Source organism: Rhipicephalus sanguineus, chromosome 1, assembly GCF_013339695.2.
Source record: "Rhipicephalus sanguineus isolate Rsan-2018 chromosome 1, BIME_Rsan_1.4, whole genome shotgun sequence".
Lineage (NCBI taxonomy): Eukaryota > Metazoa > Arthropoda > Arachnida > Ixodida > Ixodidae > Rhipicephalus > Rhipicephalus sanguineus.
In genome coordinates, this window is record NC_051176.1 from 36,321,151 (window position 1) to 36,393,239 (window position 72,089).

At 46.5% G+C, this 72,089-nt stretch overlaps 1 protein-coding gene across 1 annotated transcript; it reads right to left on the reverse strand.

The window, feature by feature from the left end:
* Positions 1–7,287: 7,287 nt before the first annotated feature.
* Positions 7,288–31,983, reverse strand: LOC119381141 (homeobox protein Hox-D4). The gene is made up of 4 exons (XM_037649136.2): positions 31,781–31,983; positions 28,923–29,113; positions 12,699–12,927; positions 7,288–7,585 (listed from the first exon to the last, which is right to left on the reverse strand). The coding sequence occupies exons 1-4, from the start codon at positions 31,981–31,983 to the stop codon at positions 7,411–7,413; spliced, it is 798 nt and encodes a 265-aa protein (XP_037505064.1). The 3' UTR covers positions 7,288–7,410.
* Positions 31,984–72,089: the final 40,106 nt, after the last annotated feature.

Sequence of the window (72,089 nt, forward strand, 5' to 3'; positions counted from 1 at the left end):
TTTATTAGGCTTATTTTAAATGTACATTGTAATAAATTCCTGAATTACAGGTATGATGAGTCATTCATCATGTTTGGGATCTTATATATTAAATTTTTTTCCACAGCAAAGTTAAATAAAATACTCATGGTTGCATATATATTGTGACCAAGAAGTGTACCATTTGGTTAACAAGTGCGCTCAAAGTTCAGAAATTGTGAAAATGGCAGGAAAGTGTTATCAGCAGACGAAATGTGTTATTTTCAGGCAAACAAATCTTTTCATGAAACTAGCTTCAGAATCATTTTGCTAGGTTCAAAACCTGTGGCTAAAGTAAATTTCGTCACCTTCAAAAATGGCGTCCAGGACTACCTCTTCTTATCTGAATTGATGCTGCTGAGAACTGAAGAATTGACATTTCGGCTGATGCTCACTGTGCCATGAGATTCTGAATCGAATTTTTGTGTGAATTCGACTATGATAAAAAAGAAGGCATAGAAATATCATTGCATGCATTTGAAAAGAAAATAATGAACAGCTTAAGGCCTGTCTATGTGGTTCTTCTATGTTTGTACAAAGCTCTTTTGTATATAGGCTTTTTTCTTAGTGGTAAGGAAACTGCGTCATTTAAGTTAGTTTACCTTGCGTGCCATATTGCACTGAGTAGCACTCAATATGTCACAGCTTGTTCGATTCGTCAGAGATGGATGACTTCTCAGTAACATTGTAGCATATCTTGTATCTAAGTATATAGCAAGTCTTTTAAGCCACTTTCATCATAATGCACCCATGGTGCTTTACACTGTTCATTCTCAATATTTGAATTTTTTAGCGCGTATGTGATCAAAGCTGCATGTCAAAAGAGGCATTTGGTTTAATTTTCTATTGTGAAGCCAGGTTTGCCTGCTTGTGCTTATGGATCACCTGTGATTTTTATATTCCGAAGTAAGTTTTCTCATGTTTCTTTTGTTGTTGATTGACTACTTGAATTACTTAAATGAAAAAACTTTGTATTGGTCAGGCGTTCTAACATGACACCACTGACTTGCCATGGCAGTTGCTTTACCCAATGTGATTGAGCAGCAGGTTAGGTGTTCATAGCTGTATAGAAAAATAACTCACAGGATGCCTGTACTGGCCATTATATAGTTTCCTCATGATTGCAGTGTAAATTATTTCAGTGTCTGTTCTTGCCTGGAGCTTTACACTAAAGATTTTGGGGTGTTCAAGCCTAATTTCTGAAATCTTTTTGTTTCAGACTTGGAGCTCACAGCTTCTATTTGTGTTCTACCCAGCCTTGTGAAAGAGAGGCTGGAGGCCTTCATTTCCCCCTATGTAAGATTACCTGCAACTTTCATGTTAGAGACCTTTGGCATCTTCCCATAAGCTTCGGGAATTACTGGCAAAATCCACATGTATTCCAGAATAGGCCACGTAATGCATGCATAAGCTATGTGCAGTGCTGTAAGTGGGCCAATTTTCACGAAAGAATGTAGGTTTGGAAGAACAGTGCATGGAAGTTTTGATGGCCTTGGTGCTCTCATATAAGAGACAACTACTTAGTAGTTTGTCAACAAGAGCTCCATCAGTATGTGCTAAGCAGCGATGCCACTTCAGCAGCCCATTATGAAGACAATTATTTGAGTTGTGGAGCACGCTTATTGTTCTAAGTATTTGGAGATACTTTGAGTGTGTCAGTGGACCTTTTATTAACACTGTTAAGTTAAAGAGCTCGTTCTGCAAATCTTCTGGTGTCGGCGGTGGTGGCATCATTGGCTGAGAGTGAAAAGTCGGCGTTGTGCGCGAGTGAAAATTTAAGATAGATGCAAGGAAATAAGTATTGCAAAAATATCTTCGACCCGAGTGAGAATCGAACCGAGAACTTCTTAGCAAGCAGGCGTTCTGCCACGAAGCCACAACAGTTCTTGAAAGTACTTTGTAAAAAAAACTGCACATAAAAAATATTCCGCAGATCCCGCCCCTTGTGGGAATTGGTTTCATGCGAAGCAATCAGCTAGTTGTCTACACTGCATTTTTTTGGCTTTGAGCGAAGCGTTACGAGGTAGATCGACACATTTTTGTAAGCGTAGTGTGTAAGCATGCACATCGTAGCCTTAGCAGGCGCGTCAACTACACTGGCGTTTGAAGGGTATCTTATGGTCTGACATAATGTCAGGACTCACTCTAAAGCACGGACGTCAGTATTATCGGAACTTAAGTGCACATTACGGTGCGATGATGTGAATGTCATACGTAACTTTCGTTAGCGTATTTCTCCGAGGTCGAGCAACGCTTCAATATAGCTTGCTTAATCATAGGAATACAAATGTAATTTTTATGAGACATCTATAAAAGCAGAGCCAGCACTAGAACCACAAGTGACGTTAACCTGGCACGACGCCTGTATCATAGAAATACATATGTAATGTTTATTGCTTTGTTATAAAATTAGATAGCCCTTACTGCAACCACAATGGACGTTGTACCGACATTACGCATGCGTAAGGTCTTTTTCCAAAGCAGTTTCGAGACCTGGCGTGGCTTTGCGGTAGAATACCTGACTGCCACGCAGAATGCTTGCGTTCGACTCCTGCTCGGATCCTGATTTTTATTCTTTGCATTTGTCGGGTCAGCACTGCAGGCATCGGTTTTGGTTTACGCTCTCGCATTTAAATTACCAATGTCTCTTCTCACTGTTCCTGGGAAGATATGAACTGTCAATCACCTGTGGCGCATACCAGCTTACCGTGGCCAGTCGTGTACGGGTATTCTCCATTCTTAGATAAGTGAACTACTTGTGAATAAAATAGGTATGAAAGTCTAGACTCATTATCCTGTCTAAAACTACGCGTCATCTATGTCGGATATTTAAAGACGTGCAAATTACTCTTTGGCAGTTCAACTAGCTATGAAAAGCTGGATGTGGTATGGAAACATTGTATTAATAGCACTCTAGGTGACAAAGACAAATTCCTGTGTTGAAAAGGCTTGACGTAACATTAGTAAGGATCGACTTAATTCCTTGCAGCAATGCTTTAAAGAACATTACGTCGTCTAAACAAATGCAAAGACCTTCAATACGGCATGCCTCATGATTCTATTGTGATTTTGACATGTAGCATCCCATAATTTAGCTTTGTTTTTGCAGTGCCGAGATGCTTCGTACCCTGTGCCGATGATTACGTTTGAGGGCACTAGCCTAATCCACTCAACAGGCTTCAGTGTACGAGTCGAACAAGTAATCATCGCTGAAGAGAACCTCCTGTCGGCTCTGGAAACTTTGATCTCATTGTACTGGACCTTCGACACAGTATTTCCCTCAAGGGCGCATTTAACATTTGACTTGTTGTGCCTATTGGTGGGAGTTGCCAGTGGTGTGCGGCCGACACCAGTAGTGCGTGTCACACAGACACTACTGCAGTGAAAAAGAAATAAAATGTTTGAATTTTTTGCCATATTTCTGTGTTACGAGCACCTAAGAAGCACTTTGTGACGCACCTCTGCTTGTTTTTGAAGTGTCAGGAAAGTGATTTCGAATTCAAAAGTTTAATCCCAATCCAAACAGCTCTGGCGATGTGTTGAGACTGAAAAGCATGTTCAAGAAAACGTTTAAACGACGAAGATTAAGTGTAGATATGCATGGAGGCCTCAACAGTTCACCCTCTGGAGAGTAACCAGAGGATGAGCAGTTCATCTCGGGGAGTAACAACACGGACAAACATTTAGTCTTCGGGGAGCAACTGGCGAGACTAACTGTTAGTCCTTGGTGAGAGTAACAGTTGGTACTCGGGGAGCAACTGGCAGGAGTAACCGTTGGTCCTCGGAGAGCAACTGATGAGAGTAACAGTTGGTCCTCTGGGAGGAACTGGCAGGAGTAACCGTTAGTCCTCGGAGAGCAACTGATGAGAGTAACAGTTGGTCCTCGGGGAGGAACTGGCAGGAGTAACCTTTGGTCCTCGGAGAGCAATTGATGAGAGTAACAGTTGGTCCTCAGGGAGGAACTGGCAGGAGTAACCGTTCGTCTGCAAGGAGCAACTGGCGGGAGTAACCGTTGGTCCTCGAGGGGCAACTGTGGGGAGTAACAGTTAATCCCTCGAAGGAGCAACTGAAAGGAGAGTAACGGTTCGTCCCCTTGCAGTTGCTCCTTTTAGGAGACTAATGGGAGTGGCAATGCACTTACTCCCTCAAAGGAGGAACCCCTATACCCCTGTTCCTCTCTTTTGGCTTAGAGTGTAGTACGTCTAACCAGCTTCTACGCAGTGGTAGCAGATTGTGCGGTGGTTAGGGCACGCCAAACGTCCGTCTTTCTCGGTGGGTAATGCTGGCCGACTGGTTGTCGAGGTGGCGTCGGGGGCTATCGACCCAACTGCGGCGGCGTGGGGTCCTGAGGGTGCCGCTTGCGGCAGTGGCGTAGCTCATCGCTTCGGGCTGAGGTTGCGGTGGTTCGGGTATTCCAAGCGATTGCCGAACTTCCTCGCGCATGATCTCGGTGATCGAAACCACTTGAAACGGCCGCGAAGGTAACAGCTTGTGCAGCTCCTCCCGCACGATCGCTCTGATGGTTTCCATAGGTCTTGAGTGCCTAGCGAGTGCTCTTCAGCGTATCATATGCACAGGGTTGAGCGGTTGTATTGCTTCGGCCGCATCTCAAATGAGTTTTCAATAATTGCAACCTCGGTGGAGAAATCGGCGATCATCTTGGGTGGGTTGCGGACAGGTCCTGCGAGTAGTTTTTGCTTCACTCCCCGGAAAAGGAGGTGAACATTTTTCCTCAGGCATTGCAGCATTGGCCAGGCGGAAAAGTCGTGTCATCTCTTCCGTGAAGATCGTGACGTTTTCATTCGGTAGCTGCACCCGTGTCTCCAGCAAAGCAGCGGCCCTTTCCTTGGTGACGACACTCGTCAAAGTGTTAAGGAACGTCGTCCAAAAGAGATCCCACGTTTGAAGTGTCGATTCTCGCTTCTGAAAACACGTCCTTTGGCATCTTCTAAGAAGTAGATGTGGCACAGTTTATCTTCAGAGTCCCAATGGTTGAAGGTGGAAACCCGGCCGTACGCCTCCAACCAGCTCTCCAGGTTTTCAAACGATGATTCAAGGAAAGTCAGTGGCTCCCTGGGCATCACGACCGTTGTAAGCGACACAGGGACTGTCATCGTCTCTGTGCTCGGTGTGACGGTCTTGGGCTGCCTGGTGTTTTCGGGAAGGCGCCCGTACTCTGGCTGTAGTCCCTTCTGCCCGCGGTTGTTTCGACGATCCGGGTTATCTTCAGCGTCGGCTTCTTCGCTGCTTGGGCTTCGGTAGGCGCTTCGCGGGGGCGTCCGGATTATGATCAAAGCAGCACCTCCACCAGATGTCACGTGGTTGTGACGGTGAAGAAGGGTCCAGGGGGCACGTCATCACATCAAACACGGCCATGGCAACACCGCTTTCTCTAGGCTGTTCTGTTCTCTACAGGCTGTTCTCGACGCTACCTTTCGGCTTCGAGGACAACCAGCTATCCGAGGCACACCACCCCTTCAAGTCGCTTCGGCGACTGCCCTTGATTTTTGCCGCCGAAGAAGCCACCGCATCCCCTTTGTTTCCCGTGTGGAACGAGTCATTCATCTGGCAGCTTGATGCTACAGTCCACGCGGAATCTTCGTCATTCATACTTAAACCACGACTGTACCTGGGGCACGTCACCTGCACACTTGGGGCACGACTGAACGCTTGGGGCACGTCACCGCATCACACACGGTCATGCCAACACCGCTGTCTCTTCAGGTCAGTTATTTACCGCACGCTTGATGCGCCCATAAAAGCGACCCATTCATTCTTGGGGTGCCATGCCCACTTGAGTTTATTGATCCTTGCCGCGAACCATTTTGCGAGACTTGCTTATATTGTATCAGTGCCTCTGTTGTTCGCCTTTTGCTTGTCCTCTCTGGCGACATTGAACTGAACCCAGGTTCCGGTAATAAAGATACACCAGCAGCCCTACAATCAATTTCTGCAGCGATAACCAGTCTTGAACCATCACCAAGTACTGTACTTGCCGAGTTTTCAAACATTCGTAGAGCACAGACTAGCATTGAACACCACGTTAGCAGTCTTTCCCTGTGGGTTTATGCCTGATAAAAAGTAGTACAAGCCCATCAAGTCAAGGAGCAAACTGCAATGCAGTGGTAATATGTGTAACAGACCTGTTACATAAAAATATAAAAAAGTGCCCGTGACGGTGTCATGTCAAATAGAAATTCTTGTACAAAATGCGCTGTGTACGATTGTTTTTCTAGCTGTTTGCAACTCAGGACGCCTATGAGTTTTCGTGTCGTGGTAGCTCTCTCGGACATGCTGAAACACAATACATTATCTGAGACCTATCTCTTATGACATGCATGGTTATTTGCATTAAAAAAGTTTTTCGCTCTCCCTTTATCTGAGAACGGTTACATTGTGCGGAGTCAATTTACCCCTTACCGACAATAGCATACTTAATCATTTTCAGCCGTATGGCTAACGATGCGACGTACAGTATTTGGTCGTCCTTTTAGATATTAGATGCGAAGTATCTTATGGCGGAGTTCAATCCGGTGGTGGTGGTGTGCGGCGTGACCGCCCTTACTGCGCATGCGCATACCCTCTCCACTCCCCCTCTTTCCTCCCCCTCTCCACAGCCCCTCTCCACTTTCCCTCTCCCATTTCTCCTCTCCCCTTTCCACTTCCCCTCTCCCCTCCCCCTTTCCACTCTTCTTCTGAAACGCGGGCTAGACATGCCGAAATTCTCTCCTGCGCAACGCCGCAATGAGCACCAGCGCATGCGCGTCCCCTCCCCCTCTCTCTCCTCTCCTACGCTGCCCCCCTCTCGCACTCCTGCCGATTGCGTTCCTCGCTCGCCCTGTGAGAAATGACGGCCAGGCTAAGGGAAGACAAGACGCGCGTAGCGTTCCTCTTCGCGTTCCACGACGCGAGGTCGGTAGCATGCCCAAAGAACGCCAACGGAACGCGATCGTGCAAGTGCTCCGGCTTCGCATCGCCTCATGGTCCCCTTTAGCGGGAAATGGTGTAATTTTTTTATTCGATTCGTAACGACTACTCCTACGGGTCGTCAGAAGCTGCGTAATCAGAGTGATATCAGGCCCATTGTTTACCCGAAGTCCAGCAAATCAACTGAGAGAAGAGTTGGAATTTGACAATTATCGAAATTGAACATCCACGCATTTTACTAGTATCCCGTATATCGTAAATGTTCATGTGAGCTGTACTCTTGTACAAGATCCACCTGAAGGCAACGACTTTCTCTGATAAGTACACCACACCACTTTATTTGAATGCAGTATTGCAGTGCCTGCAGTTAGGATACAGACAATGATAATTGTAGTTTCGTCCATCTAAACAAGGTGTTCTTTGTAGGCATGGTACAACATCGTGATCGGTTGTACAATCTATGCTCTAAAATCCAGCCACGAACATGCCTCCGACGTATCCGTCCTTGGTGAGGCAATGTTCTCCGGGGGACAGCAGGTTGAGGTAGACGCCGGCCGCCACCGTTGTTGTCAGATGAGCGTCCGGGTGCGGCCGACGAAGCTGCTCTGCTTTCAGCTGGCTCTGCCGCTTCCACTTGGTCCTGGGCAGAGACAACGTGTGGCCCCCAAAGTTGTGTTGAGTACACATTTTTTTGTCAAACAGGACAAAAAAATTTAGAATGATGCCGTTTGGTCACAAGAAGTTCGGTAGGTAACACAAGAAGGCGAAAGTAACACACTCTAGTAACACAAGAAGGCGAAAGCCTGGCTACACCGTGCATGTCGAATGAGCCACAACGAGCAAGTACAGCTGCCCAAACCTTTAACTAGCGTGTACAGTGGCGACTTTTCTGCGTGTTAGCGCCTTATGGCGGAACTAAGTTGCAAAAAATTGCTTTCGGGGCATGCGCTATGTGGGAATGCACTTGCCCTCACACATTTTGGAACTTAATTCAGTCATATGGCGAAGGCACAGAAAAAAGTGGCACTCGCGCACGCTAGTTAAAGCTTCGTGATGCATTGTTCTCCGGGGGACAGCAGGTTGATATAGACGCCGGTCGCCTTCGAGAAGCCCGCATATATTTTTTAAACAGCACACAGACAAGTATATGGTCTACTTATAGCAGAGAAAGAAGTCGTTGCGGCTGCACTCATTTCGCAGTCTCGAGCATATACTCGACACTGCGAAAGAGCACTTTTATTCGCAGATATTACCTAATTCTATGAGAGATTCCCCACAACATTTCTGGCGTCACCTTGCCGCTTCGCGCGAACAGATACAGTATGTCTGTGTCGACGGCAATATTATTAACGATTGTGCAGAAATTGCTGAAAAATACAATGAATGCTTTCATTCTGTCTTCGTTCCACCGAAGCCAACGTCCACTGATATTGCTGAGGCTCGCACCGATGGTATGTTGAATATGCCTGACATTGTTTTCACAGAGGAGGGAATACTTGCATTATTGCTTAACCTTGACACTAACAAATCGGCTGGCCCTGATGGTATCCGAAATGAATTTTAAAACGATATGCGGGATGGGTAACTAAGTATCCCTGTATCATTTTTAAGGCGTCATTAGACCGGCACAAACTACCATCTGATTCTATAGTGCTTTTTTTAGCGAAAAGACGACACCACAAGAAAGAAGACAGAACACAGCGCTACTGTCAACTGACATGGTCAGCTGACATCATCATTAATGAAATCGTGCCATCACACCGCTAACGAGAGTTTTAACGCGCAGTTAAAAAGGTTGCAGGGAGCGCGTTACCCAAGTGTGGTAGTGAGGTCGGTCTCTGAAGTTTTGCTTCAGAAGCTGAAAGGCAAGCGCCAGAGGTGTAGAAAAGACCCAGAGAAGAAGCCGGTAGTAGTGCCGTATTGCCACAAAGTGGCTCACAATCTTAAGAATGTGGCCACTAGGTACCAAATCCCAGTTGTATTTTCTGGCCCCCGGAAACTGTTTATGCTGTGCAGGCGTGTTTGCAAAGAAAATAAAAAGCCGCAAAGTGACAAGAGACACCTGAAGTTCAGTGCAGCGTAGGGGTGGTATTCCACTCTCTTGTGGCAAAGTGTATGTAGGTCAGTCAGGCCGCTGTGCGAATGAGCGCCTTAAAGAAGATGAGCGATCCCTGCAGACTGGTACAGGCTCCCATTTAGCTCAACACTGCAAAAAATGCAATTGTCCAGCTCTGTTTAGACTGACTACCATCTTAAAGAAGAGTGGTAACACCACCACCCGAGAATTATCACAAGCGTTTTACATTCAATCATTTGTGTCGCAGTGCATTAGTGTGCCTTCCATAACCTTGTTTTCCACTGAATTATGTTTTTTGGATTCGCTATCATGATTGTGCTCAGGCGACTAAGTTGTGGTCGTTGTGCGCATAGTGTGCACGACGGACGTCCTATCGGTATCTGGTTGGTATAAAGAGTGCAGCGACGCAATAAACCATGTGAATTGAGAGTAGCGCTCTGTTCTGTCTTCTTTCTTGTGGTGTGGTTTTTGCGCTAAAAAAGCACTATAGGTTCTCACCAACTAGCCCGCCAACGCATTCTGTTGTACCGTCTCATTGGCTGACTGCCAGAATTATTCCTATTCATAAATCCGCTGACAGACACACCATTGTAAATTATAGACCTATTTCAATTACATCCACGTGCTGCAGGATTATGGAACTTGTGATATCAAAAAGCGTGTTTAATTACTTTGAAAATGCTAATAATTTTCTTCCGAACCAACATGGTTTCAGGCAAAAACTGTCTAGTTACTCAGCTCATCGAAACTATACATGATTTTTCTAGTGTATTAAACGAGAAAGGTCAATTAGATGCTGTCTGCCTAAACTTCTCGAAAGCATTTGACCGCGTTCCGCAACCTCAACTTCTTCATAAATTGTTCAGTCTTGGCGTTAACATTAATATTATCAAACGGATTAAATCATATTTAGGAAGAACACAGTTTGTGCAGGTAAATGGCGCGAAATCCCGACTGTTGCCTGTAACGTCAGGAGTCCCTCAGGGATCGGTGCTAGGCACTGTCATTTTTCTCAGTTGTATAAGTGACACTGCTGACCAGATTAACCCCAATATTAAGGCTCGACTTTTTGCAGACGACTGCCTGATTTACACCACTGTAACCAGCCGCAGTGATCAAATCGCTTTAAATTCTTCATTAAAAATTATTAGTGACTGGTGCGATACGTGGAAAATTAAAATAAACTACAGTAACACTATGTATATAACGATAACCAATAAAATAAAAATATACACTCTTTCAATTACGAGATGGATGGCAAGACTTTGAGCCGTGTAAACCATTTTAAGTACCTCGGACTTACCATATCGAATGATCTAAAGTGGAAAACACATACAGACAATATATGCTCCTCGGCTGAAAAAAGCTCTCATACTTGAGATGAAAGTTAAAACTTGCTCCAGGACAAGCTTTATTGACTGCGTACTTAACGCTTGTTCGCCCTACACTAGAGTACACGAGTGTCGTCTGGGACCCCTTTAAAAACAACCTGATAGGAAGAATTGAAAAAATATAAAGAAGAGCCACAAGGTTCATCTTATCAAAATACCGATCAACTGATTCCGTAACTGAGATGATTAACAAATTAAACTTGCCTTTACTTACTCAACGCAGGCGGATAGCTACATTAAAAATTCTGTATCTGATTCATCGTAACTGGTTCAATTTCAATGCCCAAAAATATATAAAACAGCGAGTGTCCCGAACAGTCAGAAGCAGCCACCAAGAACATATTCTACAAATTCCAGCACGGATAGATGTACATAAATATTCGTTTTTCCCCAAAACAATAGTGGAGTGGAACTCACTGCCACATGAACTACTGACAGCAGGCAATGTAAGCAAGCTTGAAACCGGGATAACTAAACTTTTCACTTCGACTGTAGACACAGCTTTTACCTTGCGGACTCAATTGACCTGAAGAAAACTCGTTGCTTGTTGTATGAAAACTGTTTCATCCAGGGACCGCGGCAAAATTGATGGTACTATGATTTACTAGTGTCTAGAGCTCTTCTTGATTGCTTTGTACATATTCTATCATTGTGTTACGTGTACTACTGCATTGTGCATTTTGCGTGTACTGTACCTTGAGTCTGTCCTCGATTGCGACTGCACTTCTTTCTTTTTTTTTCATATCTTGTAATGCAGCCACCCTGTAGCGGCCTTCGGCCAACAGTATTGATAAATAAATAAAATAAATAAACAAGTAAATAAAAATTCGAACCATCCAGCATTGCACATGTCACATTTCTCCCGATGCGCAAGTTTCTAATGCACATTGTTCTCCAATAAGCGTCGTCTGTTTCTTTCGGCAAAGGATAAAACTATGCTTTCCAGCCTTTCCGCTGCTCTAACGTGTAGTTCGACACACAACAATAACGCAACAAAAGTTTTTGGACATCGTTTTTTTTTTGCCGTCATCATGGCAACAATTTCTTGCTTCGCTTGATGCTTGAACCACGTTATGGCGCTGCCAGGCACGGCCGCTCGCCGTGCCAAGCCCATGGCGGATTCAGAAATAGACAAAAAGAAAATAGAGAGAACGACACAAAACGAAAGCTATAGGAGAAAGGCTTAAAGAAACCGAGCAAGAGCTATTGCATGTCGCCAAGGCAAACAAAGAAGCAGGTGATGGTGGAAAGGAGAATACGGCGGCCACCTCAAGCACGAACAGCTGAGAAAGAAATCGAACGTGGCAAAGGCAGGTGCACTGCCCACAAGGTTCAGCTTTCATGATTTTGTTTCGAGAAAAGGATCGGGCAAAATATCAGCCGTGACTCACGCTAGTAATAAGGTTAATAGCCAGGGGCAGGTGATTTCAGCAGGACAGCTTGAGTACGCTATTATTTCTTCTTTAGAAGCGACACACACAAGCGCTTGTGTGTGTCGCTTGTGTGTGTCGCATTCTTTTCACCCTTGTGGAAATTTTTCGCGCTGAAGGGAAAACATGGATTACGAACTAGCCCGAACATGGACATTGCCACGTTATTAGTGCCGGTGACTCGAATTCGATTAAATGCGCAGAGACAAATGCGCAGAGACAGAGAAGGGAGTTAGTTTCCTCAGGGACGTTCCCACCACGCAGGCTGGAGTCATTCATAGGGCAAGCGACAGAAAAAAATTCGCTGATAGAGCTCACGTACGCAACCTCGTGGTAGGTGCGGGAGGGCTAAACGACGTCCTGAATGAAGAATCGTGAGGGCTGCCCAGGAGCTTAGCAAAAGGGGTTAAAGATATGCGCGCCGTGGCCCTCAGGTCTTCCCTTCGCAGTTAACCCCAAAAGGGAGGCACGAGAGTGGCAGGCACGTTACTCCTCTAAAGGAGCAAACTTCATCCTTCTTAGGGCGTAAGATAGCAGCAGAGCCTGCGGGGGGGGGGGGGGGGGGATTTTCGTAGAAGCTGCCGGCCGTTGCCGAAAAAATAAACGAAAGCAAAATTGTTCTTGTTATTTCTACGAAATTGTTAGCGCCCATACGTGATCAAACATTTTTTTTAATGTCGCTTTTGTGCTGTAACAAAGGTTTTGATTACGTTTTGCATCTTCGGGTATTCGAGTACTTCGAAAAGTAAAAGCGTCTTTCGAATCGAAGCGCATGCAAACCTGTTCGAATCGAATATTCGAAAACCTCTACTTTAGGTTATGAAGATTATCAGAAGATAACTGTTGCCCGGATACCTCCTGTTCTGGTACCAAGTCTTGACCTGTGTCTCGGTGAGCCTCAGCGCCTCTGCCACTGATCCGCGGTCGGAGACGCTCAAGTACTTCTGGTAGCGGAACTTGGCCTCGAGGAAGGCCAGCTGCGCCTGAGTGAACGCCGTGCGGCGCCGACGAGGCTTCTTGCCGTCCTTTTCGGCGCTCTTGCTGGTGCAGGACACGGCTCTCCGGGCCTTGCTCTCTGGAGGGTCTGCAAAAGTGAGCCGTACTGTTACTGTGGTTTTTCTCTTTACATGTGTCCTGCTCGGGTCGATCTGCTTGACTGTACAGCGACTCAAACTGGACGTTAATTGAGAGAACAAAAAAGGAGGCAGGGTGTCAAACCAATTCTCCTAAAGCAAACAACGCCTGCATTTTAGCTGTAATGAGGCTCTACCGGCATTCTATAAACTGTCGAAGCGACACGTCAACGTAGTTTTAACTACGCAGCGATAGAAAAAGAGACTTTTACTAAAACACCGAAAGGCACAGCCCCCAAAACACAACGTTTGTGCAAGCTTCATTAGTTCTGTACAGCGAGCTTCGCCTGAACAGAAATCAGGCGCCTTCTACTGTCAGTTCTGAATCTTGGCCTGGATAGCCGGGCGCGGGTTACATGCACCTGGGCGATGGAAAAATGTAGTCGTACGCTTGCGGCTGCTCTTCATGGGCATGCGCGCATCTCAATGTTCTAATTGAATGTTTTGTCCTACATCATTTATAAATTTGCTGGTGTGCGCCTTCAACAGTTAAGTGAATCTAGTGACGGCAACCAGCCGAAGATGAATGCGTTTGGCGGCAGTTTTAGTTGCGCAGAACGGCAGTGTGAAGGCGAGCCATAGCATTTTAACATATAGCTCTTCTGCTGCTGGCAACCATGTTGGTCCTCGTTAAAGACAATTATTAATGCATGAGCAGTGCTGACCGCAAATGAGTGAAGCAGATTACTGCCCTATAGTTGCGAATTGGGTCTGTTCGCACATCTGAGTGAGCGATGAACGCCAGAGCGTGAAATTAAAGAGAAATAGCACTCTTGCTTTCTTTTATTACGTTATCCATCAGCCGTCGCTCACCAGTACTGCATTCCTTCGTAGTTGAGACCTAGCATTACGAATCATCATCCCCATCAGCCTCACTACGCCCACTGCAGAACAAAGGCCTCGCCCACGTGCCGCCAACCAACCCGGTCCTGTGCTTGCTGCTGCTACGTCACACACGCAAACTTCTTACTCTCATTTGCTCATCAGTATTAATCATCTGTCCCATATTCCCGCCGCCTGCCGACGCGTCTTTGTTCTTACTCATTTGGATGTGCTCGACGGGTCAGCCTCTATCGTGGCGCAAATCGTGTTATTCACGTGCCTTCCAGTAGTGTCCACGTGTGCATTCAAAGACCGCCGGCAACCGCGCCGACATCTTTTTCGTCCAAACACTTTGCATGGCTATTCGCGGCGCCTTCGAGGACGCATGCGCACAAACCTAGCCAGAATCTTAAACGTGTAAACATAGGAGTGAAGGAAAGAAGAGGGCTTTAAGGGCTCGTTTTTGTTTGTTAGACACAATTTTGTGTTAGACACAATGAGAACTAACAGACAATAATGCGAAAGAAAGTATAGGAGATGTTACTTGTAATAATTGGGATATAAATGTGAAAAAAGTAAAGTGGACGAAAAGATAACTTGCCGCCGGCAGCGACCGAACCTGCGGCCTTCGAATAACGCGTCCGATGCTCTACCACTGCGCTACGGCGGCGATCATCCCCCCGTCCACTTTATAGGGTATATATGTGCATTTTAGACCTAGGAGTGTTAGCGCCGATCGCAGCCATGGCGGCTAGTGTGGAACACTCTTTTTTTGCCTTTTTGGCGTCACGTAGCACGTGACGCGTAGCACGTCTCCCTTTTGGCGTCACGTAGAACTAACACTCCTAGGTTTAAAATGCACATATGTACCCTATAAAGAGGACGGGGGGATGACCGCCGCCGTAGCTCAGTCGTAGAGCATCGGACGCGTTATTCGAAGGTCGCAGGTTCCGTTCCTGCCGGCGGCAAATTATGTTTTCGTCCACTTTACTTCCTTCACATTTATATTCCAAATATTACAAGTAACATCTCCTATACTTTCTTTGTCATTATTGTCTGTTAGTTCTCATAAACATGGCAGTGTGCTTCACGGGACTGGTTGGTGTATTATGAAAGAGAATGAAACAGTGCTTTTGACAGGAAAGGTACCGTGTCTATTGTTCAAAAAGCTGTTCCCTTTCATATGTAAACATTGGTGTCCTACCAATCACAGTTGTCCATACAATATATCTATTGTTAGAATTACCAGCAGTCCGCGAACGTAGCCCTTTCACGCTACAATAGAACGATGGCTGTTCTGCCTGCGTATGTTTACAGCAGTTGCGGTGACGTGAAACTAGGAATAATCCTGCACATCGCGCGAGGCGTGTACCTCGAGAATATGATATATATATATATATATATACGCGGCAGAACCCCGCTGATACGTTTTTCACGGGACCGTAAAAATTAAACGTAAAGGCCAGGAAACGGAAGAAAAGAGCGTGGTTGATCGCTCCGTCACAGGACTTGGTATAACACGAAAGCGAAATGCCTATTTACAAAAGTAGTTCAATGATCATTGTACATTGATAAATGAGAGCTTGCACAATACAGTTGGTCTTTGGCGGCTATAGTACAGTTTCATGTGGACGCACCTACGTTGACGCCTGGTGGCACATCTTCATCCCAACCACTGATGTCAACCATCAATGTTTAACTTTTCACGTGCAAAGATGGCATCGAGAAGCACATAGTCACTGGTACTCGATATGCGCTCATGAGAAGCGCCATCATTGGAGCCGGGAAACGGCAAGGTGTGCGCTCTCCAGTAATTGCGTAATCTGCACTTCTGCTCATGCATACACTACCACACAGTGCTTCAGGAATGCGAGAAGCAGAGCTCGTAGCTTGAGCCTTGAAGGCGCGAAGGCGTCCCACTGCCCGCTGGCGGGTCTCACTGCAACAAAGCACTCACTCAAACTGTATTGAAATAAATGGAGTGGAAATAGGGGAGCCAGCCTCCCCGGCGTTCCTTCGTTCAACGCTGGCATCGAGGCGCCCTTGCGCTGAGATTACAGAAGCGCGTCCTGACGGTGCTCCTTAGTGTCATGGTGCAAAAGCTAACTTCACCTCTCCGAGACAGTGACACCGCCCCACGCCAAAAAGGTCACTGTGAAAGGGAGAAGGTGTGAAAGATATAAGATGCGTTTGTAAAGGATCATGCATGAGCGTCGGCGGCGCAGTGACTAAGCGCCTGACTCCCACCGTCACGGACCGAGAGGTCGTGAGTTCGGCTCATAGATCATTCATATTAACCAAAATGTTTTTTTTCTATTTTTCTTTGTCACCTGTTCGTGTGCTTTTTGCCAACGTCACATCCGTGACGAAAATTATGTCAGCGAAGGCTTGGAGGACCCCGACATAAAACACTTTCATGTTAAAAACGAGAAATTGGAGAAGGGATGAGCAGCACACAATTTTATTTCAAATTTTTCGCCTGAAGAAATTGTGCCGCGTCGTTTGAAGCATTTTCTCACGCCCGATGAGTACAAGGCGTCTCTCAAGCACCTGCAGTTCCTTGTGGCTTTTGGCGTCGGCACGGCGCACAAATCTGAAATCTCCCCAAGAAATCTAGAGCAGTTACGGCCGATGAAGCCGTTGGCTCCGCAAACATGATGACTCAAAGTCATCATGTTTGAGCAGCAAATTTTGACAAATGCATGAAACCAATTTTAGCACCGGAACACGTCAAAGACAATATGTTTAGTTGAAAAATACAGGTCTCTGAGGTTCGTGTTTCTGGTGGCGGGACATAAAATTTCATCATATATGTCTCCCACTCACTGTTCTACAGTCATAGCGCTTCGAACATGCGTAGAAGAGAACTGTGTTTCGGAGGCTCTCACGGAAATTTGGGATCCGGAAAGTCTACGCGTCAGAGCTCATCAAGAAAGTATGTTGGTCTGCAAACTTGCGTCAGAACAGTTCGAGAGAAATGAGACGAACGAGCATGGACCAAAGTGGATGAGCGATCCTTGAAGGTGGCCAGAAGGCTTGGGTCAATGCATGCGAGGACTTCCAGAATGTGCCTGTATCTAGGCAGAGCTTTTGCTTTAACTTGGCTGTAGGGATATTGAACTTTTGCTTGAACTTTGGCTTGAACTTGGCTTGAGAAGGATTCAGATCGCGGCTTCTTCCTCGGGAGTGCGATTTATGCTCAGGCGACCCGTGGCTGCGTATAGTTGGGTACTAGCTGTACACTAGCTTTTATAACCACGAAGTATCACGTGACAGTGGTGTGACTATGGTAAAGCGCACGCCTTTTGTTTGGCTGACTGTTGCCTGCTTGCTTTTTAGTGAAAGTTGTGTAGTGGGATTTACCCGATTTCTGTAGCACGTACACGTTTCTGATGATTATAGTTTTCTGTGGCACATACCAGTTTGTTGCGCTAACTGTTGCCTTCTTAATTTTCACTGGACCAGCGGTGAGTTGTGGCATTTGCCCAATTTCTGTGGCGCATACCCGTTAATGAAGATGATAGATTTTTGGTACGGGATGAACAAGGAACGACTTGCTATACACCTCCGCTCATAAAAATTAAATAAATAAAAATATTCACGATTGGATGGAATTTCAACCCGGGACCTCTGCGTGGCAGTCGAGTATCCTACCACAGAGCCACGCTGGCGCTCCAAACTCTTCCGCAAAAACACATTATACACGCGCCATGTCGGGCAAGGAATCTCGTTAAAGAGAAACTAAAGAGAAACAATGAACCGGTTTAGATTGATAAATTGTATTCTGAGAACTCTAATGTCGGTAATTTCACCATCATAGGTTCATTAATAAAGGAGAAAATGAAGTTCGAAGTTTCATTTTTGAATTTCGCGCCGAAATCTCTGCGCGTGACGTCATGGATTTCAAAGTGCATTTATCGTATTTTGGCGCCATTGGCTCAACAAAATTTCCTCAGACTTGGTATGTTAAGTCTATGGCCCCCTCAGAGGACAATGTACTTATTTTTTACCGGTTATGAAGTACGTAGGCCGTAGTAGGCGCCGTCGAAATAGGTGACGTCAGCGCGAATGGTGCGGAAACTTCAAGGTGGCGTCGGTACCCACATTTTCTTTTTGTGCGTTTTCTCGTTTACTAAGCGTTTTCTCACGGCAAGCGTGTTGTATTTAGTATCGTGAAACAGTGGTTTACTTGTACGTGAAAATCGCTTCGCTCTTTAATGTCCCTTTAACATGTGTAATATAACGTGGCAGAAGAGTGAAATAACAACCAGGCGTCGCACAATGCTACTTGCGCAACGAGTGCGTGGTTTAAAGCTTCCCACTCACTACAAAGTGCTCAGCCATAATTCTACATCGTCATCAGCCGCATGCAGCATCATCAAATTGCACGTAATGCCTCACAGATGTGTAGCTGGTACCTCGCTTATCCACAGAAAGACGAAGAGTGGCATAATGGGTGCTTCCCTACATCACAAAAATTATGATTTATGGCGTACTGGATACCTTGCACGTGTACTTCTATTAGATGCCCCAAGGGAGTTTGGAACAGGCTCTAGAAAGGCCGCTCTTTGAGCTTTCGATGTGACTGTGCTGCGCGTGGCGCGCTGGCCTGCGTGTGTATTTTCGTTGGCATCGTTGGATCATGTCATTTCTGTCGCGTCAGGAAACCACTTAGAAAACATAAATTATTATATATGCAGATATATGTTAGTTTAAAATAACGCAGGAGATTTCAATGTGGTAGCATTTAAGGGCACACGTGCGTATCGTTTTTCCCTTGTGTGTATGGCACTCCACCTACTTAATCGATCGAGTAGAAGGCATCCCTAACGTTGTAGAGAGAGAGAGAGAGAGAGAGAGAGAAAGAGCAGAGGAAGGCAGGGAGGTTAACGAGAAGTATGTATCCGGTATGCTGCCCTGCACTGGGGTTGGGGAATAGGGGGTTTAAAGCGAGAGAGAGAAAATAAATAATAAGGAAAAAAAGAAATCACAACCACACACACGCGAGAGCGTTCCGCTCAGAGGCGCTCTGACAGGCCAGTGGATCGCAGGAAGGCTAGTAGTGCTTGTAAAGCCTTCTTCTGCGACGTTATGTCCGGACGATGGCGTAGTAGTCTTTCTTCTGATAGAGGCTGGTCGTCTAACTTGTTGAAAGCATGGCAAAGAGATTGTCTCTGTGTGCTATACTTCGGACAGTCACACAGAACATGCCGAACTGTTTCTTCGTTGCAAATCGTTCTTTATTGCAAATGGTAATATAATAGGGAGTTTTAGCTTGTAACGTATACTTCTTTACGTTTCCGTTACCGGATTACGTCTACCGTTTTACGGGAACTCGAATTTTAGTACAGTTTTTTAGCTGCCCAAACGTAAACCTTTACGTACGTACGTAAACCTTTACGTTTGCGCAAACCACTAAGTGGTGATTATAACAGCATTTAAACTACATTTAATTTATATAATATTGAATTAAGCTGCGGCAAAATCATAAGAGAGGTTTTTAGTGTGTGCAGTATCCCGGTATAAGCGAAGTGTTGTAGCAATACCAGGTTACCGGGCGATGGTGTCGACATCTTGTGACGCTTCGCGCGACCACAATCATGGACACGTTTGTTTTCGCTTAGTGTTCTCGAGGGGAAAAATGATTAAAAAGGAAACTCATTCTGAATACTGCCGCTGCAAGGCATTTATATCGGGAGTAGAATGCCCGATCTTTCTGCAATAACAATTTTGTGCTCGCCTGGTACACCTTGTCCCCGCTAGATGGCGCCACCTATCCAGCCTGTCAGCGTCTTTGGGCTTCTCACGTTTGCGGATTCGGTATTCTAGGTTAGAGCACTGCACGGGCCGATTTTTCCGGCCCGGGCCCGGCCCGGCCCGAAAACGCCATGCTCCGGCCCGCCCGAGCCCGGCCCGGTGTTCCTAAATGTGGCCCGTACCCGGCCCGGGTCCGAAAGGTTTGGGCCCGGCCTGGCCCGTTTCAGCTAGTTATGCCTTGAGCATAAAGAAGGCACTGTCCAGCCTTCGGTTATTGTGAAGATACCTGCCGCACACAAGATATTTTCTAGATTGTTTTAGGAACTTCTTTCAGTGTCACAACTTTCACCGGTACTGTGTATACTTTCGGTGAATTACGCGCCTAACACTCTTGCGAAATGATTGCAGGGCAATATAAAATACAATTTCACAGCTGGCTCTTTCATGTACGCACGCAGTGCTAACCACGCAATCTGATTTTTGCATTTCAAAGAAGAACTACAAAATATAATACCTGCATAAAGTGGAGAAAAAAAGCATCGCAGACATTTTTAAATTGAGTCTACATCAACTGCATACGAGCTAGGGCTTTTGAGTAAAAGTAGCAAGTCTCCTGCAAACCTCATCTATTGCACAATGCAATGGGGAAAAAACGTGCTCTATCTGCTTCTGGGAGGAATACGCCAGGCTGGGCAGCGTTACATAAATTAAAGCTGTCGTGTTGACTCCTCGGCAGGCAACTGCACCCAACCTACACTACGTTTTCGTGTTCAAAACAACAAGGTTCTTTGTCCCACCCTTCTTCCCCATGTAACTGTATAGGCGACTTTAGGTCACTCCACTATTGCCAAGCACTGGCGTTGCCGGGGGGGGGGGGGGGGGGGTAGGTTGCGGGTTTCAACCCTTCTCCCCCCCCCCCTGCCCCGAAATCTTTCAATTTTCCATGTGTATATGTACAGGTACACATACAAACGCACGCACAACCATACATAAAGTATGTCTGAACGCTCCCCGCCCCAGCCCTGAAAAAAATTGCTGGCTACGCTACTGTTGCCATGGTACGACACATTTGTGCAACGTATTCTCGTTAAATCGGTACATCGCGCAAAAATTGTTGTTAGTGATTGAAATTTGGTGTGAATTATAAATATCAGCTTTCTAAAACTGTTATTTGGGGTTCCTACAGTGTAAATGCGGTGAATAAAATTTCTGACTATAGAGTAACGGCAGAAGTAACGTCCGTTACTTTTTTAGGGTAACTGTAACGGTAACGCATTACCTTTTTAAGAGGTAACGTAGGGCGGTAACGAATTACTTTTTCGTTAGCGTAGCAAGTAACGTATTTAGTTACTTTTTTTCGGTAACGCCTACAACATTGCTTAAAATGCACGAAAAATAGCTCCTGAGATATTAATGACTCATAAGTCGTGTTGGCCAGTCTACGGGCATGCGAGCGTAGCTGCATACTCGAAATGTTTCCCTAGATACAAACGCGCACATCTTATACACACTAATCTAGGCAGTTTACCGTTGTTTTCCTTACACGGTACCCAAGAAGGTCTTTCACTCACTATAATGGCTGAAACGCGTTTCTTGAAATCCCATGTAGCATACCGATGGAGCAAAATTGTAGACGTCTTGTACTGTGCAATTTCTATGCATGCCAATGCATTCCAGATGGTTTAAATTACCCGGAGCCCTCAACGACGGCGTCTCATATAGCCTGGGTCGCTTCGGGAAGTTAAACCCCACAAAACAACAAAAACAAAGCCACACAACGTACACACGCAATTATACCTAACGTATGAGACCCGGGCCTAATACGGGCCTGGCTCAGGCCCGAGCCCGACCCGAGCCCGAAGACCAAGGGCCCGAGCCCGGCCCGGGCCCGATCCAAGAACCCCTTACCCGGCCCGGCCCGGCCCGGCCTGCGGGCCGGGCCGGGCCCGTGCAGTGCTCTATTCTAGGTCACTCTAGCCTCGGTAATCCGGCTGAAATAAGGTGATCGTAAGTGGCGCTCCCACTTCGGCTTATTTTGACTCGGCGGCTAGAGTGTCCGCAAAGCGGATATCGCGAGTAGCCACGAATGAAGGTGGATTTGCGAGATAGGGCCGTAAACGTAAAGCCTATCCTGCGAGTAGTTTTACGTTCCGTAAACCGTTACGTTCCGTGAAGGTTCGCGCATGCGCAGATTCTATCCGGTATCCGGTAACGTAAAGAAGTACACGTTACAAGCTAAAACTCCCTAATCTAAAGCGCGCCGATTTTACGTGCTATACTTTTCATCGCTGTAAGAGCTGTGCCCGATTAGCATTGCACAAACAAATAAGGAAGTGTGGGGTTCCGCCTAGCAGACTTAGATGCAAGGATCAGCTGTGTCTCACACACTAAACAAAAATGACCAGAAAAGGGAGTAAACTGCTTGTCCTCTAGCGCATTCTTTTTTCTGTTTTTTTTTTACTACGTACTAGTCAAGGTAAAAATTTACTCTCATGCTAACTGAGTTTTTGGAGGCAGGAACAGTAGTGATTATTTCCCCCGCTGAGGTTTTCAGCGAGTATAGTCAGAGCAATTTTTTACTGCCTTTACAAAGTTTTTCCGGTGATTTCTGAGAGTTATTTCTCGGTCTTCAATTTCTTGTGGCTGATAGAGTAGTGTTAATTTACTCCCGTAACTCAGCTATAGCGGCTATTTTGGGGGTTAAAAAAGTTAAAGTGTGCGATTGCACCACGATCCATTGAAATTCGGATTTCTTCAACGGATTTGTTCACTTTTTTCAAGTTATGGCTCACCTTATGCACATAATGCACAACTACCGGCCGTTGGCCGCTCCGCTCACCAGCTGTAGCCTCGTTTTTCAGCGCCCCTGCTTTTAGCTGTGTTCCTCTTCTTAGTGATTGTGTTTTAGCGCTGCATTATGTCTCTTAGCAAGCACCAACTCGCCCAACAACATGTTCTTCTGCTGTTTTTACTGGGAATGTGATCTCCAATTATCCTCTATTGCTGGGTTTATAGCGAAGTGCCAACAAGTATCAGCCGTTCTCATCCACTGCTAAGAGCTGCTGCGCTACCACAGGCTGTGTCGATCACCAAGGCAGAGAAATTTTTTGGCAGTGTTTTGTAGGTAGTCGGGCTAACGTGATCGGCAACTGCCAGTGGACATCGCTTCTGAAATACTGATTGCCTAGGGCAGGGGTGTCCAATACGCGGTCCGTGCGCACATGACTGTCTTTGTCTCATTGTTTTTTTTTATTTTCCTAATGTGTACGTTTATAAGCACTCAGCTTTGTTAAATAGTACTCGCATTATTTCTCGCGTATTGCGACCATAGGTCGTTAAACTCACTCACGAGTCGACTCACTCAGACTCGGATCGGATCGTGAGTCTGAGTGAGGCGAATGAGTAATATTTTGGTGAGTTTGAGTCCCAGTGAGTCCGTGTGAGCCCTAAGCGCAAAATTTATTTCTTGAGTGAGTCTGAGTGAACACCTTTTCTTGCCGACCTATGGTCCTATCTACTCAGCTTCGGCATTACTATTAGCCTTATATAGGTGTACATTTATACTCAAGTATATTCACGCAAATCTCAATGCACTAGCTTTCATGTGCCATCACAATATTTATTCATCAGAAGCGTGAGTTAGGGGGCGGTGCCATGACCTCCACCGCGAACAATTTCAAGGGAAGTTCTTAATAAAAATACCTCGCGGTGAGTCGCGTGTTTCATAAAAGTACCCTTAGGATTGAAACCACTGATTACTCGTATTTTAAGGTACAAGATCCAAAGGCGTATCAAGGAGCACCGATTATGAGAGATAGTGGCGTTAAAGAGCATTGACACCATAATCGAAGAACCCAATTTTAAGCTAATGGACTCATCAGTCGACTCACTCAGGCTCACTCAGACTCTCGTCAAGCCGTGAATCTGTGTCTGAGTGACTCCTACTGAGCAATATGTTGGTGAGGTTGAGTCCGAGGGAGTCCTGTTGAGAAAAAGTTTAGTAAGTCTGAGTCCGAGTGAGTTCGATTGGTGAAAATTTTGGTCAGTCTGAGTCCGAGTGAGCCGGCAGAGCACTATATACACCTTCAGTGAGTCTGAGTGAGCTCCAATTTTTTTGCCGACCTATGATTGCGACTAATAGCGCTTTGTTCAGGTGAGCTAGACAGATGTGAACTGGCACCAAGCATTTTTGTTGCGAGACACTCCATACGGTCACCATGTGTTGAAGCATAAGCGTGAAAGGAAAATTCTATATTTTAGAATCGGTGCCCGCGTTCAAGTAACTCTGGAGATCTGTATCGATAAGGTTCTCGAATCATGACCTCAAATTACCTTCAGGAAATCTCTTAAATGGCACCGTGTTAGCTGGTAAGTTGTCCAATACCACCGCTCTCTCTCTCTACGTGTCTTCAAATATCTAAAAAATTATTCAAAGGCCTTTTATACGCAAGGTACACGCGGCAAAAAAATTTGTTTTCTTGAAATTGTCCAGAGGATGGGCTTCACTGCCCTCCAGCATGGAAAGTGCCCTAATCTCTCCAGTTTTCGGTGTAGAAAATGTCGCTTTGAAATTTAAAAAATAAAGCGCAGGAACGTGAGGGCGGGAAAACAAAACTTGGAACTTGGGTTTTACTGAATTCTAAGGGCGTCCACTGCCGGCACGTGGAGACGTGGTCGTTGTCCGAATCTGATGATGTAGAGAAACTATGCTGCTACGTGTAGTCGCTGCAACAACACACAGGAGAACTGAAATTCTTCATTTCACAAAACTTTCGCAAACGAGGGCATCTTTTCTTTCTGATCGAAGCTGTTCCGGCATGCGCGTGCCGCTCACGCAAAGAGGAGGGCGCCAGTCCTTTCCCGACCAATATGCATGCTTTGAGCGCGTTTTGAAATGTTTTACTATGCTATCAGTTGAAGCCAAAGAGAACATAGTAAAAATGAATAAGGGTAGCTTAACTGTGGAGCCCTTAATTGCTTGTTTCATGGTGGACGAGCCCAGCTCATCTTCGGTAGGGGTGGTACTAACTCTGTGGACGAGCTCAGCTCGTCTTCGGTAGGCAAAGGGTTAAAACAGAATATGGAAGGGGGCAAAATACACACACAAAAAAAGAAACAATCATAAAGAAAGAAGAAAGTGGAGTCCTAGCGTTGGCTAACGCGTGTGAAACGGCTTAAGGCGCCTGACATCGATGACTTCAGGTCGTGTGTGGCGCCGATGAGAGTTCGCAGTGCCGTGCAGGATGACCTCGTCAACCAGGGTGCCGAGACCTCCAAGCACCTTGTATGACCTGAAGTATCGCCGAAGAAGTTCTTCGCAGAGCCCACGTCGGCGTATCGCTGTCCAAACCAAAACAATGCATCCGGGTTGATATTCCATGTTGCGTCGTCGAAGATTGTAGTGACGGCTGTCAACGCTCTGCTGGTTCTGGATACGCCGTCGGTCGAGCTGTCGAGCCTCTCCGGCGCGCTATAAGTAGGGAGCGACGCCGAGATTTTCTTCATCGGTGAGGTTCGGCCGCATAGTGTCGAGCGTCGTTGCCGGGTTCCTTCTGCAGACCAAGTGGTATGGCGTCATCTGCGTCGTTTCTTGTACAGCCGAGTTGTATGCGAAGGCCATGTACGGAAGGATGGCATCTCACGTCTTGTGTTCGGCGTCGACGTACATGGCCAGTACGTGGGCGATGGTATCTCAGGATCGCCTGAGTTAGGCCCGCAGTAAAGGCCGTACCTCTGTTGGTGATGAGGACCTCTGGAGCGCCATGACGCAGAACGATGTTCCCAACGAAGAACTTGCCTACCTCGGCGGCACTGCCTTTGAGCAGGGCGCTTGTTTCGGCGTAGCGGGTGAGGCAGTGGGTAGCTACGACCATCCATTTACTTCCGCAAGTCGACGTTGGGAACGGCCCCAGTAAGTCCATCCCGATTTGCTGGAATGGTCGGCGAGGTGACTCGATGGGTTGCAGAAGACCGGCTGGTCTATTCGGCGGTGTCTCCTATCGAAGACAGTCTCGGCAACTCCTTGCGTATTGGGCGACATCTATAGTAAAGCGAGGCCAGTAGTACTTTTCTTGCATCCTCGTGAGTGTGCGGAAAAATTGAAGCAGTGCAACCTTCGGGGCATCATGCAAAGCTTCCAGAACCTCTGCACGTAATGCTCAAGGTATAACGATCAGGTAGTTGGCTCGATGTGTCAAGAAGTTTCTCTCTAGGAGAACGCCGTTTCGCAAGAAAAATGACGCCAGTCCTCGCTTGAATACCTTTGCAATAACGTTGGTCTTGCCTTCGAGCTATCCCACAAGGCCCCCCAGGTCCTGGTCCTATCGCTGTCGTTCAGCGAAGTTTTCGGCACTTATGGTAACTAAAAAGCAGTCATTGTCCTGGTCGTCCTGCGGCGGGGGGTCAACGGGGGCACGAGACAGGCCGTCGGCGTCAAAGCGTTTTCGTCCACATTTGAACACGACGGTAACGTCGAATTCTTGAAGTCGCAGACTCCACCGTGCGGCCACCTGAAGGGTCCTTCAAGTTAGCCCAACTGAAAAAACGACCTCAGCTCTATGCTGGCCCAAGGTGCATGGCCGACCTGGCAGGCTATGGTCCGAGCTTGGCCGACAGAGTTGGGCCGAGATTGGGATTGGTCAATGGCCTTACACCGGCCGAACTTTGGCTGCTAACATAGGCCCAACCTTGTAGACATCAGGCGGAATCAAATAATCTTGTGCGAATAACGTAGTGCAAAAAATGACAGCCGACACTTAACGCTCAAACAAGGAATTTTCGGTGACCGAGAAATAACGCTCGCAGTGTAGGAAAAACATTTGCGCCCATACGTATAAAGCAATGATGGATTCTCGCTGGCTCATAGTACCTGGCCAACGTGGTAGGTACCAAAGCATGGTTCTATGGAGGACCAAATTTGGTCGCCCGAGCATTGGGTGCCGACCCTTTCCCTATCATTTGCCGACCGTTGGCTGAACGTCTTCGGCCAACTAATAACCAGCCTAATTGGTTGCCAATCAGGGCCCCACTTTGGGCCGCCATTGGTCGGCCAACAATACCGGTTGCCGAGCACTGCCCATTTGTTTGAGAACCATCGGCCGTCGGCCAATTTCAGTTGGGAGCTAGCCAACACAACGCAGGTGTTCGTTCACAACTTTGAAGGGCTTGTCGTAAAGGTAGGGGCGAGACTTTGCTGCAGCCCAGGTGACGGCAAGGCGCTCTTTTTCTGTTGTGGAATAGTAGGCTTCAGCCTTACTAGCGACCGGCTGGAATAACCGATAACCCTTTCTAGTCCGTCAGTCCTCTGCACAAGGATGGCTCCGAGCCCTACGCTGCTTGCGTCGGCGTGGATTTCCGTATCGGCGTATTCTCCAAAATGCGCAAGTATCGGAGGCGTCTGCAGGCGTCGTTTCAGTTCTTGAAATGCTTCTACTTGCGCCGTTCGCCACCCCCACGTCGGTCTTCACGAGGTGCGTTAGTGGCTTGGCGATCCGTGAAAATTCCTTGACGAAGCGTCTGTAATAGGCGAACAGGCCAAAAAATCGGTGTACGGCCTTCCTGTCGGTGGGCGGCGGGAAGTTAGCGATGGCAACTGTTTTCCGCCGGTCGGGAGAATTCTAGACTTGCTTATGACGTGGCCTAAGAACAAGAGCTCCTTTTACTTGAAGCGCATTTTTCTGGCTTTAGGGTGAGTCTGATTGCTTGAAGTATTGAAGTATTGAAGTATTGATTGCTTGAAGTACAGCTTCAAGGCGCCGGAGGTGTTCGTCGAAGTTCGAGGCAAACACAACGACGTTGTCCAAGTACACGAGGCACGTCTGCCATTTCAATCCGACCAGTACTGCTCCATAACGCGTTGGAAAGTCGCAAGTGCCAAGCAAAGAATAGTTGACACGACCTTGAACTCGAAGACGCCATCCGGTACTATAACGGCAGTCTTTCCTCGGTCTCCCTCGTCGACTTCGATTTGCCAGAAGCCGGTCTCTAGGTCTATCGACGAGAAGTTCTTCGCGTGGTGGAGTCGATCCAGGGTGTAGTCTATCCGTGGGTGAGGGTACACGTCCTTCTTCGTGATTTGTTCAGGCGACGATGGTCCAAGGAGAAACGTAGGGTTCCATCCGTCTTCTTCTGCAACACCACGGGAGACGCGCACGGACTCTTGGACGGCTGGCTGATGTCGTCGCGTAGGATTCCGTCGACTTGTCTATTAACGGCCTCGTGTTCTCGCGTTGAAACTCGGTACCGGCTCTGACGAAACGGACGGGCATAGTCTTCGGTTATTAAACGGTGTTTGCAACTGGGCTTTGTCGAATTCGCGATGATGACGAGAGGCAGTCTTTGAATTGTCGGAGCAGGACTTTTATCTGTTCTTGCCTGTGAGGGGGGGGGGTGCTCTGGTTCACGTCAAAAGCGGGTTTATGCACTGGCGTAGTCGTAGTAGCTTCGGTAAAATCTGTGAAAGCGAAAGTATTGTTGGCTTGCACAATTCCTTCAATAAAACTGACTGTCGTCCCTTTGTTTACATGCTTGAACTCGTTGCTGAAATTTGTGACCACCGCCACTGTCTTCCGCCACGAAGTTCGGCTATTCCTTTAGCGACGCAAACGTCGCGGCTGACCAAGAGGTGCTGGTCGCCTGCGATGACGCCATCGAAGTCTGTGGCTTCTTCGGTGACGACGGAAATGATGACGGTGGAGAGGACCGGAATAGTGACCTGCCCGTCAAACGCTTTTGATGCGTGCTTCCCAGGCATCGTGTGGGGTGGCAGCGCTTTTTCTGAGGGTAGTGTTATATACTGAGATCTCAGGTCGATCAGGAGACCGTCGTCACTTAGGAAGACCATCCCAAGTGTCATATCCCTGTAGCAATGTTGTAGGATTACAAATCTCGCAGGTTAAGTCCGGTTATTGATTGTGACTATTGCTGTGGACACCACATCCAGCGCCAGTAGATGGCCTCCAGCGGTCCAGATTTTGGTTCCTTCCGAAGGTGTGTTAACTTTCATCAACTTCGCGGCGGACGGTCCACTGACGACGGAATAGTTTGCTCCTGTGTCGACGAGAGCAGCGACATTGTGGCCGTCTAATGGCACGTCAAGGTCGCTAGTCCGTCGTTTTGCGTTGCGGTTGAGTCACCACGTCGGGTCATAGCTAGGTCAGCTTGTTCGCTGCTTCTGCGTCGCTTAATAAGGTCTTCTTCAGGCCGCGAAGTTTCGTCAGCAGGGCTTTGTTTGGTTTGTGGCATGGTCTTAAGGTTTTGTCATGGCGTCGTCATCGGTGGCAGAGGATCTTCGGTATTGCGACGAGCAACAACCGCACCTCCATCAGGTGCTGCTTTTAGTTTCCCGGATGTAGGCTGGAGGAATGACCTCGGCTATGGCCGCTGTAGTGCGGGCGTTGCGGTGAGATGTAGCGGCCTGGTGACGGTGAAGGCGAAGGTCGTAGGGGCGTCCACTGTGCTCCTGCGACGTAGTCGGCGATGTCGCGCACTCGTTCACGCTGCTGTGGACGCGGTGCGTTGATGGCGACACCACACAGTCCCATCTGTCGGTACTGGCAGCTGCGGTAGGTATGACCGGCTTCCCCAGATTGGTAGCAGAGCGGCCGGTTGTCAGGGGCGCGCCAAACGTCGGCCTTATTGGGTGTGTAGCGCTGACCGACAGGCGGGCGAGATGGCTTTGGAGGAAGCTGGCGACGGAACTGCTGTGGTGCAGAGTCTTTGGCGTTGTCGTGATGGTGGGTAGCAACGTCGGACAGCAGAATCGGTCATGGCTTCAGGCTAAGGCTGCGTAGTATCAGGAAGCCCAAGTGACTGCTGCATTTCTTCCTGTTTGATTTCCGCAATCGAGTCCACTTTAAGCTGTAGTGAGGGTAACAACTTGCGCAGCTCCTCCCGCACGACAGAGGCGCCGTCGTGAATCGTAAGGCTATTGTACTGGCGGTTGCGTATCTCCAGCATCTTCTCAATCGTCGTCGCTTCTGAGACAAATTCTTGTACTGTCGGGGTGAGCTTCGCAGCAGCCCAGCGAATAGCTCTCGCTTTACTCCTCGCATTAAGAAACGAACTTTCTTCTCCTCCGGCATGGCAGGGTCAGCGTGGCGGAGCAGTCGAGTAATTTCCTCCGTGATGATGCTTATGCTCTCGTGCGGGAATTGCAACCATGCGGCCCTTTCCTTTCGGACGACGCGCGTGAATGTGAAGAAAGCGCTGCAAAAGATGTCCCAGATTCGAAATGTGAGAACGTCACACTTGCAAGACTTCACAGCTTTGGAGAGGCTTTCCAGTTTCATTTCTGATAGGAGCGCTATTGCTCTTGATTTAGCTGTCGCGAGAGAACCACGAAACGGACTAAAAGTCTTCTCGGTAGCTGATTTCGCTTTTTCTTTGAAGATCTCTTCAGGCAGGACGGCAAACCCACCTTCCTTGTCGCACTGGAAGAGTTCCAAGCCTAAGTTGCTGACGCACTCCGCTATCTTGCGAAGAACTATACGGCTGCAAACCGCGCTGCGTGGCGCACGGCCTAGTGCCTCGACAGCTTCCGAGAGACAACTGTCCGTTTCTTCACTAGGCGCCAAGTCAGCCAACTTGTGAGCCGTGGCAGGGAGCTCATGCTTCTGGACTGAGGCTTATAAACTAAATTGGAATGACAGACTCAGAGAGCACGCATCGTCATTTTGAAGGTTGTCGCAGGTGGCACGCACCTGTCTGCACTGCAAAGACTGCAAGTGCAATCCGCAGTTTGCGAGCACTAATGTTCTTTATAAATCAAAACACAGACTGGCCAGGGAGATCACGGGAGCTGGATAGAGTAAAGCAAACTGAACCACGTGCAGCAGTGTTCCCTCGGTAGCGTTGAATAATAGGGAAATATTCTTTCTAAATAGTTAAAGCGTGGAACATATCAGTTCGGATAAGTAACCTTCCTGTTGGCCTTGTCTGTCTTGTGATAAGGTGGTTGCACATGCGCCATTCCGTGCTCTTGTAGGAGAAAAATTTCCAATAAACTGCAGTTGTAAGTTGAGCGTCTGTCTTGTGAAGTTATTTTCTTCTGTTCCTGCTGGTTTTGCGCTCTTATAATGTACAACAGCTCACCAACACGCTCGAGAATTCGTCGACCGAGCGGTGAACCCCTCAAAACCGGGCGCCCCAATACTGGAGCCCTTGACAACCCAACACGACATCACCCAGCACTATCGCCTCGAGGGATACGCATATCCACCCCTTCACTGCAGTATTCTCACGTGGTCCGAGATTGCCTGGCGTCGCCTGCAGACCCGCACGTTTCCCTGCCCCCTCGTGTTTTCCTACATCCATCCAGGTGTCATCGATCCACGATGCTGCCGGTGCGGCGACGTTGCCTCGCTGAACCACACCTCTCAGGCTGCCCACAGGATCTCCCGCCGGCCGACCTCATTACCCTCGCCCCACCGATGAACAATCCGAGGCCCTTCTCTCCAACACCGACAGAGACATACAGACACGGGCCCTGAAACGATATGAAGACGTCATCGAGAAGCAAACACTGGCAGCCTACGTGGCTTAGCCTCAGTTACCCCTCACCCCTTCGACTAATTAAATTGTCAGTCACTCACTCGTTGCCGACGAAATGTGACCGTCAAACTTCTAAGATGAGCTTACATTGTAATACATCTCTATTCTATTTCCCACGGCTATTACAAGCACACGTGCGTCATAAGCACGCGTCACATATCGACTATTGCGAGTAAAATATTGCGTGCTATTGCGAGTACTACTGTACTGTTCCCAGTAAACTTGTTTTCCTGAAAGTGCATTTTAGAAAGTTTTGCGAGCTCCCGTATCATGGCTTTGAATGCGAGCCACCCTTGACGCCGTATCCGACATGGCTACCTCCCTGAGCAGGCGGTCAAGAACCACCGGTGATTCTCCCGTGCTCAAATCGTCGCTGAAACCGCAGTTGTTTTGACGCTGCCACAGCTCCCTAGAATTGTTTCCAGAAGTCTTGCCACTCGCGACGTTCTCCAGAGAAACACCGGATGTGTAGCTTGGATAGCGCAATAGTACGGAACGGTGGTGTGGTCAAAAAGCCTGGCGATGCTGATATGGCGGCGTGTTGCGGTGTCCATTTAATGGCACGCCGTTGGCATTGCGGTGGATGAGGAGAGCGCAGGAAGGGTCGAAGAACGCGGCTTGGTGGCGAAACGTACGCTCGTCTTGATAAACCTTATCTTTTGCTCGTACTCTTACTCATCCAATGCTGCATCATGGAGGGCGTCTTGGATGCCGCGGTCGAAGCCGATGAGCTCTGCCTCCTTCGACCGGACGATGTTGAGATCCTGTTGCATAGAGCTCACCGGGGTGTCCCCATCTGCCAGCAGGGTGTCCAGCGTAAAACGATACTTGGGGATGGCTGTTCGGACCAAGCGGCGCTTGGTGTGCAATTGCTTCATTCTGGAAGGACGAGGGCCAGATTACCGAGTGGGTTTCGGCACTAAAACGATGTAACTAAAGCACGGGGATATGACCCGGACGTCTCGTAAAATCGAAGGTAACAACGCATTTGCCCGAGCCAGCGATCGTGGCTGATGCTCATGCTCCGCGCCCTTTCGTTCTTATTTATTTGCAGCATCATCGTTGGATGAGGTCGTCAGTATTACTGTCCTCGCGCAACCACTATATTTACCGGGGTCTAAATTATGGCAAGGTTGGTGTCGCGTCGTCGTAGACGCTGCAAAAAGCAGTCCATCGTTTCAGTTTCGACAAATAGGTTTTTATTTATCTGAAATTTCGATGTGTTTCCAAGTAAATTAATTCACCCTGCCTGCTACGGGACACTCAATACCATTTAAAACAGTGATATCGTAATAAGGTTAAATGACGCAGGAGTTCCCCTATAAGGCAATTTTGGGAGTTTCAGTAAAATCGATGGTAAACTCAAGAAGCAATATTCCTGCCCCAATGGCTCTCGTGAAACTGGAAGACAGTAGTAGAAGGTACATTGTTGCCGTGTTTAACCCTTTGTATCCCACAGCCAGTGTAGTTGCGCAAGTAAATATGTTTTTTTGCGTACATGCAATAACAATTGTGGGAATAAACCGAAAACCTGGAAAATTTAGCTTTAGTTCTAAAAGAAAACAAGCAGCAACACCTCAACGTACAATACTTTGGTAGCTCACAGTGCAGCAAAACTCACGCAAATACAAGATAAACCATTCCTTTTCTCGAATAAAGCCGAATCATTTAAAAACTTTTAAGAATTTAGAGTGAGCTTATAAAAAAAATACAGGAATACACCTCCATAGGCGACTTCAGAAGGACGTCGTTGTTCTCTGCGCACTTACCGTTCTTTGGTCACAGAAGTGGACATATATAGATATTTTCATGAAATGTTGTATCAATGCCAACATTTCAAATCGATTTTTAAGCCAAGGCGTTGGCTCGCCTTATCCCACTTCACTGATATGTTTAGTCCACATATGTGGACACTGGGATACAAAGGGTTAAGATTGCTGAAAGCAATAATGATATGCAGGAGATGCTGCGGCAGAAGATTTTTAAAGAAATACAAGCCGAGAGGCTCGGTGTTCGCTGTTCTGTTGCACGAGTCCAAAGCCAGGGAAAAGCGTCCTGAAAAAAAACTGTCATCTTAATGAAGCCAACAGGTAAAGAAATAATATGGGGTGCTATCTGTAGCAGTGCTGTAAATATGTAATTAAACATGAACTAATATTAATTGATTAATATTTTGTATCAATGTGGACGGAACTACAATGACAGTACTTTTGCATCACGCCTGCAATGCTGGACGAGCTAAGCCCCATTCAGCTTATCAAGTGATTCTTTACGTGCAATCCAGGAAGTCTTAGCGCCACTCGTAGCCATTCCAGTGAATGTGCAACATTTTTGTCTCAGCTGGCGCCACGCAGCACGAAAAAGCCACACGGTCCCTGTCACAAATATATGGAATTCTCGTGACCTTCGTTAAGGGAAGGGCGGCGCCTTGGTGCTTTCCCAGATCTGAAGCAAGATGCACTTGCTGGGGAAGAATCTTGGCTGCTGCGGCAGTCGACGTTGAACCAGTGAAGAGAGCGGTAGTCGGTGCCGCGAGTCTCGCGTATAGGTGGTGACGACGGAGTGTCCCGCGCACTGAATCTAGTCGGCTGCAACACCGGGCACCCTCGTCGTCTACCGAAGCTGGCGAGACCATCAGGGGCACCACGTCAACTCCCCTACGAGAACGGCGAGCTGGGATGGTCCGTTGTTACAAAGCAGATGCGAGGATCCTGGGCCAGCTGTCCCCAAGGGAGCCTTCCCGCTTCTTGGACCCCCCCCCCTCATTTCGGAGAACGGATTTGTCACCTACACCTGCCGTCTTTTCCCCGAACTGGGCGCTTCGGCTGGAAGGTGGCAGCTACGCGCGGGTCTCCTCCGTGGAACGCGTGTTTGCAACGAGTGTGTTTTTGGTGAAAGCTGGTGCCTTTGTTCGTGAAAGGGTTTTCAGTTTCCCGAAGTGACATTGCCCCCCTTTCTTCCGAACTGGTCGGACGTGGAGAGTGAGAGTGCAGTGGTCCCTGGCATTGCTATCCTGGGGGCGGTGACCTATGTGTCGAAGAGACGGACCCTCCAAAGACATGCACGTTTGTGATTGGACGTTTGCTGGTTATGGAGCTTCAAAGGCATGCACGTTTGTGATTGGACATTTGCAGTTAAGGAGTTTCCCTATCTTGGAAATGAAGCGTATTTAAGGAGCAGCAGAGCGTCTGCTCGAGACGGATCAGTCGGACTAGATGTCGTTCTGACGATACTGTCCTCTATGATGTTGTAAATAATCGTCTGTTAAGTTTTCCTTAACGCCGGTCTCTCTGCCTCGGCTTCCTGCTGTTCTGGACATCCCTGAGCCTGCGGTACGACTCCCGCCGCTCAGCTCCACGCTACCCCCTGGGTCCTCGTCGGCCAACGACGCCACTCGTAACACCGTACGGAACTTTTCATTCTGATTTTCTTTAGTTATTATAGCCTAGCTTTACATATTACTGACTAGTGGGCGCAGCGTCGCATAGACGCTCCGAAACGGGTGCACAATATTTTTCTCATCTTTTTTTGTATTTCTTTTAGTCTCCATCATGTTGAGGTATTCTATTAACATCATCATCATCATCAGCCTGTCTACGCCCACTGCAGGGCAAAGGCCTCTCCCATGTTCCGCCAATCAACCCGGTCCTGTGCTTTCTGCTCCCACGTTATACCTGCAAACTTCTTAATCTCATCTACCCACCTAATTTTCTGTCTCCCCCTCACGCGTTTGCCATCTCTTGGAATCCAGTCAGTTACCCTTAATGACCACCGGTTATCCTGCCGACGTGCTACGTGCCCGGCCCATATCCATTTCTTCTTAATTTCAACTATGATATCCTTAACCCCCGTTTGTTCCCTGACCCACTCTGCTCTCTTCCTGTCTCTTAATGTTACACCTATCATTTTCCTTTCCATCGCTCGCTGCGTCGTCCTCAATTTAAGTTGAACCCTCTTTGTAAGTCTCCAGGTTTCTGCTCCGTAGGTAAGTACCGGTAAGATGCAGCTGTTATATACCTTCCTCTTGAGAGATAGTGGTAGATTACCATTCATGATTTGGTACTGCTTGCCGAATGAGCCCCATGCCATCCTTATTCTTCTAGTTATTTCACTCTCATGGTTCGGCTCCGCGGTTACTACCTGTCCTAAGTAGACGTACTCCTTTACAACTTCCAGTATCTCGCCACCTATCGCAAAGCGCTGTTCTCTGCCAAGATTGTTCCACATTACTTTAGTTGTATGCATATTAATTTTTATTAACGTACCCGGTTGTACATATTTGACTAAGGTAGAGGGGCGGGCTAGTCGGATAGGATGCAATTGGAAGAAATCAGCGCGAACGCGACGAAGACAGAACACGAGAAGGACACAGTGCGGCGCTCTTACTGTGTACTTCTCATCTTGTGTCTCCGTCGTGATCGCGCTGATTTCTTCCAATTATCCAATTATGCCTATTTTGCACTGGTAGTGTTTGTTGAGTGCATAGCTTGTTATTTGCTCTTTTTATCGTGCATATGTTTCCTTCCTCTTAGTTCACCGTGCACCTCTTGCAAATTGCCCTTGTTCTAATTAAACGCTTGTTCTTTATACTAGATGTGCGTGTCTGCTCAATGAGTCCGTCAGTCATCCTGAACATCGCTACACGTGCAACCCCACACGCGTTGACGGGCCAACAAATATTTGAAGGGTACCGCTACGAGGCCTTTCAGGCGTCGCAGGCCTAAGCGCGAAGTGGAAGCCTGCCAGTCTGCCGAGACGCGTTGTTAGATCGTTGGGGCCACGGTTTAGGAAGGATAGATGACTCTATGCGGCGAGCGAGCGTGCCGAAATTTTGTTCGGGTTCACGTACGCACCCGCAGGTGGCGCTGCGCGAACGGGGGCAGTAGAGTTACTGTATATGCTGCCTTTAGGTAGCAGAGTTGCGCATCTGTCTTCCAAACGCCGCTAGTAACCATGCATTGCGGAGAAGCTGACGCTCGGGCCAACTTTTCTATTTTTGGACGCCGCCTCTGCAGTGAAATGAATTAACACTAGTCATCTATAATCAATGCTCATCGCCGGTCTTCGACACGCCGGACATGTTAATTGCCGACACGATAGGCATGTCGCCTGCACAAACGGAGTGCTAGTTCACTGCATAGCTGTGGTTGCTAGCCGGACCTATGCGCAACTCTGCTACCCAAAGGTAGCATATACAGGAACTCTAGGGGGCAGCTTAATCGGGGAACATAATCTATAAACGGGGAACTTAATCTATAAAGGCAAGAGAGAAAAGGAGAACATTCGCTCGTGTAGACCACTAACCATTACATCGGTACTATACAGGTTGGCGATACAAGCAGTAAAAACGTGGGCAGAACATGACAATATTTTGGAAGACCTCCAGAATGGATTTCGAGTCGACAGGCGGTTAGACGATAACCTGTTTGTTCTCACTCAGTGTATAGAAATATCTAAGATAGAAAATAGGCCCTTGTACATGGCTTTTCTAGACATCACTGGGGCATACGACAACGTTAATCAGGAAATTTTGTGGGATATATTGAAAGGAATGGGCATAGGGGACGATTATATACAACTTTTGAGGGAGATATCCCGAGAAAATACAGTTTGCATAGAATGGGAAGGAATGAGTAGCAAGGAGAACTTTGATATTAGCAAGGGGCTGAGACAGGGATGTCCTTTGTCCCCACTGTTATTCATGCTGTACATGGTGAATATGGAAAAATCGCTAGAAGGTGGCAACATTGGTTTTAATCTGTCACAAAAACAGGGTGGCGTGATGATTGAGCAGAAGCCTCCAGGTTAATTTTATGCTGACGATACCGTCTTATTTGCCGACAGTCGAGATGATATACAGCGGCTGGCGGATATATGCGGAAGGGAAGGTGAAGCTCTAGGACTAGTATTTAGTGTAACAAAATGTGGATTGATGGTATTCAATGATCCCTGTGATCAGATGGTGTCAATACAAGGCCAAGAAATACCGAGGGTAAGCGAATACAAGTACCTTGGAGCATGGCTAAATGAGAGTGATAGATATAAGGAGGTACAGGAAAATGCCTCGGCAGCAAAAGGCAAGAGGAATGCTGCAATAATGAAGCACAGAGCCTTGTGGGGATACAATAGGTACAAGGTGCTTCGAGGTCTGTGGAAAGGTGTAATGGTTCTGGGGTTTACTTTTGGGAACTCAGTGGTGTGCACGAGGGCAGAGGTGCAATCGGGAATGGATGTAAATCAAAGGACTGTGGGACGCCTCGCGTTGGGTGCTCACGGGAAGACGACAAATGAGGCTGTAAAGGGCGATATGGGATGGGCAGGTTTTGAGGCGAGGGAAGCTCAGATCAAAGTAAGGTTCGAAGAAAGGCTAAGGAATATCAAGGAGAGTAGAAGGGCAGAGAAGGTGTTCCGTTAGTTGTATAGGAAGACTGTGGACACACAGTGGAGTAAAAGAACTAGGAGACTCACTAGTAAATATACGGCTGGTAGTGTAAGCAGTACGTCAACAAGGAGCGTTAAGCCGAAAGTCAGAAAGGCGGAGAGGATTTACTGGACCGCAGCTATGGAGAAAAAACCGGATTTGAGTAACTACCGAAAGGGCAAGAATGAAATAACGAGGGAGGCGTTTTACGATAATTCAAGGGGAAGCGCTTTACTGCTTGAAGCGAGATCGGGTTGCCTTAGAACGCGTGGTTATAAAGCGAGATTCAGTAAAGAAGAACAATGCACGTGCTGCGGGGAAGATAAGGAAACGGCGAGGCATGTTTTGATTGAATGTGGAGATATCCACCCTGGTGTATGTTTGGGCAGGAGCCTACATGAAGCCTTGGATTTTAGAGACGACAATGGAAAGCTGAACACACCTTCGGTTGAAATAAGTAAGAGACGGTTAGAGTATTGGTGGCAGAAAATGAGAGAGAACGGATAAAAATAAATATTGGAAAAAGATAAGGACATTCTGCCGTAAAGGGCAGAGAACTGGGCTGAGAATTTGTCTTTTTTTCTGTAGTAAGATAGATTTAATTGAAGTAGAGACTCTGCCAACACTCAGAAAACGAAAAGTAAAGGATTTTTTTTTTGTCGAGCCTGGTGGCACACTTGCCACCGCCTCGTTTTAAAGGGGACGCTCATAGCGTGCATCCATCCATCCATCCATCCATCCATCCATCCATCCATCCGCCGCCCACTAAGCGCACCCGCAGAATCCATGCCGAAAACCGCGTCACTGCATTCCGGGCTCTTCTTGCGCTGCTTTTTTGAAAGGCGCGGCGTGTCCGTGCCTCTCAGATGGCCTGTTTTTTTTTCTCTCTTTCGACTAATAGCTTTGGCAGTCTGGAAATATAGTAGGCACTGCATCTTTCAAGAGGAACGCTTTGCGAGTCGTGTGAACCACATTACCGCTGTAGAGAGCCTAACAGGCTTTGGTCACCAGATGTGGCTCCAAGCGCTTTTCGCAGATGTGTTGGGTAGACTGCAACATCCGATCTTTGCAAGGCATGCCATTGCTCCGTATTCGAAGGCGCTCTTCTTCTTTCGGCGCGGAAATCAAGTTTCTCAGTACACGACTTGTACCCTGTCGTGCAACGTGGGGCGAAACACTTCTTGGCCATTGCTCCCGGGGCCCACGCACCTCACATAAGTTCACAGGATGAAAGAAAACTGTCGCGGAGTACGAACAGTTTCACAAAACGAATAACAACGTTTCGACATGAAGCGTGGCGTCGTATACAGAGCGAAGTGAAGTGGCGCCTAGCATTTTTACACACGTTCTACCGGCCCCCATGCGCCGATCGCCGTCTGGTGGAAAGAAGGCAAACGTGAACAACTTTTCGACGCGGCTGCGCCTCCGAGCCGATGTGTCACCTCTCCTTCCTACACCGTGGGTGGGGCCTCACCGAAGTGCGTGACAGACCCTTATGCATTCGCCCCTGCAAAGTCCAAGTCAAAATCTATCTTAATTTTCTCCTTCTTTTTTTTCTCAGTTGGTCGTATTGATCCTCGCCCGGCCCTATAGCTTTCTACACCCCACGTGGTTTCGCGCTGTCTGCTGGACCTTTCACTAAACGAAGATGGCATGTGACGACGTCATGTCATGACGCCCAAATTTTCGCATTTTGTGAGGTTGAGATGACGTAACACAGTGACGTCAATGATGACATCATGTGGCATTGAGATCATGTGACTTACCGTAGGCCGTCGGCACACATACATTCGCTTGAGTATCACGTGAAGTTTCACCGACCTTTACTACTTGTAGTCGGACACAACTTAAGAAGTCCGCAGAGGCCCCGCCCAGATGACCGAAGCGCGGCAGCCGATCGCCTCCGCGACTAACAAAATTGTTCCGCGCATGCACTCGGCTATGCTCTCCAAAGGCGGAGTCACCCGCCGCCTGGCTCATGACGTCAGTCTGGAGTGCGCGCCCATTGGTGCAGGCCTGTGTGCAACCGCTTTTGAGGAAGAAATGCCGGAGACTTTTAAAGTTGTATCCGACTATAGTCTTTTCTTGGTATAATTCGTGTTGACGCCACCGCCGACAAGGTCTCCCGATGTATCGTCAGGTCTCGCCAAATCTCGAAACTTGCTTGACTCATGAGATAGAGAAGGCCTTCGCCTTAATATTCATGAGGCGGCTGTCTACGAATATGCCCTCGCGTGCTACCTCAGCGCATCATGTCTGCCTGAACGAGACTAAGCATTAAATGGAGGAAAGAGAGCCAGTGAATTGAGGCGCCCGGTCTTTTTTTTTTCGTTTTCTTTTTCACACAATCTTTTGAAGCAACGGGTAATGAAACCAACGAAAGCATAACGGATGTTACTTCTGTTTTCGAATAATACTTTCGTAATTGCGATTTAAAGGACAAATTAGTTGAGAACGCAACTAGGCAATCGCACGGAACCAACCCACAACATTCGCATTACGTGTGCAAAGGTTGTGCAAAAAAATGTAATTGTGCAAATGTTGTAAGTGTGTAACGTGTGCAAAAAAATGTTGTAAGTGGCTTATAATTTCACGCAATTTTTGTATGCAGAAATATTTTGCATTGTTCTTTTATTGCTTCTCTTGAGGTTTCTTCCTGTGTGATGTTTTATATAGTCCCACATACTTGTACGTCTTGAACCACAGCGTCCTTTTACACATACCCACTAATTATGGAAATTGCCACTTTGGCCATACCTGGAACTCCGCATCAGCAATGCAGCAGCGTCCGTAAAGACGCTTGTAAAATAAGAATATTTCTTAGAAATAACATTGCGAAATGTTACCAGTATTTTACCAGCTTTTAGTAGGTAACGTCGAGAAAGTGTTCCTTTCAACAACATACGCATTTCCTTACTTTTTATTTGTCTTGTGCGTTATAGTAACATTTCGGCAAGTATATAAAGTTGATGCTATACGCAGCGAGGAGGTTATGTCTAAGCGTCCTAAAAATACCGATTTTAACAAACAAACAACGTGTCAAAATTTGTATGTGAAACTTCTAAAAAAATGCGATTGATTTTCAAACGATCTTTTTAATACTGCCCTTAGCGCAAGTGTACTGTGCTGAACGTCGACAGATGGCTGAATGGGCACTGCGAATATTTCTGAGCATCTGCGGAATGGTGTGGTATGTGAATACGAGCTTGAACGCTCAAAGAGATTAGGAAAGCTCAGGTTCCCCACAAAAAGGAAGGCCAAGGCAAATGTTCAGGAGAACATGGAAACTTAAAAAGATGAAAAATCCTTCAACGGGGGCTGGAGCCAACGTTTCGGCAAGCGGTCTTGTCTTCATCTGAGCAAGACGACGTTGGCTCCGGGCCCCCACCCCAGTCTAAGCATTTTATATCTCTTCAGGAAGGCCAAGGCAACTTACAAGTTACTTCAAACACAGATTATCTCAATATGAGCTGGATTAGCGGAGCTTCTGTTAGGTTAATCAGGCGTTTACGCGAACATCACTGGCCTCAGTAAGATTAAAATTTTCACGAAGACATATCAGGCATAATCAGGGATGCTACAGCATCAAGTCAAGAGTTTGATAGACGCATGTCTGATCGGGAATAGACTGTAAAAACCAAAAGTGAATGCTGACCATGACTGAAAAGCCACAGACCTTTCGGCTCCCCGCTAGGAAGTTGCCAGCTTGCTCTCTCCCTCTTTTCTCTGTGTCCTTGTGTATCTATGTATGCAAATCAAATAAAAATAAAAATAATATAAATCTCGGCTCCGACATGGGAGACTGTCTTGCAGTATTACTTTTGCTTTATCATTCGTGATGGAACTTGAAGTTATTTATGTGATACAGCATCAGGGAAAGGGCAGCATGCTTCGAGGTGAAGCTGAGTAGGAGATAAAAACCATTGAATCAAAACAAGTTGACCAGACCAATATAGTTGTGGACGATTTGAATAAACGTATGCGCAGGAATAACTTGATATTCAAGGGAATTGTTGAGGAAAAAACTGAAAAATGGACTGACACGGCAAATCTAATCACTGAGTTTCTAACGAAAACGTTCGGCGTTCAGCCAAGTGTAATTGAACGCGCTCGCAGACTGGGCCAAGAAAAGCCGGGATACAATCGCCCCATAATAGTAAACTTTCTGAACTTTAAGGATAAAAGCGGCATTTTAAAGAATGCCTTCAAGCTTAAAGACGATGCATCTGCCCGGGTATGGGTAGAAGAAGATTTTTCACCACGTTTGCGTCAGATCAGAAATAAACTCCGCGATTTTGCTCGGGCTAACCGCCAACCGAATGAGAAATTCAAGCTAGGTTTTGATAAGCTAATTCTCGCTAATAAGCACTATGCATTCGATTCCTCAGCAAATAAGGTGGTAGTTCTCCCAAACCACCGGCCTGGTGAGACCAAGAAATGCCGTGAGAAAATCCATCCTAATCGCACCTTATCAATTATAGTATCAAACTTCCGAAGTCTGTTAAACAAACAAGATCACCTGCACAGTTTCATTGAATGCTGTTCCGCGGATGTAGTCCTCGGTACCGAGACTTAGCTGTGCTCTGATATAGCTGACAGTGAAATATCACTATCGAAAAGTTTTTCCTTGTTTAGGAAAGACAGAGCCACATCATGAGGTGGTGGTGTCATAATTGCTGTAGATAAGAAGTTCAGCGCGCATATTGTCGACACTTTGTGTGACGCGGAAATATTGTGGATCGCGCTGCACTTCTCATCTTGTGTAACTTGCATTGTCGGAGTTTGCTATCGGCCACCCAATTCTACTAATTTTGTTGAAGCCTTTCACGATTCCTTAAACGTTATTCAAACGAAATATTCGTCATCAGAAATTATACTTGCAGCAGATTTTAATTATCCCGGAATCGACTGGCTGCAATGCAAACCTATCGATGGCGCAGGAAAGCATGAATGCAGGCAGTTCCTTGGTGTTATTTCTTTGTGTACTTTAAGCCAGGTGGTAACATGTCCCACCCGTGGTGTTTCACTGCTAGACCTTGTGCTGACTACAGACCCACAAAGCATGGTAGTACGTGTTCGTGACTGCATGAGTGACCACAATGTTGTCCACTGCGAGTACATCATAAAATGTGAAATACCTTGTAAAACAAAGAAAACGATATACGACTACAACCGCGCCAATATAGACGGATTAAATAGTGACCTACTAACTTTTTCTAGGCAGTTTTGCGTGACATTTTCTGATCGCGATACAAACGAAAGTTGGCGGATCTTTGAAACTACGCTAAATCAACTTAAAGAAAAATATGTACCAAAGATTACCATCACATCTTCAAACAAAAACTCGTGGTTTACAAAACATGTTAAGCGTTCCATAAATAAAAAAAAAGAATGTACTTAAATGCAAAACGTTCGAATGCGGCTGACGACTGGGAATGCTAACGCGAACAGTCAAGACTGTGCAAAACGGAAATTGATGCAGCGAAAGGGAAGTTTTACAACTACAACTTATCACAACTTTTAAAAAGCAACTGTAAAAAATTTTGGCAAATAGTGAATCCAAAACCATCGTCATCGTCCGTTGTGTCGATAACAAAGAACGGTGAGCCGCTTCTGCAGTCCGATGTTGCAGACGAATTAAACAACTTTTTTTGCACAGTTTTTACATTAGAAGAGCCAATACCATCAAATCTCAACATCTTCAGAATAAACAAGTCAATAAATGACCTCATAATTACTCGTGAGGGTGTTGAAGCTGCCATGGATCGCATTCCTGTAAATTCGGCACCCGGACCAGATAACATCTGCGCAAAAATGCTGAAACTAACAAAAGCAGTCATATCACGTATTTTCGAACTCAAGCATTCTGCGTGGCAGTCAGGTATTCTATCACAGATCCATGTCAGGTCAAGAAACTGCTTTGAATTGGTTGCCATTTTCCACAGTCAGTCGATACGGGATGCGTTCCTGACGCCTGGAGAACTGCGAGCGTGGTTCCCATTTTTAAATCCGGTGACCCATCCTAAGTCTCTAATTATCGGCCCATTTCCCTAACGAGCAAATGTTGTAAATTATTAGAGCACATCATATCATCCACCGTCATGACATATTCTAACAGAACACAACTTCTTTTCCAGTAACCAGCATGGTTTCCTTCGTGGTCGTTCATGTGAAACACAACTATTTGAATTGGTGACTGACCTTCACGAAGCCATTCATGGTGGATTAAAAATTGATGCTATATTCATTGATTTTGCGAAAGCATTTGACAAGGTTCCGCACATCCGCTTAATAATGAAATTAACGAATCTTAATATAAACAGCAAAATCGTAAAATGGATAAATAATTTTCTAACCAACCGTAGCCAATCAGTCTGTGTGAATGGGCACACATCTTCACTTTCGCTTGTAAAGTCTGGTGTTCCCCAGGGATCGGTCCTGGGACCAATTTTGTTTCTCATTTACATCAACGACATTGAACATACCTTATCATCTACAATCAGGTTATTTGCAGACGTCTGCATCATCTACAGACGAATTGATAACATCCAAGTTAATAAGTCATTACAGTCCGATCTCGATAAACTGGCATATTGGTGTCACCAGTGGCAAATGCAAATTAACACTTCTAAAACTAAGGCCATGACCTTCACAAGAGCACCTAAATCAGTACTAAGCCATTACGAAATTCAAAGAGTCCCCATTGAAAAAGTATCCACATTTAAATATCTCGGAGTTAATTTATCTTCTGATTTAACTTGGAACGAGCACATTAATATCATAACTAGTAAGACATCCAAAACACTTGGCTTCATTAGACGAAACCTATACTTGGCGAACTCTTCCACCAAATTGTTAGCATACACCACACTTGTCCGTTCAAAGATAGAATATGCATCCATCATCTGGAACCCACATCAATCATATCTGATCGATCAACTAGAATCGATACAAAATAAATCGGCAAGACTTATCACCAAGAAATACTCGCGCAACGATAACATTACAGATATCAAACACTCACTTTCATTACCCTCTCTTCAAAAACGCAGACTACTAGCACTGTTGTCACATTTTCACACACTTTATCATAGTCAATCCCGGTTCCACGAAGCTCACATTAAAACACCTCATAATATTTCCGAGCGTTTTGATCACGCTTTCAAAGTACAGCCTTTCTTTGCACGCACTAATACGTATCAATATTCACCATTACTTCTAGCCATACATCACTGGAACGCACTACCGAGGGACATAGCTTCGATCATTGATCATGACGCTTTTGTTAATAACTTGAAGACTTTTTGAATGTATGACTAGCCTATATATGTGGGTATGTGCATGTATGTATGTATACAAGTTCTTTCTTTTTCTTTTCATTGTACAAATCGATTTTTTCAGCTCAATTTTCATTGTATTTTTATTTTTCAGTGTATAATTGCAGTGTTCTTTTTATCTCTCGCTCTCTTTTGCATCCTTGATGTTGTAACCTTGTCTTAACAATTTGATTTATGTTACCAATCTTCTTCCACCCGGCCTTGTTAATAGTAGTATGTTTTATATCGTTTACTATATTCAGTGTATATTACAAACGGTCTTATTTGCAACTTTGTTCACATAACTGCCTAAAACCCCCTATGTAATGCCCGAATGGGCCTTTAGGGTATATGAATAAAAAAAATTCTTTTCAAGAAGGGAGTGGTTACAGCGAATGAAATGTACATAAAAACGAGTGCTGTCTATTGGAGTAACATTTCTCCAGGGGCCGTATTCGGTAACGATCCGGTTTCTGAAAAGCTCGCTTCGACAACAGGCGATTGGGTGACGCCATCGCCATTCCCGCGCCACCCCCCGCGGTGACGGCGCCACCCAGTCGCGTGTTGGCAAGGCCAGCTCTTCGGAAACTGAATCGTTACAGAATGCAGTCGCAGATTACACAAACACGTAGAATAAGTTCAAATTCGAAATAACTGAAGCAAACAAGTGCAGTCAGTACAGATAACAGAATACATCTCCTGGTTACAAAGTGTTAGCTAATATTTCGCGGAAAAGCTTGTTGTCAGGGTGGTTGCGACACTTCAGGCAACGTGGCTCCAGTCCTGAGATGTGCGGGTAATAATGACTGAAAAAAGAGTTATTGCATAGGACGCGCTGCCGGGCTAGTTGGTTAGGATTCGTAAATCAGATGGCGTAGCGCAACACCACAGGGTCAAGGATGAGATACGCTGCGATCACTTGCAACTAAAAGTTTCATTTGCACACGATATTTATACAACACTAGGTCGATAATAAAACCGCGGCAACGACATGTAAATATGAAGTACAGAACATAGACGTGTCGTCACAAATCGCACAACAGCGTGCACCTACCTACGTCACAGCGATGACTCAAGAAACTCCTTTATCCGACAATGCTTAGACCTGGTGCTGTATTTTTTGTTCAAGAGGTGTGTGCTCGAGCTACGAACCGCGAGGCGATAAGCCTGCACTTCCGTTTACGTCCGCTCACTCGAAAAGCGTGTCGCAATAAATTCTTGTTTTCAAAATCACCATAAGCTTGATGCAAGCTTGTGGGCCCAGGCTAAACCTTTAATTCATTCTGGCAATCACCTACGCCTGGTGAGAGTCGTCGTGGAAACTGTGAGTAGGAAGGGTAGGGCGAACACCGAGGAGAGACCGCCACCACTAAAGCAACCATGGTTGCTGTGGTTGCCCATATGCACGCCATGTCGCATAACTTGCTAAGGATAACGAGAACTACCGTTGTCGACGTAGTTTCTTCCGCTCCCGAACGAAGGCAAGGGATGTGCAAAAAGGTTAGTGCAGACAGAAGCGAGGAGTGCGATTGTGTCATCAAGCACCGGGCAAAACTTGGAGGGCGCTTGAGCTTCGCTTTCAAGAGTAGAACGCGATAGCGTAATCGGGCCCCGTGCGCATCGCCTTCTCAATGGCTATCCTAGCTTCGGTTCTCGGTGCATGCCTCAACCGTGCCGTAAGGAAACGAACGACTGCGCGCGTAACAGTGGCGGTTTCAAAATATCCTAGAATGCCTATTGCAATTGCAGTTAAGCGCCCACTACGCAATAATTCTTCCCCTTGCGAATCATCGAAAGGCTCACTACGAGTCCGTAAGGCAACACACGAACCTACGGAGCTGCTCACTTTGTTGGTTCTTTTACAGCTGATGATTAAATATGTCTGAGCGCTTTGTAATGGGTGGGCCTTTGAAACACCCACTCGTTGCGCAATTCGCATGTTTTCACGCGTGGCGCGATTCTACGCATCTGCCACACAGTATTACATGCGTTAAGGAGACTCCTTCCACTACATGACATTCATATATTGTTTCTTTTTTTTAAAACAGTTTCAAGTAGTAGCGTCGCTCTGTGGTAGAACACCTGATACCCACGCAGACGGCCTGGGTTCGATTCTCACTCGGACTGAAGTTTTTTATTACTTATTTTATTTGCATCTTTCCCGATTTTTCGGTCACGGACAAAATGATGATTTTTAGCTCACAACCAACAACACCGACACCAGAATTTCTGCGAAATGAGCTCTTTACCACTATCCTGTTAAAATTTGTTAGTTGTAGTCAAGGCATTGTGTATATTATCCCTTTGACACGTGAGCGCGTATACCTAGGCCAAACAGGCAGGTGCATTAACCAAAGGCTTAGGGAACATCTGTAAAATGTCAAAAAAGCTACGTCAGGTCATTTGGGCATTCAGTGCCAGAGATGTGGTCGCGTCCGTGTGTTTCAAAACACCCACATTCTTAATAGGGCCGGAGGCAGAACTACAGACGAAATAATTGAAGCCTATCGAATAGATAAGATCAGAGAAAAAATTGTCAGTATGTCATCTTTAGCATTATCGGGTAAAGAAAAGAAGTTTCTGGAGTCATCGCTTTGACGTAGGCAGGTGAACGCTGTTGTGTGATTAGTCATGATACAGGCGCGTTCTGTACTGTACCTTTACATGTTGTTGCCTTGGTTTTATTGTCGATCTAGCGTTATTGTATAAATAGCATGTGTGATCGCAAATAAAACCTTTAGTTGCAAGTTAGTGCTCTGTACGTGTCCTTCTTCACTTTCCCTGTCGTGTTGCGCTATACGAATTATGATGTATTGCAAGATGACACAATTCTTACCTTATTACCATGATCGATGCGATTATCAATGTACTGAGGTCGAGTACGACGTCGTCATGAAGTGTTAAATGGTGGAATATTTTAGGCAATAGCGAAACACAAGGGCCTTTCTCTTTGTTGGCTAATGGAACAAGTGCTCGGTTATTACGCATTAAATGCTTCCTCTGTCGTCGGCCTTTGAGTGACCTTAGGCCAAATGTCGGCGCCGGGCACTTCAATCCTGGCACTCAATCGAGAACATACGGGCATTCAGACAAGATCATACGGGCATCGTGGCAGGACTTCAACGAGACATCCGCACTCACAGAGGTAGAGGGAGTACTCTGAAAATTGGAAAAAACACCCAGGTTGGAGTAACATGCTTGTCCTCTAGTGGCAACACATTGGGACTTTTTTATACTCCGTACTTCCGGAGCAAAGCTTTTACTCCGGCTGGTTGGAGTGACTGCGTGGCACCTTCGGAGTATTTTTCGCTCTTCTTTCATTCCGGCTATCCAGGATTTTTTTACTTACTCCGTCCGGACGGAATTTCAGTGAGCTGCACCGGGAGTATTTTTTTTTCTATTCTTTGCTCCGCTGTTGCAATTTCTTTACTCTAGGCTGATCGTGTCACGCGTTGGTTACATGAAGGAATTCTTACTCAAACACTGGAGAGTCACTGTGTATTTTTTCGACAGAGCTGCAGAAGATAAAATTCAAGAGAACACTTGAGTTCTCATTATTTCATTTATTCACAATAAGCTGCAGTTTCCGGCTGATGACCCAGCATTTGGGAAAGTAATTCAAGAAGAACCAAAGATACAAAAAGCCACCAAAAAACAAAACAGAAGAAGACAGATCACGTGAAATCAACAGCACTCAAGCGCACCGTGCCGAAATGAAGGCCAGAACGCTTCAAAAGGATGCCCAACAAGCGAAGGAAGCGTAGTCACCGTGAACAACTGTTCACCATTCACGAAGGACCATCCATCAGATCCGTTGACGACGTAAGGGGTCAGCTGATTGCGTCCTGCATAATTTAGCAAAAAAAATTTAATCCATGAGAACTGTAAATCACGTCACAGGCACGAAAACTGAGGACACTGAAGCGACAGATACTCAATAAATCCCATACAGGATGCCAGTACATGAGAGCACCCAGGTTCTTTCAGCATAGTTCATACTAAAATTAACAACAAACTTTGACAGAGCATCGCTAATTAAACGGACCACACAACGAACCCAACATCAAAAATAAGTCAATATCAAGAAGCAGATCCCATGTTTTCTGGTGTCGGCCAGCCGCTTTGTGATATTAAAAAAGCTCCTCCGCGCCGCGATCGAACAAAGTGAAAACCACGTGAAACTTTTCCATATATTTGTGGATCGATACCTCTACTTCTGCTGAACCTTTCGAAACCAGTTTTTCACTAAAATGAGCGAATTTCGGTACTCTACAAGGCAGTATCAAGAATACCTCTCCCCATTAACTTGCAAGTTTTAAAAATATTTGACTGATTATTACAGTTGCATTTCCGCCTGTACTTATCGTCCAACTTCCCGCATATTAGGCACTTACAGTTTGTATGCTTACGGCCGCTCCATAAAAACAGCGTGCCTCCGTTCTGCTTTGCAAAACAAGGTTCGGGACAAGTGGGCGTTGTACCTTTTTGTTCTTAATTTGCTGCTCCCGCTCTGTTGTGAAGCTTTTCGCAATGGACATTTTTCAAAATAGTTATTCCCTGAGCATGAATAGTTTCTAAACGTACAGCCTAGAGCACAAATTAAAAAAAAAATTTACTCTCACTTAACAAAACAAATTAACATAAAAGGTACAAACATTATGCGACCTATGCCAATTGTATCTTCAGCACATCCAGACTGAAATGCGGGAAGGTCGATCAGTCTTCTCAACACACAGGTCCTTCTATACGTCTGGCAGGAGGCCACAGATGGAGTTGCACACCGAGGCGTCACGACGTGTGCATCAGTATTCGAGGAATTTCCTTATTCTCTCTTTTGTTCACGGGCCAGCGCCATTGCATTGTCCAGGTCCGAACTATATCGCGTCTTCGATTACTGTTCGTCAGAGAGAGATTGAGAGAAGTGTTTTATTCACACAGAAACTCTACTTGAAGGTGAACATCTGGGCAGTTTTACCTGCCTGGTCGGGGAGATAAACTGAGATTTAATACTGCCTCCAAACCTCTTCCTCCTCCCTCTCAAAAAAAAAACTACATAGATGGCCTTGGCAGAAAGACGGAAAAGTGAAAAAAAAAAATGCCGCAGTGCAATTGTATTCTCCCCTCACAGCAACAAGAAAAGTACTGCTAATTTCTCAAGACGGTGCCCTCACTTTTTCCGTCATCTTTCATTGCCATTCCCCCCCCCCCCCCCCCAAATAAGCGTTTCTTTTCTTTTAATCCTCAAACCATTACTACTACACAAACTCCCCTTCCACAGAAATGTCAAGTGCCCCACAACCCGTTTTAAATGCGGAGCATTTCTTAGTCGCACCTGCGGCGTCGTCCGCCGTCCACATCCCCCCTGCGCATGCTCGGCTCGTGTCATGCCGGCAGGAATCCTCTCCTCTCCCTCCCTCGCATGCTCGGCTCGTGCCGGCAGCAGGCTTCTCTCCCTCCCTCCCTCCCTCCTCTCCGTCCCTCCCTCCTCTCGATCGAACGCGGGCGGTGTGTATATGAGCGGCGGAGCGCGCGTTCGGAATTCAGTCAAGGGCGTCTTTACTTGGCTTTCGCTTGACTTGACGCTTTGCTTGGTTCGAGTAGATGCGATGGAAGCAACAGTACCATCAATGAGCGTCCCACCACTCGTTGAAGGCAACGTTACCCCACCCTCAGCGTCGTCGGCGTCAACAACAGCAAGCAACGCAGAAGACAAGGCTGCGAAGAGACGAGCATACGACGCTGAAGGCAAGCGTTTCAAGCGAGCTGCGGACCCGGAACTTCGTGCACGAGAAGCTGCTGCGAGACGGCAACGACGAGCTGCGGATCCTGAACGTTGACGGACTTGTTTGGGGCAGCGCTAAAGAACACACGGACAAAGACACATGGTAGACGCCACGGGCGCTGACTTACAACTGAACTTTATTGCCCTTTCCAGTGCATTTATATGTGCCATAATCGCTCGTTGTGACAGCCACGTTTCCCAGAACTAACAAGCATCGATAAACAACAATGTTAACAATCTGTTTAGCTATAGCAGAGGAATTTCACGTGAAGCACGCGTGCAAGAAGAAAAAAAAAACACCAAAAAACAACACAACAACAACAACATAGTAAAATAACAACTGGCGGACGCTTCGCGTGTAAAGCATATACCGATGAAAGATTACATGACAACAAAAGGGAAGTGCAAGTGAGAACCACGCTTAAATAAAACCTTTGAGATAATCAATCTCAGCGTCAGACAGAACGATTGAAGGCCTGCTAACGCAGTTGTCACCTGCCTTATGTATGAAAAAGGCTTCCATGATTTCGCGCTCAGTTTTATCTTTCGCTTTCTTGAGGAACTGTGTACGTTGAAAATCAAGGGTACAACCACAGCGTTTGCAGTGCTCACCCAGGAATCCTCCAGTTTGATTGCGCACGTTCAAATTATGCTCCCTAGCTCTTTCGTTAAAACATCGGCCGGTCTGACCGATGTATCGGCGACCACAACTCAGGGGAATGCTGTAGACGACATTAAAAACGCACATTGTAAACTTGTTCCGGTGTTGCGTGACGCAAACACGTCGCTTCTTACTGTTAGTCAAGGCACACAACTTTGAGAGTTTGCATGGAGCGGAAAAAACAACCTGGACGTTGTGTTTCCTTGCTATTCGTTTAATATTGTGCGACACTTGGTGTATATATGGGATGACCTTAACCGGCATGTCCGCTTTGTTAGGCTTGTCGTTTGCTTTCGAACGTTTAATATTTTGCAGGAGGGACTCACAAACGGCAGTGATAAGTTCTGGGGGGTAACCCGCACGCTTTAGTCTCAGAACTTGGGCACAGAAACTTTCGGAAAGAGCATGACTGCAAGTCTTATTGAGGGCCGAGTTCAAGCAGTTCTTTGCGATACCGCGCTTGACAAGCTTCGAGTGAGCGCTATTGTGCGGTAGTGAGGCTTTTTTCGATCTCGGGTTGTATAACCAACAGATATGATTAACAGAAAAACGCAACCTAACATCCAAAAACTGAAGCTCATTGTTTACAGGCCTTTCGAAAGTAAACTTAAGACCTTGCCCTTCATTCTGGAATACACTGACAACTGCATCAAGGTCAGAAACATCTTTCAAAAGGACCAAAAAATCGTCAACATAGATGTTCACAATGCGCGGGTCTTGCAACTTTGCTTGGATGCGGCTTCCAACAACGGACAGAAAAATATCGCACAAGACTGGAGCGACCGCCGAACCTATACAGATTCCTTGTTTCTGTACGTAGAATTCGTTGTTGAACTCGACCACGGTAGAACCCAAATACAGTTCCAACAATGCTAAAAATTGTTCACAATTAACACCAGTGGCACTTGAAAACGCGAGCTCACCATGATCCTCGATCCTCTCGCGAATAGCCACGAGCAATTCCTTATGCGGCACAGAATAGTAGAGATCTATGTCAATTGAAAACCCGTTGAAATTGCCACAGTTCAAACCTTGTAAAAGTTGGACGACATCAGATGAAGTTTAAAAGGACAGACTGGTGGGCTAGTTGGTATTGCATAATTGTCTGCTATTTTTGTCGCGTCAGCCGCTTGTGTGATATGCTTGGTTGATTGCCTTGTGTGTTCCTTCGCCCCCCTCGCCCCTTTTCCTTTTCCTTTCGCGCGGTGTCATGTGCATATATATGCAATCACCTGCAATAAACACTGAGTTGTTAGTTAGCGCTGTGTCCCGTCTTGCTCTGTCGTCGTCTGTGTGAATATTTTGCGCTACTGTTCACAATTAGACATCAGATGACTTCCTAATGATGAATGGGTCGTCTTTCACCAGTACTCGTAGCTGCGTTTGTAGGTAGCCGCTAACCAGACGCTGCCAAGTCGCTTTTTCGGAAACAATGGCTCGAAACGGGGCTTCAGGTTTGTGCGTTTTTACCGTTTGGTGTATTTTTTTTTCTTGCACGCGTGCTCCATGTGAAATTCCTGTGCTATAGCTAAACAGATTGTTAAGATTGTTGTTTATCGCTGCTTGTTAGTTCTCGGAAACGTGGCTGTCACAACGAGCGATTATGGCACATATAAATGCACTGGAAAAGACAATAAAGTTCAGTTGTAAGTCAGCGCCCGTGGCGTCTACTATGTGTCTTTGTCCGTGTGTTCTTTAGCGCTGCCCCAAACAAGTCCGACGATGAACCAGCTCGCCCAAACCAAAGATTTGCTGAACGTTGAGTTGAGTTGAGTTGTTGAGTTGAGTTTATTTACCACGTACAGTTGTACAATAAGTGGCAGGGACAGTGGAAAAAAGCTGTATAAAAACCGAGTCGTGCTGTATAAAAGCCGCGTCGTGCTCGAGAAGCAGCAACCATTCGTGAACGTCGAGCAGCGGATCCATCACTCGGGCAGCGCGACGCTTCTGCGAAACCCAATTACGCAACATTCACGCGGTACTCCCACCACTCTGCGACGCATTTACTCGAGCTCCCCCCGTGGGAAGATGCGGGCGACATTTTTTTTTTTTTTTTTGGCAAGAGACCCCTACTTTCCTTTCGTATTCCCCTTCACTCACAAACTGGTCTCGTCAGCGCCCTCTCTCCATTTCTTGTTATGGACGAACCACATCCTCTGAAGTTTCAATTACATTTCCCTATTGATATCTCGGATACCACTTATCATATCAAAATAATATTTTTTCCAAATTGAGCAAGTAGATTGGTTCTTAAAATCGGTACTAAACACATTTTTCAAGCTCAATTTGCTAAATATAGAAAAAATTAATACTGACTTCAGTGTTTCATGTTTCATTAGATCAGCTTATATGATAGATCAAGATCATTTATACGTAGTGATAGACCTCGACCTGCCGTTTAATAATATCAAAAGCGGACGAAAATTATATTTTTTTTATACTAACCAGACCAAAAATATCTTTTTACCAATTAGGTTTGCTTATAACGCTCAGTGACTCTTCATTGAATCAACCCACAACAATGATAATTTCCATTAATGCATATCTCTAGAGTCACTCCGTCCTCCAAATATTACAGTGGTGTGTTTAAAATTACGGAAGCTATCCATATTAAAAATACACGTGCTCAAAGGAACGATTTTTTGAAATTTCCGCTTGATTTTTTACTGTCAAACCGTAATGCCAGTCTAGTCTTAGTAACCTGTTTGGTTATCAACGTAACAGTACCCAGCTTAAGCACTTTTCGACAAAAATGACGCAGATATATAAAAGAGAGCTCACTCACCAATTTTGCGCCACACCTGCGACCGCCCGCTCGGTCGCGACTCGCGAGATCACAGTGCGTCGTTTGCTGCACGGCACCATGACACAATTACGGTTCCCGCGATTTGCTGCTGTCGATAACAACCTTCGTTGACGCTTGTAGTCTCTGGTAATGTCCACAAAGTGCACAGAACGATTTCATTTTTCCGAACGCGGCCGAAGGCTTCGCCAATCCTCGCTGCACTTCAATTCGGATGGCTTGGCCTGCGGCATGTTGGTTGTTGTGAAAGGGTTCGATTTAAATAACTCGATGACCCTGAGGTTTCTAAATGACACAAAAAGTTTATTTACACATTTGCAACTGTCAATGAGCTAAAGAAGAATCCTTCCATCTATCGTTGCTGGAACGTATCTCTTCACTCCTCGGCCGCTGACTCCGCCCGCGAAGGCAACCCTCTCTCCTTGTTAGCTGCACCGTCCGGTCCAACAAAGGGGGTACAAGTCTGGCCATCACCCCGTTCCCAGAACATATACGCAAAGGTCTCAGTCACCGCACCCCTTCCGTGGGAAGGCAAGTGTCGGTCAGAGGCCCGGCGACGGTTCGGGCGAAAGGGAAGATCTTTAACATTGGTTTCTGGGAACCGGCCGCTTGGCAAGGCTGCCTACGTCACTCTTCCAGCAGCCAATGAAAGCCGCTGAGCGATGCGCCGGAGTATAATCAGAAAATGAGCGCCGTTTTCCTCCGTCCGTCGCCCACGGGAGTAAAAAAGTCAGTTTCGCCGCACGGGCGAAGCAATGAATGCCATAGCAAGAAATTGAAATGTCATACGATGAACCAGAAGCAGCTCGATACTTGCAGCGTGCCGCTGAAGCTCAAAGAAGGACGCCCTAAAAGAACGCACAAGCAGGTCAAGCGTCAACTAACAACTGTCACAGTTGTTACGTCTTTGTGCTTGAGCAACGCACTGCAAGTGTCGAGAATGGAGAATCAGACGCTCTTAGATATTTATTCTTCTTTTAAACTGCGTCACTTTGGGTGACCCCCTGCGTCTCCTTCACGGGGGCGTCTGATGCAAGCGCCCGATGTTCTTGGTTTTTTCTTCCTTCCACATCACCAGTGGGTACAAAAAATGGCCACTTTGTCGTGCGCGTCTCAAGGCAGTATTCGAATTGAAAGAAAATTAGGAGCGCTGCGTCTGCAAGTGTCGTCAATGGAGCATCAGGCGCTCTTCAATATTTCCTTTTCTTTTAAACTGTGGCACGTGGGGTGATCCCCCTGCATCACTAGCCACGCGGGGGCATCTGACGCAAGGTGAGCCCGGTGTTCTCTGTGTTTTTTTTTCCTTCCACATCACGAGAGGGTACAGAAAAGGCCACTTTGTCGTGCGCGTCTCAAGGGCAGTTTTCAAATTGAAAGAAAATTAGGAACGTTGCGTGATAGAAAACACGCTCACGCTCCCCCGAGATTTGCTTACCACCAGTGGTACACGGTGTATTAAATAGCTCCCCGTTATATCACCGGCGCGTACATAGCGTGTGGCTGAGTTGTCTAACGCTGCGCGCTGGGTAGCGAGGGGCTGCTGGTTCCAATCCGCGGTCGGATACTTCAGAATGTTTTCTTCTGCTTTATTTTTCTTTGTGCCTTTTATATAGATATATATACATACATATACATATCCGGGGCATGACGGCGACGTCAAAAATCAGCCGAGAGTGTCCATATAATTGCTATCGCAAAGAAAGCGTTGAATGAAGGCATATTCTCCGGCACATTCCGATCTGTTTGAGTGAGGCCACCGGAGTTTACCGGGAGCAACATCCACAAGGACCTCCTAGCTGGGCATACCTTCGTTTACAGTGTAGTGCAAGAGCAGAGCAACTGTGTTACTGTCGCCAGAGTCGTTCGATTCCGTGGGGGAGTGGTGCAGAGTCAGCCACGCAACTTACTATTGCCTTGAAGGCAGTGTAAAACAAACTGCGAACTCGCGTCTACTCAGGAGGAGTTGCCGATCCATGTCACTCTCACGCCGACGTGGCGTGAACGGGGTGTGGCCAACACCACCTAGATTAGCTGAAGGCCTACCCATGCGTCCGTGACGCCACGCATGAAAGATCGGCCTGGAAGTTGGCTTCACCTCGCCCTGTCACTCCGTATAAGCGGCGCATCGTCGCCAAATAAAAGTAACTTCGCTCCCTAAAATGCCGCGTCTACAGTTCATAGTTTGCAGCGTCTACAGTTCTACAGTCATAGTTTGCTGGAGGTCATTCGCCTGCAATAAATTATCAAACACTTTTGCCCGAAACCGTGGCCCATTGTCCCTAACTATCTCCAGAGGCAAACCATAGCTTGCAAACAGTGACCTTGCTGTTTCAACAGTCTTTTGCGCAGTAGTGGAATTCAATATTTTGACATCTACTCACCTGGACTGTGCATCGACTGCGACTAGAAATGCGTTGTTTTCTTCTTCTGCGAAGTCAAGGCGCATTGGCTCCCAACTGTTCGTACACCACCCTGATTGACCTATTGGCCTCACACTCTGACAGATGTGACATTGTTGTACTGTTTGCTCGATGCAGCTATCGATTCCGGGCCACCATACCATTGATCTTGCCAGGGCCTTCATTTTAATGGTGCCTATGTGTTGTTCATGTAAGAACGCTTGCTTCTAAAGAGCGCGGGATATAACCACTCGGTTCTCCCAATTAAGCAGGCATCAACTACAGAAAGGTCAAACCGTCGTTCAAAGAAAGGTTGATACTGTGCAGTCATTTCATGCACAGCCCTGAAGACAGAGTGCTGAGACGTTTAACGTGCGATGTCCTTTGCCGTTAAGGGCAACTTTCTGAGAGGGGAAAAGTAAAAAATCTTATCTACATCCCCAGCAGCTTCAGACAATGGTAGACACCACAATCCGTCAGTATCGCTAATCTTTGCCCCTGATTTGTGCACAATGCGGAAGCGCAGTAGTTTGACAGAAAAATGGCCCAACGGTGGACTCGCACCACTACTGTGATGTCAAGCTTCAAATATTATCGTGAGTGGTTGGTGATCAGTGATAATAACGAAGCTGCTGCCATAAAGATACTTTTGAAATTTCTTTATGGCAAAATCGATGGCGAATGCTTCTTTCTCAATGTGTGCATATTTGCTCTCCGCTTGTGACTGATATGGAAGCGAACGCTACCGGACGCTCAATACCATTCAATACGTGCGATAACACCGCGCCCAGCCCGTAAGCAAAAGCATCGCATGTGAGCTGGATTTCCTTTTCTTTTAATTCCTACCGCTCTAACACGGTTTCTTCAACTTTTATCTTTGCGAGCCAGTCACGACCTAGAAGCACCGGCTTACGTACACCTTCTTCATACTTGGCAATGACAAGTGGTAGGCGGTAGCTATAGCAACATCGACTTGCGGAACACCCTTTAAACTAATTGCGGGGCCGTTGTGCACTCCTAGGTTTAGTCGGGCTCTGAGTTTTAGCTTAGTCGAACACGATGTTGTCCCGTCGTGTCCATTGTGTCAGGGAGAGGCGAGCGGCAGTGCGGCAATACCCGTTTTTCTGTTTTGCTCGCACTACGTGAGCCGAATAATCGCGATTAAATCATTTTCGGACAGCTGGAGCTATGATTTCCCCGCAGAAAGCACTACTGGGGGAAAAAAAGTCGAGTTGGAAGTACGTGTCAACAGAAAGCGCAGAAGACGACGCATTGCGACTCACAACTCAGTCAAAAGACGCGCAATCGGCCGCGATCGCGAACACAACTGGATATGGTGGCGCCATCTAGGAAAAGCGCCTGCAAACGCATCCTCCTTAGCGTGGCCTCCGAGATGGCAAGCGCGCCCGCCATCTCGGAGGCCATGTCCTTAGTCGCGGTTCCGCGCACAATAAAATGTCTGAATGGCCTTAAACCTTCCCTAGAAGTCTTTTCAATATGCATTAAACACTGTCTGCATGTTGCTAATTTGTCAAAATTCCTGTGTTTGATTTTTATCGTCAGTATTACTCACATCCAGTAGCGTTACTTTTAGCCGATTTGTAAATAAATGCAAAAGCAACAATCACAAAGATACAGCAATGGCGATGTTCTTGTGGTCGGCGCTCTTTCGGCCCAGCGTTTCCTCTAGGGTCTGTACTAACTCTACGTGTGGTGTAGTTTCGTGGGGTGTGCCCTTGCGAACATGCACAAGATTGTGGTTATTACAATCTCCTACCAATCTGCTTTGCCGGTGGATATTTCATACTTACATCTACTCTGAATTACGGAACAGCCAGCCTTTTTTTTCTCATTGCAATTATACTCTCAGTACAGTTACAATTACAAGGAATGAAGCGAGCAGACTTAGTTCGTACTTGTTCATGTGAGGCGAGAAGGTTAGCAGTAAAACTTGTAACTGGGCGAGTTGGTTCATACTTGAAGGTAAAACTGGTAAGCGCAAATAAACAAGACAGGGACACCTGTCCATGTTTATTCTTCCTGTGTCCCTGTCCTGCTTATTTGCGCTTACCAGTTTGACCTTCAAGGTTAGCATGCCTAGGATCCCATATTGCAGATGCATACTCAAGTTTCGACTATATCAGTCTTATAAGCTAATTGTTATAAGGCAGAGGGCGCCTTCGAAAGGTTACGCCTCAGTATCCGATGTAATGAGTATACTACTAACACTGTACTCTACATGGCTGGTCCCATTTAAGCTTTGATGTGCACGCCAACATAGGTATATGGCGTCATAGGATCTAAGGGATCATTGTTTAGATGGTAGGTGTTGGGACTCGAGTTAGGTCTGGGTAAGTGCATTATTTTACATTTGCTAATATTTCATTCCAAGACCACTTGCTGCACCAGTCAGCTATAGCATTCACATCAGCTTGGAGTGCTTTAGTATAATCAGAATTAATAATTTCTCGGTAGATGAGAAAATTATCTGCGATGAGATTTATGTTAGAAGTTATAAACAGTTAGATCATTAATATACATAGCAAACAACAGAGGCCCCAACACGAATCCTTGTGGCGCACCTGGCTGCGCTTCAGTGAAGGAAGAGTTATGATCATTAGCAGCAACGAACTGGAAGCAACTATTGAGGAAATATTCTTTGTATCGCAGAAGGTTAGGGTCAATAATTAGCATGCTCAGTTTAAAGAGCAGTAGTTTATGACAGATCTTGCCAAATGCCGTACCAATAAAATACTGTGAGCGCGGGAGGTTGCAGTGCCTATGCTGAGTGAATAGGTTCAAGCTGAAATTCGCTAGGGTATCATTTTCTAAATCCACGCTGTGAGTTAGCAGGGATTTTCGATTTTCGAACTTCTGGCGGATCGCTCGCAGCCCGAGCTAGCCAGAAGTGATCCAGCCAGTTCTGGTCATGACAGGAAGCAACATCGTGCTCACGTGTGTTGGAATTCCGAGACAACCCGAATATGCCCGAAGATTGCAAAATCGAACGTCGGCACAGCAGGGACAGTCACCGTAAACGTAAAAAAGTCACAGTTTTGCCGCAAGGGCGAAGCAATGAATGCGATAGCAAGAAACTAATGCTATACAAAGTGAGGCTCGCCAATGGATACTCTCAGTTTCAACAGCGCTCCTGTTGCAAAGGCGGCCGAAGCAGCGAAGGAAACTAGCGTGCTTCAAGTGCCGAGCTTTGACACTTGATAGTTCGCGCTCATCTTCTGTTTGTTCGTTTAGCGGCGTCCCTTGAGCTCGAGTGACTTTCGCAAGCTCCGTAACATGAGCGCGGACATCATGGTGAAAGCTTGAAAACATCCCTCTTCCCCTCACCACGAGAAAACCGCGCGAGCAGACAGCGGAAGGGCAAGGTTCTCCCTGCGCAAATATAAGAAGCGAGCGAGCTCGCCGACGACTTTTAAATGCGCCCGTCGCGCTCCTCGCGCCATCTCGCTGGTAATGAAGAAACGCTTATAAGTGCCTGCCGTCTCTGAGTCCTGCCATCGGTAAAGGGTGTGTATATAACGCTCGCCGTTAGCTACCTGAAGGATCTGCGCTTTCTGGCGTAGTGGTTAGCGCCACGCGCTGCGGAACGAGAGGTTGCTGGTTCGATTCCGCGCTTCGGAAGCATTTTACTGAATTATTTTTCTTTGGGACTTTGATATATATATATATATATATATATATATATATATATATACATATACATATACGGTGCATGACGGCGGCGACGGCAAAATCCAGCCGAGACTGTCCATATAATTGATATCGCAATAAAAGGCTACCGCAGTGGCAGCAAGCGAAACTTTGTGCCCCGCGAGCGTCGATTTTTTCTGCATGACTTCTGCTTGGAAATGTGTGACTAGGGTTGCCGAAGAGCTGAAGTGATATTCTCGAGCATAGGTATTTCGGGATCACGTACGTTCGCAAGATAGCGCGCGACTCGCCCCGTCCGTGAACAAAAAAAAAAGGCAGCCGGAACGATGCAAGGTGAGCTTCCGTTCCGCTAACGGCTTAACAAGCTCACCTCCGCGCACAACATGTAACACTCGCTGCACAACACGACGCAAAATGTGTGACATTGGTAAATACCGACACCAGCAGCGTTGACCCGACGAAGGCAAAGAATAAAAATCAGGATTTCAGAAGGAATCGAACCCAAGCATTCTGCGTGGCAGTCAGGTATTCTACCACAGAGCCACGCCAGGTCTGGAAACTGCTTTAGAAAGAGACCCTGTGCAGCGTAATGTCGGTGCAACTTCAGTTGTGGTTGTAGAGCTGATTATATAACTTCATAACTAAGCAATAAACATTGCATATGTACTCCTACGGTGCAGGCGTCATGTCAGCTTACCGTCACTTGTGGTTCCAGTGTTGAATACGCCTTTATAGCAGCCTAATAAACATTACATTTGTATTCATATGATTCAGCAAGCTATATTCAAGCGCTGCTCGACCACGGAAAAGTAAGCTAACGAATGTTACGCAGGATATTCACATCATCGCACTGTAAAGTGCACTTAGTTGCGATAATACTTACGTATGCGCTCTAACGTGAGTGCTGACGTTACGTCAGACCATTAGTTACCCTTTAAATGCCAGTGTTGTCGACGTGCCTGGTAAGCCCACGATGTGCACACAACTACTACACTTACAAAAACACGTCGATCCACCTCGTAACGCTTGACTGAAAGGGAAAAATATGCAGCATAGAACTACTCGCTGACTGTTTCGCATGAAACCGATTCCCACAAGGTGTGGGATCTGCCGAATTTTTTCGCAGATCAGTCTTCTGATATTATTGGTACTGGTTTGGGCTAAATATTTGCCAATGCTTTCTAGGATTCGTTTTTAGCATTGCCGTCACGGAAATGCGTCAGCAAAATGAACGCCATCTGGCAAAGAAAAAAACTACAAGAAGAATATCCGTTGACAGGAGTCGAACCCGCGACCTCTCCATCCGCGACGATGGCTGGCGCGCGTTCAGCAGACTGAGCTACTGCCAAACATGCAACCAAGGCTACAAACGAGCCTTTCATCTTTCACACTTTCCTCTCGCAGTGCTCTTGGATGGATGCTATGAGCGTCCCCTTTATAACGGGGTGGGGACATGTGTGCCACAAGGAGCGAAAAAAAAAGGCTTCGTTGCCTCCGCCATTAGCTCCTGCGACGCGCCGTTGCTACGACCATCCCATTCGGAGCATTTCCAATAGGAGAAGTGTAATGCCGTCAACGCTGTAACACAGCGCGAGGTGCGGGTTCAGCCCAAGCCTCGCTCATAACATCTATACATACCGAAAAATAGCTCTCCGACACTCGCCTCGCTGTCGCACCGCGTTCCCTGCTCGCTCTGTGAGAATTAACGACCAGGCTAGAGGGAAGACACGACGCTCGTCGCGTTTCACGACGCTTTGAAGGCATGTATATCGAGTATCAGTGTTTACAATGTGCTTGTTGATGCGATATTTGCGCGGGATTCTCCATATGCGGTGTCCAGGTATATCGTGACAACTTCAGCTACCGCAAGGGTTCAATCATGATCATGGGCGTTAGTCCTCGGTACGGAGATGTTCGACTAGGCGTCAACGTGAGTGCGTCCACATAAAGTGGTGCCATATCTACCAAACAACAATAGACATTGTACAACCTCTCGTATACCACTGCACTAGAAACAATCAACTACTTCTGTGACGACACGTTTCACTTTCGTGTTATACCGATTCCTATGACGGAGGGATCAGCCATCTTTTTCGGTTAATTTATAAACTGTGCATGCAATAATAATAATATCTGGGGTTTAACGTCCCAAAACCACGATATGATTATGAGAGACGCCGTAGTGGAGGACTCCGGAAATTTCGACCACCTGGGGTTCTTTAACGTGCGCCTAAATCTAAGTACACGGGCCTCAAACATTTTCGCCTCCACCGAAAATGCAGCCGCCGCGGCCGGGATTCGATCCCGCGACCTTCGGGTCAGCAGTCGAGCGCCATAACCACTAGACCACCGTGGCGGGGCAACTGTGCATGCAAGAAAGTCCCAGTTCGATTAAACTGAACGAACCTCAAAGTTTTCAACAAAGTCGTCATAGGAGTGAGATAGTTAATTATTTATTGCTGCACAGTTAGCTTTCCGGTAATCTAGTTGGCTTTTTTTTTTTGGAATTCAGTCTTTTTATGAGAAGGAGCATTTAGCGAGACGTGGTTGCTAATTCCTAGAAGGTATATAATTTGGGAGGTGAGATCAGGATGCGTTGGAAGTGCTAAGTCGAGAGTGTTAGCTGCATGACTTGAAGCCCTGGTGACTTGAGTTACTAGCGTGAAAGAGAAAACGGTACATAAATTAAGAAAGTCTGTTGTAGCAATGCGGGATGCCGTATCGGCATGGTGTTCAGCGTTATGGTTGAATGTTAAAATCTCATACGAACGCCACAGGAAAAGAAATAAATCGAGAATGTTGACGTAGTCATGTAGTTCGTTAACAAATGCACAGGGTGAGGAAGCTGAGCATGTACAGTGCTCGGCAATTAGAACGTGACATTGCGTGAGGGTGAACGTGCGGTGAGGGTGACGGTGAGTGTGACAGCGCTCATGACGCATTGTGACTGCATCTGGTATATAGCCGCTGTAATCAAGTACCTAACCTAATACATATAAACTCCAGAGCTACCTGGCTACTCCACAAGAAAAATAGCAAAATGGCTTGCAGAACAGGGATAAGGTATGGAGACACAGTCTTTCCAATGTTGTTAACTGCATGCTATGTCAAGAAGGTAAAATAGCTACATGAAGAGCAACTAGGAGTAAAATTTAAGGAAAATTAGCAATGGTTGCATCGTGTAATCTGCAATGATGGTGATGAATTGCAAAAAAAAATGATTAAATACCCAAACAAAGAAAGCCTCGAAGTCAGGGCTGGGCAAAGACTCATTGAAATTGTATCGCGATACGATACAAGATACTCAGGCTAGAAGTACTTGAGATATAGATACAAGATACTACAACAGTGATTCTATCCGATTCGATACATTCCAATTGTAACTTCAATAGGCGGTGACACCAAGTTTCGAGGTGACTCCAAGCCTGTTGTGGGTTTCCTCTGCATGCAAGGACACGCCAACATTGACGTAGCTCTGTAGAAGGGGCAACGAACGTTGTAGTGCCGTCACACCAGATCTGCTGTAGTGACCTGAGTGACCTCCAGACCTCCGCCACCTCTGCAACGTACATAACGGAAAACATCGGTTGCTGCATCACTCGCCGAGTTTCGATCGCTTCGTGGCTAAATGCGTCACAGCCTTGTGTGGTCACGTGACCAAACCCCCTACATTGCTACGTCACCGCCCAACTTCGGCGCCCAGAAACCGAAACCGAAAGGTGTCGACATAAAATGCGATATTAAATTATTTAGCGAGAATACATGAATCTTGGTGCGTGTATCATGCTTCCTGGAGCTATAGGAAACGCTTACAGCAAAGAACGCGCAAGCCACAAATTTGGTGGCAACACACCTTTAAAGGGGCCATGAAGCACCCCTTGGGCTTGTTGAAAAAACACATCCTGCGGAAAGCTGACACGGCTATGAACTGCTCTGCAAAATATTACAGTCGTGCGCGCCGCGTAAAAGCCACGAGCGGAGCGCGAAGTTGCCGTTTCCTCAGGCGCCCTCTTTTCAAACAGAGGCCGGTTCTCACTCTCGTCGGTGGGCAGGCGTCTGCACGTTGACGTCGCGGATCTGCCTGCTTACGTCGCAAGAGACATAGCATGCTTATTGGCCGATAGCCGGGTGAGATGCGCTTCTTGCCACGGGGTGCCGCCACTTGCCCGCGCCGCACTCCTCAGTCTGCTAACTTTACACGGTAGCCGCACTCGCGCATGCGAATCACAGCGGGAGAGCGATCGCGTTTCATGACGCTCGCGTGACGTAAATTCTTACCCCCGTCCCTGTCTAGCTTCCAGTGCGCTCTTCGGGACGAGAAAAGAGAGAAAGCGCTGAGAGCGTGCGCGAAACCCCCGTAACTCCGCTCATTCTTGACGGATTCGAGAAATTTTTGCGGCAATCGATTCGGGAGGCAGTAAACTCCGATACTGAGGTCAGTAGATCATTACTTTGAAAAGTGGTTCATGACCCCTATAAGATACTTCGATACATTCGCAAATTCGTTATTAGATATCTATGCAATGTAGCACTCAATGCCTATGCCCCAAAATGTTCGACTGAAAATGTATTAACTGCGACCAGATTTATTTCATTTGAATGCATGTTTGTTAGTATCTGAAAAGTTTTGTATTCTTGCTCAAGGTATATTATAGTTTCATTCCGAAACAACCTATTGGCGTTCCTTTAGCTGTTTAACATGACAGCACTTTATACTCATCGATAATAGAGGTTTTTGCTTTTCGCTTTTGAAATTGATGGGAGTCGCTGATCTGCTTGCCGACCAGCTAGCGGGTTGCCATGTAATCATGGGAACTTAAAGAAGAAGCCTCCGCGCGATAGTGCAAATACCACTCTGGAGTTCTACCTTGCCCGTAAACGTATTACGGTCTCGTAATAACGGATCACCGGACAGATGTACATCACCGAGAACATGTGCCACCCAGAAACGATTCAGACGTACTGTACAGTGGCACAAAGCGCCACATGGACAGCACCGCTATTCAGACTAATGCCACTTATAGCTACGATTGCCTGGTGATTAGTAACAGTAATAGACTTTGGGGAAGCCTAAACAAGGAAAACAAATATATGTAAGTAAAATAGAAAAGCGGTTGCGTATCAAGCACAGCGAATATGCATAGAAACACGATACAGGCCACACCCCCCAAGAGCTAATATTTTTTTTTTTTTTTTGCGTTTGACTAGACATGTGCGCCGGGCCCAAAATCACCGGCGGCGGCGCGCCGGTGGTTCCACCTCCGGCGGCGGCGCTTGAACGGCGCAGGGTTCATCGGACCGGCGGCGGCGCGGCGCGGGGGGGGGGGGGCGCGAAGCAGTGCATGCGATAAGTACACGCCGTAATGTTACATGAACGAGGGCTAGCCGCTAACTCTTTTTTTATCCGACCTCATTTAACTCTACAAAACCCTGGTGTATGGCAATATGGCCGCTCCCGGGAAAGAAGCGGTTTTCGGTCAGTTTGACGTATCAGTGGTCCGAGCGCGAAGCAGTGAGATCACAGCACTCACACCGCTCACAGCGCGTAGAAGGTATACGAGCCGTTCGCTGGGGGATGTCTGCCAAAATAGCGCGCGTGCCCGCGCTCTCGACGGCGCCCATATAGTCAAAGTTCACAGATGCTGCTCGAGTTACGCAGTCCCTCACCCCAGACATCCCTTCCTGCTCCTTCGCCCACCAAATGACCTGCGGGGCGTTTCCTTCTGCTTGAGGGAAATAGACGGCAGGCCTCGCATGCGGGTTAATGTTATTCCGTGTGACGGAGATGGCCAGCTTGTTTCATCTCTGCTTTAGCCATGTTCCTTGCCAACGCTCGCGAGCTTTTACTCGCGGGTAGAACATACAATTTGCTGAGCGATGTTATCGATTTATAGTTTATACGGAACATGACGGCAACGGTGAAAAGCTGTCCTGAGTGTCCATACAATTGCTAACGCAATAAAAAAATATGCAAAAAACCGTCGAAGCGGGCTCGCTTTTTTCCTGGAAAGCTGCATCATCTCCGCTGTAAAGAGTGCGTCCGTTGGAAGAATCATATAATCCGGCGCCTTTTCCATTGGTTTCGTTCTCTCCTTCAATACACCTCTTACAGGAGACATCTCCTCGCCACTTATTTCTTCATAAAGCACGCGTACAATGTCAGCACTAAGCGTGGAACCTATCATGATTTAGCTCTTGTCGCTGCAGTCTGTTATCTCTGCATGCGCGGTCGCAAACGCACAAAATGGAGCGAAATCATTTATTCGCGCACGATAGTCGTGCGAGAAAAGCAAGAGGGGTAGGTGGCTACATAGCGAAGCAGTATGGGAGACAATTCACAACTGTTATTTCTCGTATATGGACCAGTCGAGAGTATGTACCCTGATGATGTCACGTGAATCACTGTTCTGGCATCACGAAGTGCACCAAAAGACAAGAAACGCCAAGAGAGAATAACGCGCTCGTTGTTTTTGTTTTTTGTTGCATTTTCAGAGGCTGTTAGGGGCCCTCTATAAAAACAGGGCGTGAAAACACGGACACAGGAGAGTAGACAAAACACAAAAAACGCCGCTAACAACTGAAAAATCACACAGCGGCGGAACCGGAGGTAGACACAAATATTTATCTGCGCATTCCCACGTAAGAGGCCATACCTATCAATCAATTGCGAGTAGTGGTCTACGTGAGAGATAGCTGTTCACTCTCTCGACTTTTCTCTTATGTCCGTGTTTCCACGTCATGTCTTCTTAACATGAATACCTACCAACTAGCTCAGCTATATTCTAAGTTTGCCATTCTCTTTACTTCTGTATTTATTTATCGATTTACTCGAGTAAGAATGAAAGGAAAAAGTGTACTAACGCACCGAGATATATATACATTATGCTTATCTATTTTATTTATTTATGCACAGTGTACGAAGTCCAAGACTCCAAGAATATGCTATCCAGTGAGTTGGGTCGTCGCCCTTTAAGGATGGAGGACGCGGCAGCGTTAAGGTCAGACAATACTCGTGATATTTCTGGAGAAGAAAAAGGTACTACAACTTCTGGAGAGCTATTTTCGATGCGTTCATCCAAAGGAGATGTCCACAGTCCATTTCGGCAGAGCGCATTCAGTGATTCGAAAAAGCGGTGAGCCGTGATGTCACCTCGGTCTTGACCCGGTCGACGCACCGAACCCGCCAGCACATTCCTAGCGCAAGAAGACAGTGGACGAAATGCACAGAAACAGGAACTTTTCAAGTCTGAATTTGCATATGAATGTGTCCCAGATGTTTGAGAACGATGCAGGGAATGCGTGCTGGCCTTACAGCTGCGTGAGACGAGCGGCTGCATTAAACCTAAGTCGATGGCTAACACGATCAAAAGACGTGCACCGAAAATCGGATCTCTGAGGGCTGCGTTCGTTGCATTAAAGCGCATTTCGTCCCTATCATTTGTGTCGAGAGTGTGTTTGAAATCTTCGTGATGTCATGATGGGGCTGCACAACAAGAACCGGAAACAGGGGCGCGCTTCTCGCCCAGCTCCCGCTATTCAGCGGCCGCTGAAATGGGCAGTTCATTACATGAACACATGCAGAAGAGCTCCTCCGGCGAAGTGCTGTATTTTATTTCCAGATTCTTCATTCGAATTAAAAGAAAAGACTAACGGCGGCGCGCTGCAATTATTGCGCGGCGGCGGCGGCGTGATCTCTCTTGGGAGTTCGGCGGCGGCACGAACGGCGTGACAAGAAACAGGCGGCGGCGGCGGCGGCAGCGGCGGCGGCAGCGGCGGCGCACACCTTGACGTCCCGAAACCACGATGTGATTATGAGAGACGCTGTAATGGAGGGCTGCCGAAATTTGGACCACCTGGGGTTCTAAAACACAAATATCAACAGACGGGCCTCTAACATTTTCCCTCCATCGGAATGCGGCCGCCGCGACCTTCGGGTCAGCACTCAGGCTCCATAACCACTACACCGCCGCGGCGGGTATCCCCTAATAGCTATGACAACTAAATTCAGTGCCTATAGAAAATGGCGCAAAACGACTCGTTGGGACGCTCATGAGAAAAACGGAGCATTTGGTATATCCATGTTTCTTGAATACCTTTGCTACCATACTTAAAATGGCTCCTAATGATTTGTGTTATTATAATGGAAACTCAATTTCGCGATTTTATTGGTAGTAAGCAGAATTTTTGTTACTGTAGACGCCAGGCGCGCCCGGTTTATTATATCTTTGCTCTCAACGTCGCCTTTACATAAGAGTAAATTCAAGTGGACTATAAATACGTAAACAGTAGCAGAAATGACGCAGACACTTAAAAGAAAGGATAAATCAGAGAGCTTACCTTGACAGTACTTTAAATGCATATTGCAGTAAGCAGACCAGAAAAAAACTATATAGATTCATAGGTAATGTATGGGATGGAAAAGAAGGACAGCTAGGAAAGAACTTCTGCTAATAATCAAATTATGATTTTAAAAACTCTTTGAATAAAAGCAAGAGACGGCAAGATAGCGGTTGTTACGTGAATGCTTGTTCTGTTAGGTCCTTCATCGGTACCCGTGGTGCTATAGCTGATGGAATATTATTTGAACGTAAGTTAATCATAGCGCATGTAAGTCAAACTTACATCAGCGAGATCCTTCAAATCGCTGATGTGTGAAAGACACTAGGCGCAAAGCAAACCCCCATGCTTGCATTCTTCAGCCTTCGTAACGAAGCACCCCGTAAGAGAAACTTCGATACTGACACTACAGCGGCATCAGAATGTGTGCGAAAGACGGCGCGCGCATTGGAGTACGCGGCACAGGACAGTTGCTAAGTGCCAAGTGTCACGACACTGACACAACTAAACATAAAAAGCGATAAAACGAAAGGTCGGCTGGGCGTACGTTCGCGCGCTTGTTTATCGAGACGACGCGAGCGCCACCATGTGACCCTGCTCCACCAATAGGGACGCTCACAGCTCATCGTCTATGCTCGCTGGAAAACTCTGGTGGAAAGATAAAATAATGTCACAGCCTTTAGTTTTATTCTGGTCACTTAGTGGCGGCACTATCAGCTTGAGATGATGATGATGAAAAACTTTATTATACATATTGCTGAATGTGTGGAGTCCCTAGTCCGGGATTCCATTGGCTTGCGTCCCGGTCCTTGCGCGGGCCACCAGGGCCTCGCGGCGTTCAGGCAACGTTTACTCTTTCGCATGGTGGTGGTGCGATCGCAGTATCTTGTATCTTATGATACATGATACATTCCTCAACGTATCGGAAATACAGATACCGATACACGTATTGCGAGACGTATCTCGATACAGATACAAGATACGCAAAGAGTATTGAAGATAGTATTGAAGATACATGTATCTTCGATACTGCCCAGCACTGCTCAAAGTACGGCTGCAAAGATTGTGCAGAAGACAAGGATCATTCCAAAAAGCCTAGCGAAAGAACAACAGTTCAGGATGCGCAACCAGCCCCTGCAATCTCTCTAACATACGCATTGTTTGTGAAATAGAAGCATGGGAGCCCGCTCAATATAGCTAAATTCACCATAAAATCAGGACAGGCTGAAGCGCACGCGGCAGGCATTGCGAAGTTATGACGAGGACGTTGCCGCTGTCGTTAAGGTGAGCGCGCTCACTCACAGAATTTCGCCTGCCGTAACATATTTAACAGAAGCATGTAAAATTACTAGGGTGTGCGAATATTCGAAGATATCGAATATCGAATCGAATAGCGTTCAATTCCATTCGGTATTCGCATCGAATAGTGCATATTCGAAATACCAAATATATTTCGAATATTTTTCGATTACTCAGCAACGATTAAAAATGCTCGAATCAACGAGACGTTGGAATAGTGAGGGGTAACTGTTGTTTTCATCTCCGAATTTCCTAAGTGCATGCAGCCCATAAACTTACGGGACTATCGACGCAATATTGGTCACAAGATGAAGGTGCTTTTGCTAAAAACGCCAGTGTAGCCGAAGCGACAGTGTCATATCAATCCACTGCATAACATAACATGACATCAATGCACAACCATGAAATTCATGATAATGTTAATATTTCAACTTCCTTAATATTTATGTAACAATTTTATTTAAATGCGACCAAGTACATTGATTACTTTAGTTACTGCTATATTTGAACCTGCACTTAGAAAATATTTCCACGGCTCTAGTTGCTGCAATACAAGCTTGTCTCAGTTTAAGTAATTGTGGTATTTTTTTCGTTCAATGTAATCGTATTGTTCCTTTGTTAAGGCTTGTAAATAGCTGCTTCAGATAAAATGTGGAATTCTTGTGCTGGTTTTAAAAATTGTTACCTTACCAGTCTAGGCCTGATTTGAAAATGGTTGTCTTACAATTCGAAAACTACTCGAACAGTATTCGATTTGTCTTCGTATTCGATTGAGTGTCATCACTAGAGGCCGGATTTTTAGGCACTAAAAAAGCTCGTTTTAGGCGCCAAAAATAGGCAGGCAAAACAACGTTTTAGGCTTCCAAAATAGTAAATATAGGCACAATAAATTTTCACATAAATGCAAATAATTTGAAATGAAGACGTGCGCGAGCTCTATCTACGAAAGGAAAACGAAAATGTTATTGCTTAAGATGGCACAAAGGCGTTTAACAGTTGAACATAGCCGTGCAATGTGCTTTGTCCCGCACGGTTCGCAGAACACGGTCTCTCCCGTGTTCTACACGGTGAGTCAAGATTCCAATGTCGAATCAACACACTCCTGGATGCAGGCCCGTAGCCAGGGGGGGGGGGGGCAGAGGGCCCGAGCCCCCCCGCCCCGAAATTTTGATGACACATGGTGTTTTATGGAAAATAAATCATGAAAATAGGCGTTTTTCTCAAATAGACAAGGTTTTCAGCAAGTGCCCTCCCCCACCCCCCCCCCCGTAAAAACTTCCTGGCTACGGGCCTGTCTGGGTGTCTTCTCGGCATGACTGAGAAGGGCAGAGCACGAGCAGATAGCCAGATCGCTAAAATACCAGAAGGGAGGGATTCCTCCTATTGCCCGGATCGAATCGCGTAGAGCAAATTTCTCCCTTCCCAGTGAATCACTGGAGTAGCCAGGGGGGAAAGCGGGTTCAACGCCCTCCCACCCTCCGAAACTTTTCAGTTTTGCATACGTATATATGCACGCATGCATACAAGCGCACTCACGAACATACATAGATTATGGTTGAACCCCCCCCCCTCCCTTTCGAAAAAGACTTTCTGGCTACGCTGATGCAGTGAACACCTTACAAGTTAACTTACAAAAACAAAAGCCACGTGCACATCATATTTTCCTCTCTTTTTTTTCCTCTTCACTCGTCTTTCTGCTCCACGGTCTCGCATTCGCGAACCGCGCACGCCATGTCTCTGCGGCGGCGAATGTGCGTGTCCCACGGCTGCTAGCAGTTGTTTCCGGGAGTTGGTTGAACTACAGGGCAGTCAGTGTTGCGCGGTAGCATGAATAACGGTCTCAAACTGCTCCCGGGAGCGCAACTTGAAGCTAAATAGTGTTAATACAAGCGCCAATTTTGAAAATAGGCATTTATAGGCATTTGTGAGCATTTAGGCACAAACGCCAAAAATAGGCATTTATAGGCACTATAAAAACACTATAAAAACCTTTCTTAACCTCTAATTCATGATCATATGTCAAAGTGGCACGATATTAGCGCAACCAACAAAATAGGCATTTGCCTAAAATCCGGTCTCTAGTCATCACTATTCGATTCATATTCGATTTTATTCTAAAATTGAATATTCCCACACCCCTAAAGAAACTCGAGACGTTAAGAGCTACGCGGCGTGCGACAGGCAGAAAGGCATAGGCACGACGAGACATAAAGACGAGTGTACCAGAGATAGCTTGGTTGGAGAAATAAAACGGAGTTAGTTTCCGCAAGACAAGTTGAGCATCAATGATAGAGGCC

Coding starts and splice junctions, on each gene's coding strand:
- LOC119381141 (XM_037649136.2), bottom strand. CDS start 31,983: ATGAAGCAATTGCACACCAAGCGCCGCTTGGTCCGAACAGCCATCCCC. Junction 29,114..31,780: donor CATGATGCAGCATTGGATGA/GTAAGAGTACGA, acceptor TACCTACCGCAG/CTGCCAGTACCGACAGATGG. Junction 12,928..28,922: donor CTACAGCGGCCATAGCCGAG/GTCATTCCTCCA, acceptor TCACTTTTGCAG/ACCCTCCAGAGAGCAAGGCC.